This window comes from Cebidichthys violaceus, unplaced genomic scaffold, assembly GCF_023349555.1.
Source record: "Cebidichthys violaceus isolate CVI_PGR_0920_01 unplaced genomic scaffold, fCebVio1.0.p SCAF_12, whole genome shotgun sequence".
Classification (NCBI taxonomy): Eukaryota; Metazoa; Chordata; class Actinopteri; order Perciformes; family Stichaeidae; genus Cebidichthys; species Cebidichthys violaceus.
The window spans coordinates 8,503,722-8,573,385 of NW_027176285.1; the positions used below are offsets into that span (position 1 = coordinate 8,503,722).

Here is a 69,664-nt window from a genome sequence, read left to right on the forward strand (position 1 = left end):
AGAAACACCAACATGAATGAACACATTGACTGCAGGACACGCGATCCAAATTCCTCATCAGCAGGGAAATGATAAGCCTAGTGCAAGTAAAAGCTTTCAGGCCGATGTTGGGTTAGATACACTTGACTGCACAATAGAAACAAAGATGCCTCTTTGACGGGTCCAATGACAAGGAAAGATGGTGTGATTGGGGATACCATGAGAATATAATGCAGTGAGCTCAGTCTAAAATCACTGTGATTGGATCCAATGTGGTAAACCAAGGATCAAGTTGAAGAAGTATTCAAATCCTTTACATTAGCGAAAGTCTGTATCAAAATGCACTTAAACAGCATTTTGTATGGAATAGCTGCAACAATGGGCAACTTATTCTAACTAAGCTATTTAACACATTGTTGGGTATTTTCATGAGATCCCATTCTGCAAAGTAATTATAGTTATTAGCTGTCAGATAACTGTAGTGGAATAAAAAGTGCAGTAGATGTTTAAAGTTGATGATGTAAGTAAAAGTAAACTTTGTCAATTATTCTTTTCATTTTCATCTTTCTACCTAGACTATAGTAACTCAAGCGGCATAATGCACCTAGCAAATAGGCACTCATTAGTGAGTTGGTCGGACGATATAGTTGCATAGGATAGACATCAAGGAAACAAGGAAGAAAGCAGTCAAGGAGGCACAGAGGAGGCTGTGTGAGTGTTGGAATAGGACACTGCTTTGTTCAACAGTAGGGGAGGGGGGCAGACGAGCACAGTTGCTTTGCCTGAATCGGTGAATACGATCTGCCAGGGCGGGCAATCCCGTTCGTATTTCTGTCAAGCTGTGTTGTAGCGTATCTTTCAAACATTTGTCTCTTCTGGACTCCAAAGGATTTCTAACGAGGGATGTCAAAGCGAGTACGAAGCAGAGAGGTCTGCGCTGATTGCAGTGCTCCGGGTAGGATGTCAAACAAGCTAGCTTTAGCTGCCTAGCTAACCAGCTAGCCCTCTCTACAACTTACGTCCAGTTAGCTAACCCATAGTTAACGTTACCAAGTTATTGATTAGCAAGTACCTAGCTGGGTATTTTTAAGGGTTTTTAACACAACTTGTTCTTCCTGTTGGAAACATTTATACAATGTGTCGTGCCTGTGTGGTGTTAATCACGTTAACTTGTCTGCTTCTGAAACTCTTCGCTTGAATTGCCTTGAATGAAGGTTTACACCAGAAGCATTAGCTTATTATTCACCCAGCTCGCTACGTATAACTTGCTGATAACAAGTAAGCTAATGTTGTCGCACAACAAACCCACGCCTGGTTGCATTTGTGATTGTGGCGAAGACACTAGGAAGCGACTGAGGTGTGATTCTGTTGCTGTCAATTAGCGAATATATCCTCGTCTGGCTGTTAACGTTTAAGTTAAATCTCCTTCCAGAGCCACGCTGGGCCTCTGTTAACAGGGGTGTCTTGATCTGCGATGAGTGCTGCAGCATCCATCGAGGTCTGGGGCGACACAGCTCTCAAGTCCGACATCTGACTCATTCTCCATGGCCAGCCTCCCAGTTACAGGTGAGGAGACAGGGGGACACTGTCCCCAAAATACACAAACGCGTCCAGATGCAAATGTAGAGAATCTTTACGTATCAAAACTGTGATATATAATACAATGGTTTTGCACAATCAGGCAAACCATCAAGTGACTAGAGAGGACACCCTCAAGTCTAATGTGCTTTCTTGTTTTAGATGGTGCAGACGCTGTATGGCAATGGAGCTAATTCCATATGGGAGCATAGCCTTCTGGACCCTTCCTCTTCTTCATTGAGTGGGAAGCGCAAAGCCAACCCCCAGGACAGAGTTCAGTAAGTGCTTTTAAGTATTTTTGATGCGTCCGTCCTGATTCTGATATGCTTGTGTGCACTTTGGTATAAAGCTCTATTGGCATTATTGATTTTCACAGTTAAGGTCAGTGAACATGCATAATTGAACCCTCTGTACCATGATGACTCATGGGCCGTCAGTCTCAAGCAACTTTAGGAAATGAAGTGACGTGATCACATGCAGATGGGGAACACTCAACCAAATTAATGTTCAGTTAAGTGCAAGTGGCGATATCCTGCTCATCAATTTTTCAATTTGTTTGAATATTCACTGTAGTGATATTTAAAGGGTTTGGATTTTTGATGCTTTTTCAAACAAACAGTATGTACTGTAACTCAGAAGACATAGAAAAACAACGTGATGTGATGAAGTCACTCGCATCCACTGCCAGGTATAAACACGAGGCCGGTCTGGTGGGGCTGGTGCAGTAAAGATAAACAGTCGGCCACATGTAAACACAGCCATGCTGAACCCGACCCTCACACTAAGAGTAAACACATTCAATCACCAGACAAAAAGCAGACGGTGAGTACGCAATGCACCAAACAGAAGCAGCTATCCTCCGTCCCAAATAGAGGATTCAGGATGAATGCCGCCATATTGGGTGCTTCCATCGCAGGAACTTTCACAGGGGAATAAGAGCCTTTTAAGTGACTCAGGAAATCAACCTGTGTTTCGACAGTAGGAACTAGGACTACATTTAGTTCCTGTAGGATAGTTGCAGGAGTAAAACAACAGGTGTAGGTGTAACAGGTCCCTTTGCAGGGGATCGTAGCTTCTGATCGTTTAGGAACTATCAGGGCGGAGTTGTGTAAGTTGTTGAGTGGTCAGCTGCTGCAACTTCCTTCATTCACAAAACAAGGAAGTATTTTAGTATTTATGTAACGACATGGGTTGGAGTTTTCTTATTGTCTATTAATGTCAAAAACAAAGATATGCTTTGTGGCTAGCTTCCCCAATAATTTAGTATACTGTAGAGTCCTTTATCTGTACAGAGATCAACAGAGACAAAGTTGGTCATGACAGTGAGGAAGGAGATAGATAGATAGATAGATAGATAGATAGATAGAGTTTGGATGTGGATGTCTTCAACAATTTGAAAGCATATTGCAAGAGGGGTGGGGTTCACAGAAGGAGAGCTTTTTTATTTGTTTTAAGGGACGCCAAGATATGCAGAATCCTGTGAAGTGAAATAGTGGATTACTTAATGGAGGAATTGCTTTGCCACCAATTAAATACTGTTACTTGCATTTGCAGATCTTGTGTCTGATTTCAGTATTAGACACCAGGACATCCCCGGTTGTTTTGATAGTTGTTTGTCTTAAACAAACATACATATGATAATGTGAGGTGGTGATCACTTTGAAATAGCAACTGTTGTCCAGATGTTCAGTTTTTCTGGTTTTAGATGTGAGCAAGTTTTGTTGTTTCCAGTCCCAACAAGACCGAGTTCATCAAAGCCAAATATCAGATGTTGGTGTACGTCCATCGGATGCCTTGTCGGGAGGATGACAGTGTTACCGCTAAAGACCTCAGCAAGGTGAGACATGGCTCTATTTCTCTACATTCCTCATTTACAAGCATTTTTAGATGTAAGAATAACCAAACATTGTCCAATGCAAATAAGCTTCTTGGAGCTTAAATTAAATAAAGCCGAACATTTGCAGAATCACTTGCTTTACCATTGTACAGCAACTGCTTTTTTGTTTTTTAACTGTGATATGTGACCACTTCCTATAAATTTCAGAAATAGTTTGGTCTATTTATAGATAGATTTTTAGTATTCAGTGTTGCTGTGACATACTGCCACTCACATTGTCTTGTAATGGTCATGCTAGGACTGTGACATATAGTATAGCATGTCTGACCTCAAGTCTCTTCTTGCATCTGTGCTCTGAATTCTCTATAATTCCTTAATATTCCCAAATATTTTAAGGACAAGCTGTATTATACACATGGTTACAGTAGGGATTGCAATAATCATTTATGGTTGACTAAAGTGCATGTAGGTGTATGCACAGAAGACAGAATGCACCCATAAACGTATATTATTCTATCTGTGCACCTTTTAGACATGTAATCCTTGTGGTATCCCTTACTTGCAATTATCTAACTTTGTATCAAAAATGATATTTCCAGCAGGAAACTCACATTAGTCACTCAGTTCTGGGCGAGTCTATTTACACTGTGTGTATGATACAATCAAATTCTTAATCAAACTACTTGTCGATCTCCTTTTAGCAACTCCACTCCAGTGTTCGGACTGGAAACCTGGAGACCTGCCTCAGACTCTTATCTTTGGGAGCACAGGCCAACTTCTTCCATCCAGTAAGTGTAGTGGAATAAGCAAAAAAAAACAAAAAAAGGTAACACGGTTAACGTTGGACATAATACTGATGCGTCATCATTGTGTTGTTTTTTTTGGCACAACAGGAGAAAGGAAACACTCCACTACACATAGCAGCAAAGGCAGGACAGATGTTACAAGCAGAACTGTTGGCAGTTTATGGAGCTGATCCCGGGGCTCTGGACTCCAGTGGAAAGACCCCTATTGATTATGCAAGGTGAAACAGGGCCCGTGTTATCAGTTCATCTTTTTAATTTGTTGTACTAAGCGACGTTTATTAGGGTAAGTCAGCACCAACACTATGTAATGTTACTTACACCGTATCATTTTAGCGATGCCTCGATATAGAACTTGTGGTTTTGAAGCATTGAGGTGTATTGCCCATCATAGTTAGTTCACAGTTCGTCACCCATGATTTCTGGAGAGCTCTGTGATAAGATCTCACAGTGAGGCTGTGTAGAAAACACAGCCAACAGCTTCTACTGTCGCTGTTTGCATGACTAACCTTATAGTGTGGCTGCAAGCATCGCCTTAACAGACACAGCCCAGCTCACTCGTGGCAGGAAATGATACACATCCTTTTGGAGATTGAACACACTTGTATTGTACACAGAAGAAGAAAAAAAAAAAAGTGTGTGTAGCGTGCATACTATTTATATATTTTGATGTTAGGAAATGATGCACATTATGACTAAAAAGGGAAGTGACAGAAGCTAAACAAAAACGGGTCAAAACTGGTAGAAAATGTCGAGTTAGAAATGGGGAAAGAGCAATCAGACCCAGACCCAGTGGCATTCTGTCAGTCTGAGTAATTCAATAAGAGTGTGACTAGCTGAAGCAGCTGAAGCAGCTGAATCAGCTCAACTAGTTTATCAAAAGTAGGAATAAAGGCCTGGACATAAAAAATAGATTCAAAAAAATAATATCTGCATTGCACATAGATTCTACCTAGAATAATTTTGCTGAAACAAATCAAAGTAAAAACAAAACTTTTTTTTTATAGTGTTACTGGCATAACAGCTTAGTGGTGTCTAAACATGACTGCTTACCAGGCCCAGGTAACACCCACACCCCTGCTACAGTTTTATGCTCATTACTTAGAATCTTGAGTTATAAACTCAACTTTGTACTCTAGATTCAAAATGTATTGTTGTAGACACAGAGTTTTGAAATGGATGGCATTCTACCTGAGGCCTTCTGTAGCCTTAGATCAGTGTTCTATTTCTGAATGGTGACCTTTTTATTCCTAATCTGTGCAGACAAGCTGGGCATCAGGATCTGGCAGAGAGGCTGGTGGAGATACAGTATGAGCTCACTGACCGCTTAACATTTTACCTTTGTGGAAGAAGACCAGGTGAGGTAGCATAGCTGCTGCATGGCATTTTAGAGCTGATGTTTTTTTTATTTAAATCTATGGTAGTGGTTAACTGTCATGTCCTTGTTTTGTTGTAGATCACAGAAACGGACAACACTTCATCATTCCACAGATGGCAGACAGGTAATAGATATTTTTATCTTGTGAACGTGATATGTCAGGAAAGCTTGGAGGGGATTTCTGCACATTTGGCACAAACTTCCACCTGGACTCAATGAAGTGATTTGATTTTGGTGGTCAAAGATCACGGTGACCTCACGTCAGTACCATTCAATGCAAAATTTCAACAAGTTTCTTCAAATTTGGCAAAAAAACATCCACTTGCATCAGGTTGAACTGATTTTGATTTTGGTCGCTGTGATCTCACAAAACCCATTTTTGGCCGTGACTTAAGAATTCCTCTGCTTATTATGATCATTTCACATAAATTGGGATAAAATGATGAAGTAATGACATTTAGACATGGATGCAACTAGACTCGTTGGCGGAGGTGTACGACTGCAAGGTGGTGATTCTAGTTTAAGTCATATTTGGATTTTGTTTTGCACCTCCTTGTTTTGCAGATCTTGTAATACACAGAAAAAAAAATGGTGAGACAGTAAGCTCCGACAGACGCCTAGCTAGCTACTTGTCGATGCTATGTGTTGTACTTAAAATAATTACAATCTTATGCTTATCATATCCTATGCTGCATTCTTTTGATGGATAAGAAATAAGTAAGTATGTTTTGCCGTTGTTTCTCTCTTTCTTTGTGTGGACAAAAAAATAATCTGTTTATTGTTTTTGCTCAAAGCAGCCTGGATTTGTCCGAGTTTGCAAAAGCTGCGAAGAAGAAGCTCCAGTCGGTGAGTCATTTTTACAAAAAGTAAATATTAATTTTTTTTTGTATTATTATTTTGAGAGTGAAAGAGAAATTCTGCTTTATTTTCTGCCCAGCTAAGTAACCATCAGTTTGAAGAACTTGCCATGGATGTTTACGATGAAGTTGACCGAAGAGAAACGGATGCAGGTGAAATTGCAAGAAGTGTAAAATTATGCAATAAATAATTATTTTTATGCCTGTTTTTTGATCTCTCTTAAATATATATATATATTTTTCAGTGTGGTTGGCCACTCAGAACCACAGCACTCTTGTAACAGACACCACAGTCGTGCCTTTTCTGCCGGTCAATCCAGAGTACTCCTCTACCAGAAACCAGGCAAGTGATTGCACCGGTACTGCCCCGTGTTTGAACTTTAACTTGTTGTGTGAGTCCTGGACTTAACATTGATGCCATATTTTTTATCCTTTGTGTGTTTTTGATACATTTATGTTCTCAGGGTCGTCAAAAATTGGCACGGTTTAGTGCTCATGAGTTTGCCACCCTGGTTATTGATATTCTAACTGATGCTAAACGACGGCAGTGGGGGAATTCCTGCGACAGTCCCAAAGGTACAACACATCTTTCTGTTTCTATGTTAGCAGACCTTGAAGTTCCTTGCTAATATACTTATGTGTAGTTTTTTTATGTTTATTTTGCATTAAATGTGTTCATTAGCATATACACAGAAGAGAAAACTAAGAATATGCTGTGAAGAAAGCCTAAATATGCTGTTGCAAGTAAGATTCAGGAAGCCGGTATTGAATTTTGCATATAAATGTGTCATCTATATAGGTCACAATTAGAATGTAGACCAGATGTTTGTACAGAAACGGTGCCAAACACAGATTTAATGATGAAAATTCCTGCATTCTGTAAATCATAGCAAATCACATTACAGCCTTTTTGATTGTGAGCTGTGTATTAATGAAGCGCTAGTCCTGATTTTTGAGTTTTCAGTAAATACAATGTGTTCCTTAGCTATTTGCTTTATACAGCTGCCTGTAGCCAGCAGGGCTTGTTTGATCTCTCATGCTTTGTTCTGGTGGTCCGCCTGCAGAGAGCGTGGAGCTGATCCTTCAGGGAATAGACAGCCGCCATAACAGTGAAAGCCAGGACAACGACCAGCCCGATTACGACAGCGTAGCATCGGATGAAGACCCGGTGCAAGAGGCCACCTGCGGGGACAGCTGCAATGATGGAAGGACCAAGGTTAATGATTGGTGGAACCTGCTGCTATACTCTACTGAGACATTAGGTAGAACGTCCTGCTGCATGTCTGGAAACTGATCAAATGCTTTCCTTCCTTCTGCCGCAGAGCTCCGAGTCATCTGACCTCTCTGATGGACCGATCACAGTACAGGAATTCATGGAGGTGAAGAGTGCCCTCACTGCATCAGAAGCCAAAATACAACAGCTTCTTAAAGTCAACTGTCACCTCAGTGAAGAGCTGCGTAGCATGCAGGGCAAGGTTCGTAAATTCACATGTGATTGATACGCAAAGTGGGAATCGTGCTGCAGATCACGTCCACGTTTTTGTTTTTGCAGGAATGTGTGCAAACTAAGTATGCCCTCATGTTTGATTTCCAGCTCTTTAATTAGATGGTAGTACACATTAATATTTCAAGACCCATAATTAGAGGCCACTTTGTTCTGGATTTATGGTTTATAGTGTTGGTCGCCTTTCTTTCCTCTTGACTCTAAAACATTTAGTGTTACATTTGAGTCTGTGTCCTAGACGTGATCCTTCCTCATGTTACTGGAGACATTTAGTGATTTGATTTCACCCACAGACATTAGTAATTTATGTTAAGCTCATGCCTGTTAGAATGTGTCGGACATAACCTCTTCCCTTTTCAGAATTATACGATGTGTGAATGATGAATATGAATATGTAGTTGCATAGAAGACCAGATTTTGACCTATAAGTGGATGGAAATGTCATAGAAGGTTTTCGATTGCAATTCTTCACTTCTAGTGCGACAGAGAAAATGGCTGCTAATGTTTCTGGATGGGGTAAAGTTCCTGTGGTTATAATTTATCTAATTTAACTTCCTCTGCTTTGCTGCTCAGTGAAAACGCAAAACACGGTCGGATGTTATAGTTAGTGTGGTCTAAAACAGATTGAGGATACAAAATGTCATATATCACAAGAACCAAGTACTAATCAACCAATGGTAACCACAGTGGACATTATGATCCGTCATTGTAAATCTATAGAACCATCATACAGCCACAAACCACCTAAATGTTGCTGTGTTTAGAGTTTGAGTGTGGGAGAATGCTCACAGTTATCAGCTCAGCACTCACCATTACAAACCTATCATTAAGTTAGATCTCTGACGCCGGCAGAAAGCATGTAGCAAGCTTTGGCAACACACAACCGGTCTCTACATATTTTTTGGTCCAGTCATATTGCTTTCAGGTCCTTAATAGTCAGTAGTTCAAAAAGTCTCACTTGGCTCCAGTTGAATTTAGATTTCTTTCAGTTTAATTGCTGCGGTTTTGAGGAAATCCTTCTCTGTTGGCAAAATATATTTCTACCAAATGAATCTGTTTTGGAGAGGCATGCATTTCACCTCTTTAACATTTGACGTTCCTATTGCTGCCACAGATCCAAACTCCAGGGACCTGATGAATTTATTTAGTTTGCCCATTTTTAGTTGCCGCTACGAGGCAGTTGAGCAACTGATAATGTTGCCAATGTCTGATCTTTGGGGCCAAATTTGCATGCATACAAAATATATTTTTTATATAGACAAGGAAGAAGTTTAGACAGCAAGATTTATGACCTATGAATCCATTATGGGAGAAGGCAGCGTTTGTTTATCTTCTTTCCATCAAAATTCTCCAGAGCCAATTTTATTTCTCACTTCAGTCGGCTGAGAGACGGCGTCAACACAGTGTGCTGCTGCCTCCTCCTGCTGGTTTATGAAGTCCACACCATACTGCTTTCATTTGACACGGTGGTCATCCTCTATTCCACTCCCTTATCTCCATGACCTCTTTTTGCACCCATCAAAACCTCAATTGCTGACACAGTGAACCTCAAGACATTTCCTAACCTACCTATGGACTGTAATTGTTGACAGAAAACAGAACAAGTTACGTTCCCCATCGCTTTTTTCAGTTTCCAAATGCTCTTCATGTAAATAAGGGCAACCACTTGTGCAGCAGTTTCTCAAGGGTTCATGCTTCAGAAGTCGCTGTCAACAAACAGTGTCAGTATTTCATTTGCCAAAGAAACAAACCTTTCTGTTGTGAGAAAAACTTCAATGAGAAACCAAAAACAAAGGTGACGGTGAACTCGACATACAGGAATTGCTCTTCTCCCAGCTGTATTCTGCTCTATTATTGATGTCTGTCTGAGCTTTTGTAAGGAGATCGTCCGTCGTTGTCCCCCCCCCCCCCCCCCCCCAGCTAGAGTTGACTTGAAAGATGCTTTGTTCTCCTGCAGCTGAGCTCCCTGCAGACCGAAAACACAACGCTGCGATGGCAACCCCCCAGCGGACAACAGCCCCTCCAGGGGCCCTTTGGTCGACACCCGCCCCGCGGAGGCCGCGCCATGTCCATGTACGAGACGGGCTCCTCCCCGAGGCAGTACCCCCACCGGGTCGAAGCGGCTCGGCACGATGACGGAGTCGTTTTACAACCCTTCCCAACCAATGTAAGCACAGGAGCGCCAACGATCCGGCTGGATGGTCATCACGAGACAAAAATAATGACTGGCTTGGGGCTGGTGTCGGGTGTTTTTCATTGATTTCATTCAATCATTCATTCAATGCATCTCAATAGAGTATGCTCAACTTGGTTTGACCCCTTTCTAGATTGGGAGGGGTCCTTTGGGGACGGCTGCTTCCTCCCTCCCTACCTTCCCCTCTTCCCTGTCCTGGTCGAGGGACGAGCGATCTCGAAGGGTTAAGTACAGAAGTCCCCCCCCTCGGTTCAGACGCAGCCCCAGGGGGACGGTGAAAACTGTCCCCCCCCCTCTGCTTGACCCCACAGTCTTCTCTCTCCTGACCTGTGTCTTTTAAACTGCTTTTTTTTTTTTATCAGTATCGCCTGCCTGCCTGCATGCACGACAGTGCCTCTGCTTCAGTTCAGCTGTCTGAACAGGTCCAGAGCTGCTTCATCAGAGGTGATGATTGCTGTTTGAATGATGAGGCAGCAGAGTCCAATATCCATGAAAGATAGATGAAACGGCTCGTCACAATGTGCTCATTAGTCCTAGCCACTGATAAGTGCACCCAAAGTTTACATCAGGACTTCTTCGCTACTAATCGCATCCACTGCAGTACAGGCTGTTGCACCACAACGACCCGGTTGTCTCTTTCTCTTCGTCTGCTTTTAAAAACCAAATGTCTGATAGTGTGAACTATCAGAAATGCATGATTCTGATTTGTATGTGCCTACAGTTGCTGTGGTGATGTGTGCGCGTGCTAACCATACACACGATATACTGCGTTTGATTTACGGTGATTTGCTGATGTCTCTTTAGGGCTGCAGTCTGGAAGGACAGAGTATGATGCTGGAGAGTGATTACGACACGACGCCAAACCACTCTGAACTGGAGGAGACTGGGTGAGAACAGTCGTGTAAACTTTGTACCCACCTCATGCAAAATGGCACCGATTGTGACACTGTAGGTTTTTAAACACAGTTTTGATTTTAAACACTAGTTTGTACATATTTTTATATTTCACCACTGATATAACACAAAGAAATCCTCAGTTCATTTGTTAAAATCAACTTTATGTAATTTCATTGATATTAAGTTATTATAAGGTGCATGCGGTATTTACTGAATGGCGTAAGAAATGCATTTTTGAAGTTAAATAAATGATAAAAGGTTTTTTTCTTCGTGTTTTTTGTTTGCGGAAGTTGATGACATCGTCGTAGCAGAAGTGTACAAAGTTAAAGGTCACATGAAGACAGAGGGGGAAGCTTGACTAACATTAGTTCTGACAGATGTTTTAGGAAGAGTCCTTGATTGGAACAGGCTTGACTGTATAGGACTAAGTTCACATATTAGAACTTGCACCGGTCTCAAGTAAGCTGCCAGTTGCAATAAAAAATAAAATAAACATACGAGCCAGAGCCAGTAGCACATGTCATCTGATTATAGTCACTGCTATTTGTTGAGTAGGAATAAATAACTGCATCCAGTTCTATACTGAAGATAGGACACTAATAGCTAGTTTAAGTCAACTACTGTTACAATTTGAGTACGTTATGTTAATAAATGTTTGATTTAGATGAAACCTGCTGAATTGATCCCCAGACCTAAACTCTGCTGTATTGTTGTAATTCCAAATTAAAAGCCAGATTGCATTTGTTTTACTACAGGGAATGGTATTTCACTTAATTCACAGTCTCTGTGCAACAAATCAGAAATAAAAATCAGAATCTCCGATCCAAAACTATGATATATATTTTTTAAAGTGTTTTATTTTTAGAGTTATGCAAATAGCTGTAAACTGTGATGATGTATTTTTTTCCTTTTCATTTTTAGCAGCCCTCTTCCAGCCTCTGAAGCGATGGAGCCGAGGGAGGAGGGTGAGGAAGACGCCACCCTGCCGTGCACAGAGGACGTCATCTGTAAGACGGAGCAGATCACTAAGAACATACAGGAGCTTCTGAGAGCCGCCCAGGAGACCAAACATGAGAGGTAGTTTATCATTGATGGTATTATAATTACAAAGTATCAAATTTGTCAACTTGAAATGTGGTTGATAACTCCTAAAAGTCAAATCTTCTCATTATTTCATGCTCTATAAAGCTTGAACCACGATTTTATTCTGCCATTCTGCCCGTTCTTTTGAAACGGGTAAATGGTGTTTCATCCTCCGTCTCAGCTGCGTCTGGGTCAGTGGTTTTCAATAGTTTCCAGCACTGAGAGCCACTGATTTTTAGCTTCATAGACTGGCCTCTGTCCTTGTGTCTGCTGGGGGTCTGCATTGGGTCTTAAAAACGCAGCTGACAGGAAACAAACATCACATGACCACGTATTCCCCTGGTGCCTGCCAAATCCACAGCGTTAAGTTTCACCAAACAGGTTTCTTGTGTTCACATCCTGTTTTCTGAGGGGGGGGGGGCGACGTCTCAGAGACCAGGTCCATATTTTAAACAAGTCTGTGAATCCTATACAGCAGGTTGTCAGTGGGTCACACATTATGTAGAAATGCTGAAGTTGTGTAAACGGCAGGGATATTTCATTTGAACAGAGTCCAGTACGAGGTACTGTGTCTACGATTTGAGAAGTGTGTTTTTGAGCCAAACTGCAGAATTGAACATGTCATATTGATATGATCTCAGCTGGCTCCTGATAAGGTTTGTGGTGTCTGCGGTAGTTGTTTTGCGTTGATGTTTCTATATATGGCACAAGGGAGTGGTTGATCACCCATTCAGCCTTCTTTATTTCTTCTTCATCTCCCGCAGCTTCCTGCCTTGTTCAGAAAAGATCTGCATGGCCGTGAAAGAGATGGCCGCCCTGTTTCCCAAGGTAAGATGACTCCCACCAACAGCTTGATGCCCCCCCCCCCCCCCCCCCCCCCCCCCCCCCCCCCACCCACACACACACACACACACACACACACACACACACACACACACCAGCAATTAAGGGATTTGTTGTTTGTTTGAAAACAGCCAAAGGGAATCTTAAATTACTTGTTTCGATTGTTTGATTGCATTACTTAGTTTTGTATATACCGTTTATTGGATTACTTTGTTTTATGTTCACTCACACACACGCAGCCCACTGACCACAATGAGGGTTTATTTATGGAGGTTGTCACGTCCGGGCCCTTACCGAGTCTCCATCGTCCCTCCTTTCCCCTCACAGAGGCCGTCCTCGGAGACGGTGCGAGGGTCTCTGAGTCTGCTCACCTCGAGCGCCAGCCGGCTCCACGGAGAGTGCCAGAAGGCCGCAGAGCACAACCCCTGCGCCTCGGACATCCAGCTGGTCACTCAGCTGGTCATCCAGTGCGCCTATGACATTGCCAAAGCTGCCAAGCAACTTGTCACTGTGACAACCAAAGAAAACAACAACTAAGTAAAACATAAAGACAATCCTGATACACCCAAACTAGTTTATCAATTTAATCAGTGTTAACACCATTTTTTCCCCCATATTAATCAGTGTAAGCATTCAGATACATTCCTTAAACAGATTACAGATTAATGAAAAGATTTATTTATCTTTTTTAAATCAAACAAACATCTTAAAGCTATAGAATGTTTATTATATTACTTACCTTACAAAGAAATAATAGATTAACCTTCATCTACACCAGTGTCATCTGGTCATTTCCTTTTTAAATGTATTTAAGATGCAACAACAGTATTTCAATCTTGAACCATAGTTTATGCCACTTGCTTAGAGTTCAAATGTTTGTTTTAGTGAGCAAACTGTGGTTTTAAAAGTCGCTTCAGTGAATTGAGCGCCATGTAAGGCCAGCAGTACCAAGAGTGTGCAAACCTTCATTCCATCCAGCAGGTGATTTCACTGTTCTGTAAAGTATCAGTAGTTATAATTGTTACAGCCATACTTCTGATATTGTGTGTGTGTGTGTGTGTGTGTGTGTGTGTGTGTGTGTGTGTGTGTGTGTGTGTGTGTGTGTGTGTGTGTGTGTGTGTGTGTGCGTGCGTGCGTGCGTGTGGGCGCAGTTGTCACAGAGATGGCCTCGATGGCCCGTGTGATATCCATTTTGAATCAATTTGAATTATGCAAATATATAAAGATGTATGTATACATGTAATTCTTTACCAAAATAACCCAAATGCTATTCTATTTATAAACTGTATGTCATACCTCTAAGAAAATACCAATGTTTATTTTCATAAGCTTTTGTTTAACATGATGCTCCTCACAGACTAACTTTTCTTCTGAGGTTTGGGACGTCTCAGCTGGCCGTAAGTTATGGGCAACTTGTGTGATCTCTGTGTATTCGGTGTGGTGCTGTAACTCCGGTGTGTTAAGATGCTACCTGTGGTCACATACGTACAGCTGTGGTTTACATTCGCCGATTAAGTAAATGTGCCCTCAAAGTACCTGTTGTAGAACTTGGCTCTAATGTGTCACCTGTTGTGAGCCAGGTAAGTTTCAACCAGGGGTGGAAAGAGAACCAGAATATCCTGCATGAGGGGAGTAAAGTTAATTCTCTTAAGTAATCGCTCAAGTGAAAATAAATAAAAATGTCCTTAAATCAACTTCAGTACAGATTATTACACCATTCATGTCTTCTGTAAATTTCAAGTCAAAGTGTTTTTCTTTGGTTATTTTTTTAAAACAAAACTTTACTCAAGGTCCACTTACTAGCTAGTTGTATGACCTTTAAGCTACATTGCACAGTTTGCTTGTTATATCTTTATATAATCTTTATTATTTGTATCTTCTTCTGTGGTATCCTGTGGTGTCATGCAGACTGTCTTGTGATTAGCTACTAATTACCTTCATTTTACTTGTTTGCACTGATGTACTTAATGCAAAATATGTAATCTATTTGTAACTCGGTAATGCCCATTATACTTCAACATCCATCTAAAGTTTGCTAACATTAGCCACCGTAAGTGCTCATACCAGACCATGTAAGGCTGCTTTTGCACCATGGATTATTAAACTATGTGCATTTTATTCCTTATGAGTTCAGCCTTTTATTTGTAAGAAGAAGAATGTGTAATTCAAATGTTTCAGACCAGATACCATGATTTGGCCGTTAATCTGTAAGTAACTAGCAATACTACATAACAATATCTTTTTAAAAGGAAAGTTCAATAAGAGATTTTAAGAGTATGGACCATTAAGTGATTAGTGAACAGTTGTATTCAGTTGCTTTCCACCTCTGGTTTCAACCCTGACATGTAATTCTGTGTAACTTAAAGCCTACCACTGCCTCTGGTTGAAAACAATCCCTGCCTTAGGTTTAATAAAGTATAATTCATACCTCAACTCGCTCATTCTCGTGTCCGTGTTTTGAGTTGTGTACAAACAGCGGGGTTTTAACACGCCCATGTTTGATGTCCCACCTGTTGGAGGAGGAGGACGAACGCGATAGGGGGCTGGTTCCGCGTGCTCTCAACCCATCTGACAAGAAGAAGAAGAGTTCCGGGTTCTTTTCAGCCGAAAGCTGCTCGCGACTTTCCGCTCTCTCACGTCGCTCACACACGCCGGTGAACCATGTCTCTCTTACTGGATAACCAATTCAAAGACCTGCCTCCCGACAAGGCGATAGACACAAAGTTGTTCCTGGAGTCTGTCTCTCATATTCCTTCATTTTTCGGTGAGTGTATATATATGAACTCGATAAAACTCCTAATTGTGTGTGTGTGTGTGTGTGTGTGTGTGTGTGTGTGTGTGTGTGTGTGAGTGTGTGAGTGTGTGAGTGTGTGAGTGAGTGAGTGAGTGAGTGAGTGAGTGAGTGAGTGAGAGAGAGAGAGCGCGAGAGAGACGGCGGGGTGTTACAGTTAATACTTTGCTGTCATGTTCAACTGACGTGACTAGTCCGTTCCGAGGACGGGGTTATTTCACACATACCAGAAGCGGAGCTGTTGGGTGACTGTGACGGCTGTGGCAGTTTAGTTTATAGAGAAACTCTTTGTTTACTCTTTGAACACAGCGCACATTGGCCCCATTGTGCACGAGACTATGCATTCTCTGCATTTCCCCCCCCCCCCCTCTGTTTGTACGTAAAGGCTGATTACCCCCCCCCCCCCTCCTCTGAGCTAGGGAAGTGTGATGGAGTCATTCATATTTTATTGCTTTGCTCTCAAATGTCTGTTTTTCTTCTAGACTGCTTGGGATCAAACGTATTTTCAGTCATCAAATCGGACATTAATGGCAACATACTGGTAAGATACATGTCTGTCTGTGTATTTGTTTTTATTGTGTGTTTACATACCATTGTTTGGGGATATTCAAATATCAGTTTGAGGTTAATGATGCAGCTACTACACCCAAACCTTAATCCCAATGTGCAATTTCAGAAAATTAAAGGAGTGTATCTGAAGGATCCTGCAAAGTACGTCACCCTGCAGGACATCGTGGAGGCCGAGCGAGAAGCCCATCCAGCAGAATGGCCGAAAGTCGGAGCAACATTAGCTCTGATGTGGCTGAAAAGGTGAGAGCGCTCCCCTGATCTTACTCTTATGTCATGCTGTATGTTGAACTTTCAGCTACTGAACTGACTTTTTTTCCCCTTTAAATCCTGGGTTTCTCCTGCAGGGGTCTCCGGTTCATACAAATCATGCTGCAGAGTTTGGCAGACGGAGAGAGAGATGAGAACAACCCCAACCTAATTCGGGTTAATATCACCAAAGCGTATGAACAGGCGCTGAAGAAATACCACGGCTGGATTGTTCAAAAGATTTTCAATGTGAGGAAAATGTCCCCTATTCCTGTTCTTAATAATCTATAGCAATGTAATGGAAGGAGTGTACAGAACCTGACCACACCAATACATGTTGTGTTAATGCGACTATGTCATTTTGTCTTCGACAAACCCCTTTATTCTTTGCCATTGTATTATATTTTAGGTGTTAATCTTATTCCCATACCCTGTATTTAACAATATCTTTATTGTTTTAAATGTACATGTTGTGAGCCTAATTTCTTTTCCTTTTTTTGGCCGTTGCAGGTAGCGTTACATGCTGCTCCCTACAAATCAAACTTCCTCAAGGCTCTGTCAAAAGGGGAGGAAGTGAAAGAGGAGGACTGTTTGGTGAATGTGCGTCAGTTCCTCGTTAATTACACCATCACTGTGGATGCTATATACGACATGTACGCGAATCTCAACGCAGAGCTGGACTACACTGTTTGATCTCCCGGGACCTCTGTCCATCCTCTCAGGTGTCGGAAAAGAGTCCTGTTTTAAAAAGTGTTTTTAATAAGATTGTTTTTATGTTATCCTTTCAGTGTGATATTTATTACTTTGATTATATCTTACCAAATATGACTACTTTATATTTAGTCTTCAAAATGCCTTAAATTCAAACTAACATTATAGCAGAAGATTATGATTGTGTTCTTATCATTTCAAATAGTTGCAGGATTGTTACAGCAACAGTGCAGCTCTCACTCTTATGAAAAATGATGGTATTGTGTGTGTGTGTGTGTTGCGGCTTTATTTATGACATTAAGTTCCATCAAGTGAAGAATACAAGACTGTAAACATTGTTATTACAGGAAACCATTTCTGTTCACATGGACTGACCTCCACTGTTAACCCTGGAGCATCAAAAAACATTTCAATTGTGCATTAATCCACTTGTGCCTTTGTGTAATTGTACAAATAAACATGTTTTCAATCAATATATTTGCAATTCTGTTTCTCTTCTGAGGGCTTAACCTGTGTGAAGTCTGTGTTGATTCTGAAGGTGTGGTCGAGCTGTGTATGCTCTGTGTATTGTTTGGTGGCCTCCTTTTTTTTCCCCATTTCTCTCAACTGGCCTAACTTCAAAGCACATTATAATGTCAAACAATATGTTTCATGTCGGCAAACGGCACATCGTGTGCACATTTATTCATACATTATTGATTAGAGAGGCGTTTTCTGTATGAATACTTATAGATTACAAACTATGGTCAAATTTGTTCTTTTGTTTGTATCACAAGATCCAATAAGTGTTGCGAGTCGACTGACTTACAGTTCATGAATTGTACTCTAGGTGGCGATGTTTACTTAATTTTGTCTTTTTTAAATCACATTTGTGTTCAAGCTACTGCATGAAATATTTTAAATTATGGTCGGTGATAAAAAAAAATAAATAAAAAAAAATCATACATTCCACACAATGCAGATGCAGTTCCAGTCTTTGCCAGATCTTAAATAACTCTGAACACTCGTTCTGATTTATGTTTAATATTTCTGAGGCTGATTGCTTGAAAAGTTTTTAGCACAGATTATTTTTTTAACCACTCATTTTCAAAACATCAGCAGTGAAGAGAGGAGAGTCCTCGCTCTTTGTGTCACTGAATCCCCAGATCAACTAACCTTTTCCTCTGCCCGCAGTCGTACTTATCTGCAGTGTGTCCCAGAGGCCGGAGTGGCTCTGGTTCCTCTCCCAGAGGAACCCGAGCTAATCGTCTCTGAGCGAGAGCAAGAGGAGCATGTCTGTAATCCTGTAGGTCTATCAGCAGAGCGGCCTGGCCTGTCCTGACGGATAGATAGGGTGGAAAAGCTCCAAGCGAGGCCAGGACAAAGTCGGCTAAAGATAGGAAATCATTTACAACAAAGCCACTGACCTTCAACTCTGAGATATTTCTTATCTGCAATGAGGTCACCAATTTAATATTGCAGTTGTATTCCCAGCAGTGCATCTAAAGCCATTATTCACGGGATCTAGTTTATTTGTTTTGTAATGGAGCACTTCAAATGGGTTTACATTGTATTTCTATGGTGACCTAAACCACATTACTGCTATAGCATCCAATTTAGGAGGACAAATGAAGCAAAATAAGAGGTGCTGGCAGGCATGCCGCCATCTAAGATTAGCAATTTAATAGCTGGGGAACAGCAGGCCTGTTTCTACATTATGTAGAGGGTAATGTTATTGTGGATTCATAGAAAGCATGTATTTTTCATACACAAATGTAATATAAGCGAAGGCGAGGGCCTGTACATTTTCATTTACACGTCTGTATTTTGAAGTATTCGATGGCTCCTGCCTCAAATGTTGGCTATCCATCTAGACTAACGTAATTCGCTATGATAACAAAATTAGCACTTATAGAGGAACCAATCCAATAGCTTTCAGCTAAGGATTGATTTACATCACATTATAAACATGAGATCCTCCAGTGAAAAGAGAGATCTTTATAATATGAGATCTATGGCTGAAAAAGAGACTTGCCAGGTGGTTAAGCTTTAAATCCCTTTGCAATAACACCAGAAAAATGTCTCATCTTTCCACAACTAGAACATTCATGAATATAATAAAAGCGGCTTCTCAGCTGCACGTCTGGCAGATGATACGTAATAACACAAACTATGTGCTGGGTTTAGAAAATTTCATTTACTTGACAATCCTTATTAAGAAGAGGCAAAAAAAAAGGGGTTGAGGGATTAGGGTCATACAATGCAAAATGTAGTTATTTCAACAACGTACTTCACGGAGAGCACTCACCTGTTCATATATAATAATTGCACTTTATAATTATAGAGACAGTTTGCCATATAACTCATTAGGCTGACATAAATAAATAGTATCACATAACCAGTGCAGACACACAGAAAACTACTCAGTCATACGTCTCACACCATCAGAGATAATATAGCCCTACAACAAAGATAATGTAAATGATTAAGGTGGCCTGCTCTCCAACATGGCACTCGTATATACCCAGGCATTATGTAACAGTGTCACAACCTTCCAGAGATTATTTCATTCAAGATAAATGTCCAAGCGACCTTTTAAAATAAAAAAAAGGTCAACAAAAACACAACCAAAGGGCACATCTTGCTTGGCCTGAATTGCCACAGTGTTGATTTGGATATGCAACAGTCCTAATACATTGTGCTGAGCAAGACTAATTTAAATCAATCAAGATGTTAGATTACATAACTTTCTCTATGGCTGCTTAACAAAAAAATAAAAATGTATTCACATTTGTATGCAAATGATGAAAATATTCCTCACAGGAAATTTGCATCGTATTGCAGAAGCTGAGTTACTGCGTTAGTCTGTTAACTCAGGAGTCACTGAAAGGTGGACAAAATAAAAAACGCAACGAAGCAGCAGACAACCAAAAGTTCAGTTAATAATTAAGGAATGTTAAAAAATGACGCCATTTTATGTAAAAAATATACAACATATTCACAAAAAAACTTTTACCAACGACCCTTCTTCAAAGAAATGTTTCAGAAGGGTACCAATGATTATTTCAGTTCAGGTAAGTTTACTTTTTTGTTTAGGCTTCCAGAGGAATCACCTGCAAAATATACAGTTCATGTTAAAATGTAATGGGAAATTCTGATTAGGTGCTCAGCATCAGCGTTATATGAGGAACAGCAGGCATATCGAATGGTCATTTAAGATATAAAAATAAAACAAGTCCATAAGATGAACCTGTATCTTAAGTCATGATTATCGGTCACCTTTTCAAGCTCAAAACACAAAGCCTTCTACAAAATAAAGTACATGCACAAACTAAAAAAAAGCATGTCTCATTTTCATAGATGTCTAAACTGACACACTTCTATTATCTATAAAAGGTTTGTCACTTCTGCGCCCCGCTGTGCAGCAGCACACCGCGCCTTATCTGTAGACGGGGAGCTGGATGTGGCTTTGCTGGTGGTGCTCCAGTAGCTGAGGCATCCCCATGGCTTCGTACCCACGGCCCAGCATGCGCTCTTTGATGCAGGGAGGGTGGATCTCACTGATGAGGCACTCCAGAGACTGCAGGCTGCTGCTAAGTGCTGCAGCGTGGCACATGCTGGAACTAGGCAGCCCACAACAGAGGTTTTGGTCTGTGCTATAGGCCTGGCTATGAGGAGGAGGAAGAGGAGGGTGGAGCTGGTGTCTCTGTGGGGGGAAGTGTTGACGGCGGCTCGGATGGAGATGGGGATGGGAGAGTCCGAGGTCTCTAAGCCTGGCTGCACATGTACCCGTTTCCAGCACCTGAGAAGTATAACAGTCGCTGTTGGGGGTAGCCACCACACTGTCCCAGAGAGGAGCGTAGTATTGGCTGACGGAGAACTCCCCCTGCATGGCGGCACAGTTCAGAGAGGAGCCGCTGACTTGCTCCTGATGAGGCCTATACGACAGCTGTGAGGAACACGGCAAAGGGAGGCAGGTTTCAGGAGTCTGGCCAACCCCGGCCTCTACGGCTCTGTGCCTCTGAGCGTTGTTACCCACGCTGTACATCCTCACTGCTCCCTGCTGATAGGGTTGCTGCTGCTGCAGCTGAATTTGATGTTTATGCTGCCACATTGTGTAGTCTCCTTTCTCCAAGTACCCAGCTTTGGCAACGTCTGCGCTCTGGGTCGGTAGCACTGCCCCCGTAAAAGCGAGACTGCTCTGGGGCGGCACTCCGAGGGCAAAGTCTGAGTCTGAATGTGCCACTGCAGCCACAGCCTGCAGAGAGGGGCTGGCTCGAGCCTCTCCCCCCAGCTGCAGGGCCTGGCTGTGGGGAACTCTGCTCATCTGCCTCATCAGGCTTTGAACCTCTGCCAGCTCAGACTGGGGGGCCAGGCTCTGATCTCTGGAGGCTACCCCTGTGATAGAACAAAGTGTCTCAATGGGAACATCATGGGGCTTACATGAGCTTATATGATACGCCGTATGCCCGTGTCTGACTGCGTATCCGTTATTCAGAGGATTATTATACGGCACCACGGAGGTCTGAGTGTTTGCATGTTTAGTCCTCCTGCCCTCCGAGTTTTTCACCACACCTTTGACTACCACAGAGGCTTTGATGACTCCCAATAATCCCTGGTAGCCTCCTGAGTACGGGTGTGAATAGGGGCTACAGTGTTGGCCTGTGGTGTCTAACCCGTTGACTGTTTTGTTAAGCTGTTTATGTTGCGGCACCCGGACATCAGACGGAAAGATTTTGATGGACAGTGGGCTGTTGGCGGTCCTCTGGGCGAAAGCATCCAACTCTGCAGGAGAAGGGTACCGGGAAATCATGGAGGCCGGCTCGCCTGAGAAGAAAGCAGACAGAAACAACACATTAGTCTAAAAGCAGCCCAGAGAAATCTTGTGTTCTTCGTTGCTTCTTCCTTTGAATCGAAAACCTGTTTTAGAGAATAATGGCAGACATCAACTTGCCGCATGAACTCGTTTTAAGGAAGGAAACACCTCCAGCACTGTTTGATGAGTGCTTACTTAAATGTATTCAGACTTAGTTCAACCCAAAATTAGTTTACCCTGGGAAATCAAAGGACAGGAATTGGCAACAGGAGAGGGGGGAGGACCTAATTTCACTGAAATGGCTCCAATGAGTTTTATTTGATGACATTCAGCCGTTTAACCACAGCAGGAGGAGCCAAGCGGAAGCTGATTGTAGTAACTGCAAAAAAAAAATCAAAGGGTGTTTTAGACTCGGTTTTTTTTAGCTTTTCTTTTTAAGATTGGAACACACATAATCATAAGGATAGTTCATAATTTCTAAGGTTATTATTTCAGCAGTTTGCCAAAATGCTAAAATCCTTCCACACAGCGGTTTTGGTTGTTTTCAGTAACTTTGTAAATATGTGAGCATCGCTAGTTCACTTCCTGCCTGTGATATTTTGTTCTACTTTATGCTTTTATGAACCTGAACCGATTTTACTGTAAAAGCTCGGAGCCTAAACTGTGAAGGAAAAGTTGATGCAGATGGAAAAGAGCAATCACCAAGAGCACAGCTGATTGAATTGTGCGCGGGAAAGCTGACGGGACAAACTGAGATTGGATTTAAACACTATTATTCTGGCAATTTCATGGCTGCTTAACTCCTAGCGACAAAGGAAAGGTGGAAAAGGCGCTCCATTTAAAAACAATAAATCACCTGGTAGAAATTACCGCCACCTTTCAGAGTGACACTTTTATGGAATTACTGACATAAAAAGAAAAGGCGCTGAAATTAACCTAGATCGATGGAAATCATAGCAGGCAAAAGAACAAGGCTGTAATCTGCAATAAAAGGGCGAAAAATAAAAACAAAACACTTCATTTCATTTTCAATAACAAAACCAATTCCAGCTATGCAGGGGCGAGCTCACTTGTTGTTCCCATTTGAAATTGATTTGGGAGTTCATTTCATTTCAGGCCTACAGTGAGCCTCCCGACTGTGAAAATGATTCAATCTACAAGATCCATCTCATGAAAGAAAGAAATTGGGTGTTTAAAATGGAGGAAAGAGGTAAGGTGGAGTGTTCAATCCATCCAGCAATCTCCCAGCGGAGCCGAAGGAACGGCACCATGGTGCCAGGAGCATGTATGAATTCTACAGAGAAATACAACAAAGCAAAACACTGCTTATTATGTATCACAGTGTAGTGCTGCTGTAGAAAACCATAACATCTGGCATGTTGGAGAGGTGTTCAAACTGTGAGAGAAAGAGGTAATGGAGAAAAAACAGCTGCAATAAGGATTTCAAGCCTTTGACTAAAAGCTGAATATTCATTACAATAAATGATATGCAAAAGAGGTTCATATCCACCTGAAAGGAGCTTAGATGATGAGAACAGATGACACATTTAAAAATATCCTGAATCCGAAACACACCAGCATTGACACCACTGCAACAAATCTTGTCTATTTTCTGCCCGGGATAATATCGCTCAATCACCAAAGATAAGATAATGTAGCAAAACAAGCATTTTCTTGTTCAGTAAAATGTCGGCATCAAACCTCTGCATGCTGCGATTGGCTTGCTGTTGCATAAACACTTCAAACACTTTGAATGCTAACACATCTTCACAGGGTGTCTGATATTGTTAGTCCAGAGATTACAGCCCTGTCAGAGCCTGGGAGACACAACACAGCTGCACTTCCAACTGCGGCTGCCTTCATGTGGCACCATGGAAACCTAATTAGCAAATAGGCCTTCCCCTCTCTCTGCATTCACGTATCCATCATCTGAGGACCACTACTGTGACACAAGCATAAAAAAAGGGGGATCATTTCAGTTGATCCTGACTGTAGCAAGCATCGTGACGTTAAAATGGAGATCAGAAACACCATGACCAGCAGCGTGCTCTAAATTACAACCGCAGGTAATTGTTTCAATTTTGAGGACTTTAAAAGCAATCAGTGGCTCTAAATGGCTTTCAACTGAGCACAGCATGTTTACCAGCCGGTAGTTGCTTCCCTAAAGCATGTGTTAGCAGAAATAAAAGTACATCTTGGAGTCATTCTTCACAATATTCGCTCTCCATTTACTGGGGCTTCCTGCAAAACACACCCAAGTCAAACATGTGTGGTTCGTTAATTACAATCTGGCAAACTGAGAGCTGAAGTTTCCCTCTGAAAGTGCCAAGAAGCCAAGAGCCTACTGTGTAGAGGCTGCTGTCTCACCCAAACTCTAAACATGAGGGGACATGCAAAGTGAAAGTGATAATTAACAACGGGCATTTAAGTATCGCTTCTATGGTTTTTCTGCAGGTGTCCGAAAAGGTTATTTGCAGCCTCAAAGGGAGGGAATTATAACACACATGCAACAGTCGCTCCCAGCTCCTTTTGCCTATTATCCTGAAAACAAGCAAACAAACAAGTAAAAATGTACAAATGAAGCCAGAACCGCAGGCTTCTTACTTATTATTAGTCTGCAATAATTACATTCAGACAGCTATTTGGCTCCTTTAAATCCCAGGCATTTGGTTCTGCGGCACAAAAACATGAGCCAATAAATTAGTAAATATTTTCACCTCGCAGATGAAAATGTCTGAGTTACAATCCCAACATGGGCTGTTTCCTTTAATCATGTTGCCTTTAGGAGGTGAGACTATTTCTGCTGATGTTAAAGTAGGTTTGCATGAGTGCATTTTTAGCACACAATCATAAGCACATAAGCCAGAAGGCAAACTGAAAATGACTCGAAACCGGTCCTCTTTCGTGTGTTAACAAAAACAGCCGTCCGTCCTTTAGAATAATTGGCCAACTATACATTTCTTTGTGAAATGGTTTCCTGTCATTCTTTACTAAGAGGCACTTTAGTCGCAACACAATGCAGTGGTGTAAAATAAAGAGTGAAAAAGAAAACAAATATGAGGCTGTTCGCATGACAACGAGGAAATGGCAGCTATGTGTTGTCAGGTGAGGAACGGCGGGGAGATAATTAGCAGTCTGACCTTAAGCACTTAATCACCCTGAACCTGCAGACTGCACGCTGTTTCACTCCTCAGCCCTGACAGAGAGCACAGGCGCAGAGGCAGAGGAAAACAGCACAGAAAATAACAACAGCCACTTTTCGCAAAACAGCCTTGCCTGAGAGCATCATGCAGTGCTTACAAATTCAAATTCTTTGACCTTTAACATTTTTCCCCCACTTGCGTTTTGATTGAAGTAGGTTATGTAGGATTGAAAAGGCTTGTATGTATTTTTCTTTTTCCTCAACAATCTGCATAATGACACTGATGTGTGATGCCTCTACAACCCTAGATGGATAGATTTAATGGTCCCACCAGTCAGGCTTAAATGTTTTCTCGGTCGGAAGGGGCTCCGCACATTACATTAAACATGCTGCTCAACTGTTGTGGCAGCACGCTGGGTGAAGCTGGCACACTTTCATAGGAAGCACCTAATCCTGATTTCCTCTTTCCATGCAGGGGACGTGCACAGTTGGGGGTGGGGGGCCAATTATAAACTCTCAATCACCAGGCCTAATGTATTATGTGTGTTTGTGTGCATGTGCATTTGTGACTTAAAGAAAAGATTATAAAAATATTAGCATGGGAATATTCTGGAGGGATAAAACATTGGGTACTTACCAAATGGTCTTTCATAACCCTGATTCCACCCCCACACAATCCCACTCGGCGCTTTCTGCCACTTTAAACTGACTAATCTTTTTCCCGTGGTCACACTTGAAGCCATTTCCCCCCAGATTAGAGAGGAGACCTCATTGTTTCGGAGCAGTTTCAGTTAATCGCTAATTTATGGGCAAAACAAGCCCCAGGCTAATATAAGAACGCCATTAGAATGACCACTACATATGATTCCCACGCGAGATAAAACAAAAACAAAATGTATAAATTATTCCCCGTTAATATCTATACGTATCGGCTGAACTGCCAGGCAAAAATCCCACAGGTCTTTCATGTTATGCTGGAGACTTATCGTGAAACACTTTAGTGAGATAACATGTTTACGAGCGTCTAATCCTCAGCAGGAGCATGGCTCTGAGAACTGGCAGTTAATTACAGAACAGTGCTTCTCAGCAGGCGTGAATACTTGTTTACCACACCAATAATCCTGATATTTAAAATACTCTGGCCTACCTTAATAACCAGGGACTGAGCACAGCACATTCCCAACGCACTAAAAACCTATGTCTCTATTACCATGGCAACCTCCTCTATGCACCCAGTTGGGCCAGTAAGCCCAGTCATTAGGACCATGTAATTAATTGGCCCTGACTTCATTCATCTCTTTGAGACGAGCTACAGCAATTGACTATCTGCTGATTAGACAAAGCAATGACATCAAAACTAGCAGCTGCTATGTTCTCCCTCTCAATTCAGGCCACAGATTAAAAAATGTTGCTAACAATTTGCATAATTTATATAATTATATGCAAATTATATTGGAGATTGTTCCTGTTATTGTGATGGATTGTTTTAGTCAATTTCCATCCTCCATCCACATTACAAACGTTCAGTCGATAAAGTCTAAAGCTGAAGAAACCGATATTTTGGCCATAGATCATTTTAAGTTATTCATAGCCGAAGCACTTCTATGACTTGAATGTTCAATGTACTGAAACAGTAGAAGGTACAAGACTGTGCATTTAGAAATGCAAGGTGAGATGTGAAGTACTCCCAAAGAGAATTTCAATGAGAAACATCCATTCACAGAGCGAAAATTCTGTTGCGTGTACCACAATGGAAAACTGCACTCTCAGATTCTGGGTTAGATTCTTCGGCAGCTATAACACAGTCATTTGACTCCATGCTGACATCAAAAGTATTGATTATACGCATTTAATAAGTGTTATAACTGCAAAGATGCAGTATCAGCAGCTTTTTTTTTTATGTCAACAGACTAATATAAGATGCATTCATATTTATCTCCCTTGGGGTTAAAAGAAGGTTGCCAGTTAATGCCTCCATGTGGTTTACTCAGCCTAGCAGCCCAAAGGACCATTAGATTGAGAAAGTAGACACAGGACATGCTGACAACATACACTCTTAAATCTCACTCACACTAACCTCTCTATTCACATTCACGTCTACCGTAAACACACACAAAAAACACTCATTCTCCCCATTTTCACAAGCCTCCCCTCTTTCCATGTCAGTGATACATGAAGGGTGCTCACGGCACAGAGTAACCTCAGGGTTGAACACTTAGTTATGTGTCCTCGATGAGGCTCTGGCGAATACTCCTTTGCACCAGTGTCACTCCTCATTTGTTTCTGTGCCGCTTGGCCCAGCTTGGGCAAACTTTACCCTCTCAGAGCCGACCCAAGCGCAGGCCAGCAGCGTGGGAAAAAGCATTACCAGCCCCTGCTTTCAAGCTGAGATAGCGGAGAAGAGAGCAGCTCGCATTGACTTTCATCACATAATTCCTAAAGCTCGTTTCTCAGAAATCTTTCACATGGGTTGGTGGGGCTGAGAGCTTTCATGTCCTGTGCCTTCCATTTATTGATAGCTAAAAATGGAAACGGCTTTCAAGAGCGCAGCAGTGACTAAAGACCGTCCCTATTTAACTCAATCCAACTGCGACTCATTTAATGAAGAAGCCGGGGCCACACAGGCTGAGCTCCCATCAGCGGTCTATTCCCTGTGGTTGTGCTTGAAATGTCAGGCTAGAGCTGGAGGGTACTGCACTACACACAGTCGCAGTACATAAAACTCAAAAAGGAGGTGGAAAGGCCCTGCAGGTAAACAGGATGAGAAACGCACCCCTTGGTTCTGCCTGAGGCAAACTAGGCCCTTCTGTTGCAGCGTTTAGCAGACAAGTGCTCCATTGATTCCCAATTAATATTTATTAGCAAAAAAAGGCAAAGAGGCATTTCACCTGAGGAGAAAGATGGGAGATAAAGAGATGGAGATTTTCACCATTTCAAATATGAGAACAGTTAGATGCATATTGTTTGGCTAGTATAAATAAGTAAGTAAGTAATAATGTGAAACACTATTCATGCTTTTTTCAAAATGAACTACATTGGGCCTCATCTCAGGATTGTGTTTGATGCATACATCTCCCGGACTCTGCTGTCAGTCTTGTGCCGCCAGTTTGATAAAGAAAACGTTCATGGTTCTTTTAAAAAAAAGGTACTGTCAGCGATTCTAATTCTATACACTTTTGACGAATTCAGCAAATATCTGTCGTCAGTTCTGTGTGTGCGCATAAGAAATATCCATTGTTCGTACACAGCCCTGGCTCTGCACATGTGAAATAAACAAGTGGTTAGGACAAAGCCACACACAACTATTCCAGCCAGGACAGGGGAAAGAAGGCCGTGGATGTTTAAAGAGAAAGGCAGTGGGAGCGAGAGGGACGGTAAAACTGGAGGGGGGGGGGGGGGGGGGGGGGGGGGGGGGGGGGCTTTTGTTTGGATGTTGAGTTCAAATATCGACAATCTTTCTCCTTGATCGCTGACTCCACCATTAAGTATATGGACTCTGGTGACCTAAATAAAAACCCAAAGCATGATTCCACCTGGGAATAGGTCTAATTATCTAGAATAATGTGTATGCTGTATTCAGTGTCACTGAAATATGATCATTACAGGGTCATCTGAAAATTATGTGCCTTCTATACTTTGCTTCCCAAATATACATTATAAAGAAGATTAGATCTCTGAACAAAGATATCCTGGATGACAATACACAGGCTCATGCAAATGAACAAAACATTTACTGGAAACATAATCAGTCATAAAAGATAACCCTGACCACTGCCCTGCTCTGCAGACAAAGTGACGTGTGCATATGGGCTTAGCTATCATTAATAGTCACATTATGCTGATTCTGTCTGAGACATGTTACTGGTCAATATTTGCATGCTCTTGCTTTCTAAAGGATCAATTAATTCAAGATGTTTCATTTCAAATACATTCACAAGGCTGCGTTACACACCCAGCAGAACCATTCAAATGTATGTAGTTATAGATCTTCAAAATAGCTTCAGAACAGAGCCTGCATCAAAGTATATAGGCATCAGCAAAATTTTAAAGCAATTGAAAAAAGAGGAAACCACAGCAGAATAACATTTGTGGTACTCTGATCTCATTATGTGAATCTAGACCGTCCAGGAAAAGGACAATTTGGACCACTGCACAAATCATATGGATGTAAAGTAACCTACATAAAGAAGGCAGTATCAGAGAACTAACTACATCTGCAAACAAGTCACATTCAATCAATTAAGTGAATGAAATCTAATCACAAATGTCAGTCCAAGTTAGGTTGAGACACCCACTCAACCTTTCAGTGACTGCAGTATAATCAGTCACAATGAAGGTCAAATGACACAGACACCGAGCACTTTCTGCACAAAATGTGAACATCATTAGTCACCCTATATGTGAGTTGAATAACTTTGTGATTTTAGAGTCCACTTTGACCTGCATGCACAAGCACTGCAAAAGAACTCTGATTATCCCAATTAACAGGCATCATCATCATCATCAGGAGGTTGCCCATTATTTTAAATTCGAGAAGCTTCAGGGCAGCTGAAATCTTAGCACACCGCTAAAGCCATGCATGAGCTTCATGTTCATCAGGAAGCCACAAGGTCCAGCTGAAAATGATTGATTAAAAAGTCAGGAACATGACCGGGATCATACCAGTTACCAATATGTTTTATGTTAGTAAGCATAGATGAATTGTGTATCTGTGGTATCTGTGTAGTACTTGCTCTCCTCTCTGGCAAAATGCCTTTGCATGTGTGGTACAAACTCACCTTTGTGGGTGCACGGCTGCAGTGGTGGTACTGACAGCAGTAACGGCGGTGGTGGTACATCAAGGCTTTTGGGTATGCAGGCCAGATTCTGCAACGAGAGATTCTGCCGTCTCTGGATACAGGCCAGCATGATAGTTATCTAGGGCTGCAAACAGCCTGGGTAAACCTGCTAGAATGAAGGAAAACAGGTTTTAACTCGATAGCCAATACACTTAACACCAAACATAATGGTGATTAAACAGGATTAAAAGTCTACAGCCATGCTAGGTCAGCGGTGCTTTGAGCTAAATGCTAACACAGTGGCAATGCTAACATTCTGATCATTCACCATTAGCTAATTAGCACATTAGAACACAGTACTGCTAAGGCTGATAGGAATGTTGTTATGAATGTGGGTGTTAGGTCATAAACGACACATTAAACTTTTGGTAGAAATGTCAGTACCAGAATTTCATGGCAAGCCATTGAAAAAACAGGAATGTCAACTTTGTGGTGGCACTAGAGGTAAAGTCAGAAGAACAACAAGGGATATGACTTATTCATCCTCTGGGGACCATGAAAGCCACATTTCATGGCAATCAATCCAATTGTTGAGATATTTCAGCAAGGATCGAACAGGTGGACCTGAGATTGACATCCATAGAGCGACGCAGCTAGCATTGCTCCAAAAACGTTAACGTTAGATTAATTGGTCCCACACCAGTTTTTTTCTTGTGTCTTTTGACTTTAGAAGTTTTTGTGATTGCATTGTTAGGCCCCATAGTGTCCAGGATCACTGAAAAGAAAGTATATGACAACTGTATTATACGTAATACATTCATACAACGCATTGCATCAAACATTAGTTTGATGTCGGAAGAAAACTGCAAGCTCGCTGGTAGAGAACACTTAATTCTCACAGGAGGCTCTCCTCTTATAATATTAAAAAATATAATAATAATAATATATTTTCCAAGTTACCTCAGTAGCTTTCATATGTGAAACTCTGCAAACACTTGGGTACTTTTACCAAATCAAAATTAAGGAGCCCATCTCTGAACTGCTGAGATTGTGCATTCAAGAACGTCATGTCACTTAATGACGACTCCATCTCCTCCTTCTTCTTAGTTGTTATGATGGCTCTTTCCTGTTATCAACCTTGTTCTGTCGGCTGCAATCACACAGATCATTCACAGGGCCTACTGATGCCTCGGGCTGTGTGTTTCAATTTATAACTAGCCCTGAGACCTGGGTTTATTCTTCGATAAATTTATGGTCGTATTGATCAGCAGAGAGAGCCAAAAGCAGCTCACTCCCTAAGATAGGCTGTGCTGTTTACAGAGTTAAGTATTGTCAGAGGAAATGAGTGGCTGTGTCTGAAAGTGAAGGCGCCTCACCACAGAGATGTGCTGATTGAAGCAATCATTCTGGAGATAAAGCCAGGCATTATGGGAATATTTCAGTGATGATCGCATTTGACATTCTCTTTGATTATCTGACAGAGTCATCAAGTCTGAATGCTAGCACTGCAAAACTAAAACCCCTGGGGCAAACATAAAATACTTCTTACTGTATATGAATCAGGTACCTGTCAGATAGACAACCATGCAACACAAAATCGCAGACTTATAGGTTCTTAATATTAATAAGTCCAAAAATACAGATGGAAAGAAACACAGTATTTTCATTACAATGCAGGAGTACCCAACCAGGCTAATATAAGCCAGCAGCATAATACTATCACATCACCTCTTTTTCTTGTTCGCTCTTAAGGTTCTTTTGGATTTTTGCTTTCATTTCTCCCTCAGGGTCCAGAGGGCAGCTAAAGCGAGTCAACCACAGAACACAGTGTTCAGTGACGAGCTGCAGAAACATGATTACCTTCGCCTCAGAAGGAAGAAGAGACAGAGTGGCTTTCATTTTACTCAGGTGCTAACAACAAAAAAAAAGATTCCCTCACTCTTCCCCTTCGGCTACCCGCTCCCCTCCTCCGTGCAACATCTGTCCCTTAGTGACAAGCCCACTTCAAACTGCTCAGTGCAACCTGTCTCATCTGAGCACACACATCTGAAGAGCTAAAAGCCTCAGCATGGTCAGATTCCATTTAGAAAATAATGGCAATTTCACAACAACCCTTCCATTACCACACATTTGTCAAGGGGGAGGTGCCGAAAATGCAAGAGGAACACAAGGGAGAAAAGGTTTCTCCTGGGAAATCCCTTCACTAGCAGAAAATGAGACGTGAACTGGAATACCTTCCATTACTTCCATAATTTGCCGCTGGAATAAAATACATCAAGGAGGGCATTATAATTCAAAGAGAAGCCAGCAGTGACTTAAAGAAAAAAACTTTCACTGAAAGCAGAAAAAGGAGCTAGAAATGATGCATAAAGTGCAAGTAATGATGGTTTCTTTCATCCTGATATCTAAATTTTAAATTTAAGGGGATTTTGAGAAAACTTCAGATTAAAATTGCCTTCCAACTCTTTGAGTAGAATTACCCAAAAAAAGTTGAAGAGAGATGTGACATCAAAGTTATCCCAGAATGCATGATACTATCTGAACTAAGTTAACAAGCAATATCATTTCTCCTGCCCATCATATGGTGTTCTGCTCAACAAAAAAGTTATATATATTGCTCTTTCTTACAATATCATATCAGAATATCTCACAATAGGGAGGCTGCAATAATACAGTAATTAGGGACACGGCAACTGCAAAAGTCAGCGATCTTAAAAATGGCGGTATGCAGCATAGAACTCAACAAATGAGGTTGAGTATCTTTGTCCTTAACATAATGGTCAGTGGTACTCCCTTCCTTTTTCTTTAATTAGCTCTCCAATCAGTGTCTAACCTGCCTTTGTGCAAGACATTATGGTAGAGGTTATAAACCAGTTGTCTTACTTCTCACATTTCCTCCAAAGCCTTTTTGGTACTTTCCAAGTCTTACTTACAGGCTCACATACTCAAGGACAAGAAAAAACCCACAAAATTTAAGCTAAGGGGCGTCTAATCATCCACTTCCAGGCGACATCCATGCAGTTGATAAGCAGCATGATGTGGTCCACTGAGGGCCTGCCAGGGAGATAAAGACCCTGTGCTTTGCAGTCCACCTAACTGTCCCCCATGGATGTCTTGGCAGATAAAAGTAATTTTCAAACCTCTTCCCTTGTCATTGTCAGCATTCACAATGCCCCCCCCCCCCTCCCAATTAACAGATGCCTTAAATGTTAACTGAATTTGAATGACATCTGTTCAACAAAAACAGGATCCTTCAGCTAATCATTATATATTATACTGACCACTTTATACTAGTTAGCTAGTTAAGATAGTATTGACATCAACTAGCATTGTTAAATTTATGCTGTAATGGGAAGAAGTTAGACTACAGACGATCTAGGCTACAGTATGTGGATCATATTGCTTGAGATAATAAAGCTGGCTCTGCATGATTACCCAGAAAATACACTACTATGTTTAAAAAAAAAAAAAATCTAAAATGTGTCGTGCCTTGCTTTTTACCTGTTTGGCTGTACAAAGCAGCAGCACAAGAATATCCATCAAAGCAGGAAAAATCCTTAAATTATACAGGGACTCAGACAAAAGCATCTGTCTGACCTTCTGGAATCTTTATGAGTTTGCGCAGCATCAAGGGTCAGGGCAAAAGAAAGAAGCAAATTGCAAAGAGAGCCTCCCTCTAAACAAACATGAAATGCACAGAAAAAAGACACACACTGGCTCTGCACACACCCTCGTCCTGCAACATTCACACACACCCCTCCCTAAAACCATCTCAGCGCCTGTTAGCAGTTCTCAGAATCCTCAGTTAATAATTAGATGATAATGAAAAAGGTCTAAGACAAGCACCCTTTTCACTCTCTGGGTGGATTAGCATGTGAGTGCTATGCTAATGTTTTCCCTTCCTTCCACTCAGAAACTGCAGAAGCGCAAAGAGGAAAGAGCACAAAGGAAGGAAAAAAGAAGCCCAATTTAGGAGGAAATAAATGATTAACAAAGAGCGATTGGTCATTACAGAGGAGAAAAAGCAGAGCTTCTCTTTGAATGAACATGACATGGACCATGACTAACAATCCACTTAGTGTATAATTAATTGTATATTACGTATGGATTTTATATTGTCTTTAAGGTAGGCTCTGCAGGAGCCTGTCTAGGTAATGGAGACAGACAAGTAGTTTGACATACAGACAGAATTAGACAGCAGTGCTGCAGCAGCTGCTGGATTCATCTCTATATACCCCTACGCACACACATACTGATCCCCCCAAACCCCTCATACATTTTTAATAGAATCTATTACTTCTGGATTAGCCGATAAGAGCTGGCCTGGTTAAATTCTATAATAGTTTGCATAATTGGTATCAGAGCAGCGCATAAGAGAGACCCAGATTTCTCTCTTCCCCTTCTGTGGAGAAACAGAAAAGAAAGGACACAAAGGTCCACATGCAGGATAACCAAACAACCCGGAGCCACTCTGCCCCACGCTGCAAGAACACTCGAGGCCTGCGGCTGATAACAATGAGCCTCATTTCCATTGAGATTAGCTATAAGATATTACAACAGTGTTAAAAAGCCTTTCCTATACAATTCATGCACACGCACAAAATTTATGTAAATACAATCGCTGGGCAATATTCAAACAGATGTCCAGAGCATTCAGTTGGGTGTAAATCATTCTGCCTTAATGGCAGGCTGTCTGGGGGGAAAACAATTACAGTTTCTCCCATGTTACATTTTATGTAGCCATCACAAGCTGAGGACATTTAAGTCTGTAAACGCTAAACAAACAGGCAAACAACAGACTAACTTCCACTCACAAGTTTTAACAGTCTCTAAACTATCTTACACATATTTACTCACTACTGTAACATACACACACACACACACACACACACACACACACACACACACACACACACACACACACACACACAAACACACACAATTGGGCAAAGGCTAATGCATGTAAACCAAACTTGTCAACATATGCAATATCCAATGTGGTCTGTCAATGTTAACTTCTATGCCACACTGTTATAATCTTTCTCTATATTTAAATTGCGTGTTTCCTGTGTGTTCAGCCACCTCCCTATGAAGCTTTCTCATTGTAGGAAATTGTGTCATTATTAAAGTTCCTTATAAATGTATTGTCAAAAGCAGTATACACTGGTTTTAATGGGTCTTAAGCAAGTGTTGGTGCCTTTTCTTAATCTGTATGACATCTACATCAATCAGCATTTTGTTACTACTTACTTTGGCATGTACATCATTATTTACTTTCCTTCTATATTGCATCTAGCTTGACATTATTTGAAAATCAAAAAGCACAGCAGATATGAATATCTTTTTAGCTATGCAAAGAAACCCTACAGTGGCACATAAAGCTTGTGACCATGTTTCTACCCAACAGTGATAAAATGTACATCACCGTCATTGGGAACACTTTCAAATGTTTTTTCAGAGGAATTTAACATCTTACACTGCGGCAACAAATGGTTTGAAACAAATGATCCAACGCCCTGGGATCAGAGCTTGCACCATTAATTTCAGCGGCAGCAGCCACTGCCAGCAGGAAGACATGTCTAGGAGGTTTACAGTTTTTTACTAACAATTAATCATTTACTTTGGAGTTAATATAAGGCTATTTCTGTGAGTCAGTGTTTAACAGCAGTATTGGTAGGATGATTACTTCCGTAATATATCAATATTAAATATAAATTATATAATAACTGACAATTAAAATATTTGTTCAATATCTGGCATTCTTTTTTGTTGGGGCAACATTTTTCTGTGCCCGGGTTTTAATTTGTGCAAAGTGCTCTTAATACTGAGAGGAAATGGCTGGTGAAGAAACACATTGCATAGTTTAGTTACAAAACATCATATTAATGGAAGAGACAAGAGGTTAGACTCCAGTGTTTGAACACGGATTTGTGTTTGCGAAAATAGTAACAATGACGCTTTATGTATACAGATGCTGAGAACTAATTTAGCCAAGCTGCACAATTAAGTCTTATCTTTGTCAGCAGCCTTGGTAAGGAGGAGAAAGCCTTGGACTGACCCATAGCCACCCTTGCCCACAGACAGTGCCAAGGTAAAAGAAACACACTGCATGGGGTAAAGTCTGGCCAATGCCAAGGTAGCATTAGAGGGTAAACAGAGCCTTATCTTATCCTTATCCCAGTATGCACACTGAGACACACTGTCAGAGAGCCATGCTGTCCAATCTTTAGAAAACCTTGACTTCAAAGATAACAGATGGTAAAAAACTGAGCTCAAGGTTTTGTGGAAAGATGAGTTATTTTTCAAAAAAGATTTAAATTTAATGTCGGTCAACTCAGGTATTGAATCATTGTTAAGTCTCCTATTCTCATCAACTGTTGTTAAAACCATAGAAGAAGACTGTTTAATAACTACACAATAGACTAAATCCCCTGTTCTGTGGCTGTTTACTTTACTGTTACGCTTTTAAGGGTCACTGATTCCTTCAAGTCATTAAAATCTGAAAAAGCGAACATGAAACTCATTAGAAACTGTAGAGAATTTGCTGCCTGTAATGTGGGAGATAACCTAATGATAAGTGCTCTACCATGCATCACAGAAACGTCAAAATGCTTTAGGGAGAAAAAAAAAGTTCTTTGATCTCTGGACCAACTAAAAATGTCATCATCTCAAAGCCTTTCTGTTTAGGGCAAATGATGATGCATCAATTGCAATTTGGCCATCTTAATCATTAATTTGAAGTAATGACCGAGTGCCATCATGTAGACAAAACAAAAATGACCGGAGCTCCTAATAACCCTTGCGGTACTGTCCCCTCCCCAATGACCTCGGAGGCCCAGTCCTTAACCTCCCACCCTTAACCCCTTCATCCTATTAGACTGAAAAGACCAATTAGACAGATTTCAAAAGATGGCAGGCTGCCTGTAATTACACATGACATCTCTTAGCAGATAAAAAAGGTGATTATAAAGGGTGAACGAGACAAACTGCTAAGCAACCAAGCCTTTGACATTATTCTTATAAAACGGGCAGAGAGGTTGGTTCCATATATTTTCAAAGTCATTTTGCATCATATCTTATCATCCCATCTCCTAGCCATAGACTATAATCCGCAGCTGAAAACCCACTGTACACTTAACAAGCCTTAAATATGAAGCACTTAGTGACATGGCAGAAAAAGACATGACCTTAATCCGTCCTTGCACTGGCCTGGGTAATAGCCATCCAAGAAAAGGTCATTCTCGTGGTGAGCCGTTTCCTCCATTCAGTAATTCGGTAGGCATGGAGATTGAGCGAGCCTGGGGAAACTTCACAATAAATCAGAGCTCAGCTTCGCTCCTGAGAATCCAAAGGGAAGCAGGCAGCCAAATGACAAATCCCTTCCCTTCACGGAGTTGGAATTACTGCTGGGGTGTGATGCGAGATCAGAGGGAAACCCCCATGGGATACCTGCACATCGACTGCTCATAACACGACGCAATTTACAAGCCTCTCAAACGACTCCAGGCCCAGGGAAAGCACATCGCAAACAAACAACCAAAATATGAATATGTCATTAAGACTAGATACGTATTACACTCTATAATTGAAGAAAACAGTGCTGTCTACATGACATGAAAAACATGCAGCACTAAACATTGACTGGCTAAGTAAAGCCAGATTTTGTAATGAATACACCTAACCAATATGCTTTATGATGAAAGGGGGATGTGGCACTAAAACATTATATTATGACACTGTGGTAAATCAAAAGCCACAATGCCATTATTTGAATATGTTTATAGGAAATCATAAGACAGAAAGATAAGCCTATTCCTGAGAGTCTCATGACTCACAATAAAAATAAATCAAGTGGGGGGTGAGGTATTTTTCCCTTTTGGTAAGAAAACAGCCAGAAGAAAAGAAGGGGCATGCAGGCTTTCCTCTTCTGCCTCCGGTGGGAAGCTGTGACATCCCATCTCTCTGGGTAATAAAGGATCTGCTACAAGCAGGAAAAAAAGCATGCGGGGTAGAATTTCACACCTGGCCAATAATCTATAGGCCCCCTCTCTGCTGCGGCTAACCTTCAACCTCGGCTGCCACCGGTGCAGTGAGGTGCGATGATCCCACCTCCGGCTTCTAGACAATAGAAATGGAAACCTTCAGAGGCAGCTCTGAATGACCGATAATATACTTCAAAGCACTTCCCGTATCCACTGAGATGCTGACATATAAAGCGCCTTTCACTGCGCGCAAAGCCATGATCCCAGCGAATGAAAAGGATGAGACTAGAAATTATGTTGGCTCGTGACAGAACAGTTTCCAGAGAAAAAACATTTAAAAACTACAGATTTTTGTTCATGTTAATGATAATTTATAGTATAATAACCAATTTCGGGCTATACTATTTCCCTTGTTTAACTGTTGAATACATTAAGGGAACATTGTCTAACATCCATTAGACACATTTGCCTATTGTATATATCGTGAATATAAATTACAAACCTCGTAGTTGGAGTCGGCCCATATAAATACACATTAGCCATTAGCAGCACACTGAAATATAGTAAGGGCGAGACGCTCCTATCCATTTGTGCGCACTGGGCATCTTTCACCACTTTAGCACTGTAGACTTAAAATCAATGCAGGGCGAATCCAGACATCATACATTGATTTATCTTTACAACCCTTAATATTTGTCTTACTCTGTTATTGTCATGAAGTTACACAGCAGTTAAAAATCAATCCAGCTAGAATAACAAAACAACATTTTTTTCTGCACTGAGAAACAGCTTCCATGAGCCCACACAGACAGTGCCCCTAAACATTAAGGATGGGAATAAGAAACATGATGTCTTACAGAGTTGTGTCTTATCATAAGGCTTGTTTATCTTTGGTTCGCCCCGGCTGATTGGTCGTTCTCCGGCTCGGAAGGCGTATTTCCTCTGCAAAGGCAATCTCGCCACTGATTTCGCAAAAACCTCCGGAGATACAGGCTATCCATTGATGAAGCTGATGTACTTCCTCGACATATTCAACAGTCGTATAGAAGATAATTTTGCCGATTATGTTTTTTCGCGTATCTGCCTGGATCTCATCTCGGCAGCCGACCAAGCTGTGTGTGTGTGCCACAGCGAGTGATGTCGGAATGGAAATGAGTCCCCTGCGCTGTTGAAACCGGCTCTGGGCCAATCAATCAAGGCTGCATTTGAATATTCCCACGGCTCGGCCAATCGTGTGGAAGAGAAGGCGGCATCTGTCGTGATGCTAAATCCGTCAAAGTAAGCACGTTGCTGTTTCGCGGAAACATTTAAAGGAGAAGACCGTCTGATATATTAGTCCAAAACAAAGGAAGTTTTTGGTCTCACTTGACTCGTGTACATCTGATCGCCGTAGAAAAGCTGCGCACCCGCTCTGTGCAGTAGATGCTTCTGCAGCAGGGCTCAAGTCTCTCAGGTGTGCAGGAGTAGAGCTGCATCACGTGGGGATATTGAGAGAGAAGCTACAGGAGCAGTGATTGAAGAAGTATTCTCATTAAGTAAAAGTAGTTATACCACATTGTACAAAACACATATTTTCACTTAAATGAAAAGTAAAAGTTATCAGCAAAATTAAAAGCAGTCTATTGTAGCCTTAGACAGAATGTCCCCTCCAACGTGTCATATTATCGTAACTGTTACACTGTTTTATTCAAATTGTAGATGCATTAACATGTAGGCACAATTTGAATGTATAGGCCCTCATATTTCCCTCAGAATAAATAAAGTTGTCTTATCAAAGTGTATGCTTATAACTGTTTTATACTGCGGGTTTATACTGTTATAAATAATAGTTCTCTAAACCGAACTAAGCTAGGCCACTGGAATACAAATTACAATGTTATCCTTTCGAAACGTATTGAAGTATAATACTCTTAGATCTGAGAGTGGCGTTGATCTTCCCATCTAACTCTCAACAAGAAAACTTTTTTGTTTTCAGCGTTTTTCATCCTCAAATGCTGAATTAGACTTTGAACACCCATTTGTCAATATTTAACACAAAAAGCTGCACTCAGCTCTCTGTACACTAAAAAAATCTTCCCAATAAACATGAAATTCAACCCTTCAAAGACAGTTGTTGTTCTGTTCAAAGACAATCAAGTGCACACCAGGAGACTTACTCTGACCCACTGTTGTGAGAAAGAATGAACTGTTTCTTTACAGCTTCCTGAGTGTCATTTTTCAGTATGAACGAGGCCTGCAGATGGCAAATGAGGTTACCATGCCAACTAATGTCCCTATATTGAACACTGAGGACGTAGATGGATCATTGTTCTCTAGTTGATTGTTGTAATGGCTAAACAGCTTATTAAATTAAAAAGAGCCCACAGTTAGCATGTGATTCAAGAGCATCATGCAAACATTATGCTGATGCTTTGTGGTCAAATGTATGATCAAATCTTTATAATCCACAAGTTGTCATTCAGTTTGCTAGAAGATTATCCAGAAATGCTAACCCAACTGCCACCACCTTATGTGCAGGCATGCCTTTTTGAGAGAGCAGGCAACATTCAAATAAATAGTAATTATAGAGTAATTACAGAGTAGACCTATATTACTCTTTGCATTTTTGTTTCTTTTTCTTCATGGTGTGGAAAGGGTGTTGGGTGATGTACAGGCATCCTTCAGTATTGACATGTTTTCGTGTTATGATTAGTGATTAACAAATTGAGACTATTGGAAATACTGTTCTACTTCATTCAGTGATGCAATTAGCTAATGGTATTTTATGCTAAAAGAGAGAGAGAGAGAGAGAGAGAGAGAGAGAGAGAGAGAGAGAGAGAGAGAGAATCAAATTCAAACCAAAGTTAAATAAAAGCGTAAGTGTTCAGGGGACATTTGCTAAGGTAATAGTATTGTGTTTAAACTTTTGCCCTGCATGTTCTTGCCATGTGTTCCTCAGTCATGTCTTATTTGGTTGTGTAAAGACTGTTTACTATGAATGATGTCCATTCACACATGCAGAGGGACTAAAATATCTCAACAATAGGCCGATACTTTACAAGAGGAACATGCAAATGCGAACATTTGTAAACATCTAAAGACACACAGAAATACAAACACTCAAATAACAATATGGTCATAAGCGTGACAATAATATTGTTCTATTAAAACAACAAAAGAAATTGGTGACAGAAGATGGGTACGCTTTAATTATGAATGCACACATGTGTAGGGATGTAAAGGTTTGTTTCTTGTACAACTCTCCTCCTGATTAGTATTCTGTTTTAGCCATGTCATCATGTCCTCATGATGTCGAGCTCTCCCTCTTAAGATGGTTCTCATCAGACAGAATGTACCTGGCAGTGACACTAATAAAGAGCTCCATCTGCGCCTGGCAGGCAGCGGCAAATGAACCAATTAAGGTCCGGTGAAGTCTCCTCTTTCACCTATTGGCAATGGCTGCTGTCATCTTCGTCGCGATGAAAAGGAGATAGTGCAAAGGTAATTAAATACCGGCAGGGGCCTGGGGGCAAACCTAATAACTCTCTGTAACAAGCCAATAAGAGGGCTTAGTTCACACAACTCAAAGCATGTTAATAGTGAAGAGGACCACTTACTGCACACAAACATTCAGGTAGTTAATAGGCCTGCATGTTCCTCACAGAAAGTTGACCTTGAGGAGAGATATCTGCAATAGCTCAGAGGCAAAGTACCAAAAGCCTTTTATAGGCCTCCCACCATTTATCTACCAAAGTGATCTCTTCTAGTCAGAACTGGCTTTCATGTGAACTCAAACACTTCTTTGCGCATACTGACGGTAATGTCTGTTGTAGCGTTGCCATCTGCTGACAAAAGTATGCTAGTGCAGCAATATTCTGAGGCTTCTGTGAACGTGCAGGGCACCACACATCGCTAGGTGTTATTGTTATTGTCATGTGTCTTTTTTTGGAGTATTGGCATTGGACCATTGAACATGCAGAAATTTTCAGGAAGATAATGTAGCAGAGTTTTCATCCTTTGAGTATTATGTTTGAATTGTTTAAACCTTTAACCTAATAAATGATTAACCTAATAAATGATTAATGTGATTAGTCCATTAGCTGGTTCAATTAAAGGTCAACCCAACATGCTACTGCCTCCATTTATTCCGTGCATCCCATAATATTGTATGAAGGTCGGCTGCATCACTAGGGTTATGAGTCGTTTACATCTACGTTACTACGGCAACGCCTTGAAGCTTCCTCCGAGAGGATCATGGGAAACAATTCTGGATGCTGAAGCGGAGGGAGTTTCGAAATATGTCACGATTAACCGCGGTATAACACGTAATGCCAAAGTTATATTTAACATTTCTGCGACCAAATGATGTGAGCATTTGAACAGTTGACTACCCGATAGTTAAAGTGCTCAGGTAAGTCTTTCTTTCGGGGACAAAGCTCCGTGCAGTGAGCAAAACGAGCTAGGTAGCTAATGCTAGTTAGCGGTATGGTCAACATAACATGGTTGTTGTTGTTGCTTCTAACAATGTTTATGTCACGTGATCCGGTAAACATATAACGATTCCATCGCATATGAGTGTTATTTCTAAGTAGCAGTATGCAGGATGTTTACATTCAGTAAATGCATTTCTTTAATAATATAACGTCAACTTTTAACGTTATATTTAACGCTAACATGTCTCCTCGCTTGTCTAGTGGGATCCTGCAACCTCGATGAACCCCTCCTGAGTTCATAATAAAAAGGACGAACCGATGCTGTCATTCAAACATGGATCTAAAGCTGGAGGTTGTTTTGTCATCCAGCATCAAACGGAAGAAACCATGGCCGCGATTCTGCTGGCTTGGGAAGGTGAGGACAGTAAAGCATATCAGCCAGAGACACTAACACGTTGATGTCCTTGTCAGAGGGACGTAACTGTGAATCTGTGTCGTGTCACTCTTCAGGAGAAGGAGTCTGTGTTCCTGTTAGATGACAGGCGGATCAGTGAGATCAACATGATGTCCGGTCGCACCAAGAAGAGGACTCCTAAACTCCATCCTTTGCTCAACAGTGTGGTGACAATGGCTTCATCCCACAATGGTGAGTCAAATCTGCAAACTTTAAATAAAAGCACGTGTCACCTGTCAATTGTGAGAATACATTACTTGTCTCTTGCTGTTTTTCAGGAATGTGGCTTTGTGGACTTTTGGTCTCAGGAGAGCTTTTTCTGTGGAACAGGGATAAAGACTTGTTGAAGACTGCTGCAGCAGTCCCACAAGTAGTTCAAATGATTACTGCCGTTCAGGGTATGCACATTACTTGTATATTATGTACATGCATTGTATTCTCTCGACTGTGAGCCTGTAACATACAGTGAATTAAAAGTTAAACCTTCAGTTAATGGATTTATGTGTGTGTGTTTTCTCAGGGAATGCCATGCGACTGTCGCTCCAGGTTTCAGACGATGGGATGCGTGTGTTCCTGGTAGCCATAGCAGGGCAAGTGTTCCTGTGGGAGTGTGTGGATGTCAGGGATTTGACAGGGGTACGAGATGGCACAGTCAAGGGACACTGGGCACATATACAGCCCCTTGAAGACTCCATTCTGCCTTCCTCACAAGACAAAGAAGCATCCCAACACACTATTTTCATCAAGACAGAGGTCTGTATACTCAGTAGAAGACATATTTAACATAATGTATCATGTTTCAGTAAATGACACAGTTTTTTCAGACCTGCACTCCATTTCTTGTTTTCTATACGTCTTATATCTTATTGTATCCTTTTCCAATCTCTCTTAGGTGATGGGTGACGCCTGCTTATCAGCCTTTGTTTTCACATCTGAGAAGAAGCTGATCATCACCTGCCTGAAAATCCAATGGGAAGAAAGCCCTGTAAGAGTGGGGTGAGTAAACAGGTGTATGTAACAGACAGAACTCTCATTTGGTATTACATTGGTTAAAAGTGCACATTTCTCTTTGTAGTTCTGTGGGATACAGCATACAGTGGGCCACAAAGACATACCCCATGTCTCGTCTAGCCCCGCCCTGCAAACCAGTGAAGTCCAGAGGGGCCTTGGTGTCAGCCTTCTCCCCCGATGGCTGCCTGTTAGCCATCGTCTTGAACCAGAGACAGCCTAAGGTGAACATCTGGCCTCTGTATCTGGTTTTCACATCTTTATATGTGTTTTTTCCCCCAGAAATCAAGACTTATGTTTTCTCTTGTTGATTGCAGGCCACACAGGTCCTCTTTGTGAGCACACAGAATTTTGTCTCAGCATCAAGTGGCCTCGGAGGATGTGGAAGTAAGAAACTGGAGATCCCCTCTAAATACATAAGGTACATAAATGAAATGGGAACATGTGTTGTGCAGTAGTCAGCCAACCTGGGGGTCAACGTCTATTAAGTCACACTGTCTAATATTGTCAGTGGACTGTGTATGTAAAAAATGTACCAGAGAGGAATGATCATTTCCCAGCATCACCATCAAAGACACTGTCTATACAATTGTATCAGGACTGCTAAGATGTAATCACACCAGAAAATGATTGCCACCAAAGGGTGTGTTGCATCACCCGAATTCAATTTGTCATTAGAACTACTTTCAAATCTTGATACACAGTGTGGTTTTATTTTGAAATGGACTGAACATATCTTCTCTTCTAGATCCTACTGGGTGGGCAGTGTGAGTTGGTCACCAGGCGGTCTGTTCCTGGCCTGTGTTCTGAAGAGAGGCTCCCTTCTTATGTTAACTCGCCTTGGGGGGCTTATCACTCTAACAAGCGTTGGTTGCAACGTTGACTTTGGGCCTGCACACTTCCTACCCCTGCACCCTCTCGTCACTTACCGGTATACATCTGATCACTTACTAGCCTTTGTTACAAGTGATTGATTGATGTTTCTGCTGACGTTCTTCATTCTACATTCTGCTGTCTCTTCTGTGACCGTCTTTGCTATTGATTTCTTCACTTTCACTTTTCACCATGAGAGCCAAGTGATATTGCCTCTCTGCTTTCTATTGTCCCAAGAATTAAAGTATGAATCCAGTGTCAAACATATAATGTAGAGCTGCAACTATTGATTATTTTCATTGTCGATTTATCTACTGATTATTGGTTTGACTGGTAGCATTGATATAATGTTAGTCATAAAAGTTGTCCATCCTTTCCCTCTGCAGGGCGCCAGTGTCTGCAGGGAAGGGGGAGGCCTCTCGGTCCAGCTCCAGCTTGTCTGTGCGGGATGTCCTGAGACAGCGGTACTCTGTGACCTGGCATCCCCGACTTTTGTATCTCATCGTGTCTGATGGCTACATGGCCACAGTTATGAGGGTGCTAGAGAGGCCTTCTCCTGCCCTGATGCTGAAAACACTTCTAAAGGACACAAGCACGGACCTGGAGAAGGCCAGCCGGATGCTGGATAAATCACAGGTGCTAAACCAGAGACTTCTAGAAGTGGGAACAGGAATCTTACTCATCTTCAGCTTTTGTGTGTACGTCATGTAGGACTATTCTTGACAATATGGTTTTCCTCACATTCGTTATTTCCAGATTCATGTGAGGGCATGGTTGGAGTCCCTGTCTTGTCTTAACCTTGACAGCAGCCTTATTACACGTGGGCCCAACACTGCAGACTCTGTCATTTCAGCGGCAACAGATGGATCCACTTTGCCACTTTTCCTGCAGGATCAGGGGACATTGGGTGGTACCAAGGAACTACTTGGAAAAGTACAGGTCAGTCAAATAGTATAAGCTAGAAAAGTATAGCTTTAGATTCTGAGAATGGTGTAGACGACTCAGGCTACATTTATATGAAGTTAAAAAGCAGATTCAAAATCATATTTCTAACCCATCCCTGACATATTTTTGTGCCAGCATTGACATATTGATATAGTCTTAAACTTTACATGCCTTTGTCTTATAACTTGAAAACACAGCCTTCTCTGTTTACATTTTTGATATCATATTGCCTCTATAACTACTAAATTGTATTTGATTACCCTAAGTAAATAATGTGTCATTGCTGTTGTTTTAGTTGCTTGATTTACTTCCGTTAGCTGTCTTTAACCTGCGGATTGTTTGTGTGGTTTCCTAGACTTTCTTCGAGGATGACTCTGATGTAGACGGACCTCCTGCTGGTTCTTATGTGGAAGACGGTGGCCGTCTGGAGTTTGCCTCAATGTTTGACACACTCCATGCCCTGGACACACAGACGGACACTGGACTTGTTACTAGCCCAGATTATGAAAATGATTCCGGTGAAACGGAGAGGAAGACCCCGGCTATTCACCGCGAACTTGGAAAAATCCAGACTAAGCTGTTAACAGCTTGGGCTATTGGCGTGTCTCTAGGAAACGCTGTGGAGGACAGAACTCGTCTCCTGAAGCACGCCCTCTACTGTGTGGTGCGACTTGCTGCTTTACTCCATTTGATCCCCAGCTCTGTGAACACGGGGAGAAAGAGTATCTTGGCTTCTACCCGCCTTCTGCAGCTTCTCAAGGCCCTTCTGTCGTTTCTTCCCTGGGACAGCACTCACTCTGATGGGCCGTGCTGCCTGGGGCTGGTGGTAGAGCTCAGTAAACGGCTGATACGCCTCCTGCTGACTCCTCTCCCAGAGTCCCACCAGACTGGTCACTGTCAGTTGTCATCTCATAGTCTATCGTCAGTCCTGCTTATCTTGCAGCTGGTCTCTGATTCTCTTGACAACACCTACAGCCTGCAGCAAAGAACTGTCCGGTCCTCTGCAGAGAAGGAATGTCTTACCCAGCCACCACAGCTCTGGCCTTCAGATGCACACTATGTGCCTCTGTTACAGAATGAGAAAGAGGCGAAATCTAATTTTGTACATCAGGCAAGACCTGTTCCCCAGCGACCGTCCAGCAGGTAAAGACCATCTCTCTGACTTTTAATGTGTTTATGAGCTAAAAGTCAGTCTTTGTTGTTGTGGATGCCGGTTTTAGTCATTGCATGTCATGTTTTGGCTGGTATTTAAGATTGTCATTTGATTTTCTTTTTTGACCAGATTGTTGAGAGTCTGGGAGTGGGTCTACAAGATCACCCAGCAGTATATGGATGATCTGAAAAGCTTTAAAGGCTGTGATGGCTGGGAGGAGGAACAGCAACAGTTGTCTGTCATCATGTCCCAGATCCAAACCGCTCTGCAGGCTACAGGAGAAAGGCTAGAGGAGGGTCCTGCACTGCTGAGTTACCCAGGTCTGGAGCAGAAGGACTATTTATCTAACTAACGGTTATTGCATCAGCTACAAGAAATAAATAGGGTTGTTTAAATGAAAACGAACCAAATGCAAAAGGATTTCACTGTAGTTCAGATTAAAGAAAAGCCTAATAGTTATGTCTGAGTATTAATTGTTTAGTATTTCACTCTTCTCCCCACCAGGTGAACGTCTTTTCCTGTGCGGCTCGTACCCAAAAAGTGCAGATATATTGCGGTCACAAATCTGTGAGGAGAGTAACAAAAGTAAGAACCTCTGCTTCAATTCTTCCATTTAAGTACAGCACAGATTCACCTTCAGTCTGAAATGATAATGGTATGTCTTCCTGTTAGACTGTGATCGTAGTGTCTTCAAGGAGACACGGCTCTGTCTGGCACTCCTCTACGGTCTGTTATCCCAGTACCGTCTGAGAGAAAGCCAGGAGTTGGGGGACCACATGGCCCGCCTGATCCTGCACAGGGCTGGACACCAGAAGGACAACGTGACCTGCGTAACAGGTCAGCCATGGTCAATGATTACGAATGTGGTAAATGGGGGGAGAATTATTTTTGGCACCAATCAGTTTGCCAAGAATGAGTTAATCCAGGTGCTAGGAACTTGTTCTTTGGTGATAAATTGTTTGACACAGTTACTTCAGATTTGTTTTTACCTAAAAGTCCTGCCCTTCTCAGGACAGCAGTTTTAGGAATAACTCATGTGCACAGCGTCCACCATCGTACCATGTTCACAGTCGCTTTAGTTAAGTTTTAGCTCTTTCTTTATATGCCCTTGCAGCAGACTCTTTTCCTTGCCCGTGGCTGCCGATGGACCTCCACAGTGACGCAGCTTGTGCTGTGGTTCAGACCCTGGGGAGATTTATGGCCTCTTATTTCACCAACCAACCCCTCTACATCCCGCCCCCTCACCATGTGGCCATCCTGCCTCCTCTACATCTACCTCATGGTGTGTTTTCATAATTATTTGTCAGTTAAACAGGTCATTTCTTTTATTTATTTTGCTATTTGGTAATATGTCCTTTCTCAGCCCCTAGTGCTGGGCGCTTGGTGCCACTGTGCCAGGAGGAGGTGTCTAGAGCAGTGCGACAACAGCAGCTGTCAGAAGTATGGACAGTGGACTACGCCCAGGACCTGCTCCTGCTAGGGGGGCTGCTTCCTGAGACTGTGTGGTTGGCTTATCATCTTGGGGACTGGAAGACAGCGGCCTCTCTGAGCCTGGCCTATACGAATTACTGCACCGACCACTTTGACTTTGCTCTGTCAGTGTGAATGCATACAGTATAATCAAGTAGTGAATGAAAATGTTTTACTAGAATAAGTTAAGTTCAATTTCAAACTTGTACCATGATTATTTTCATCTTTTTCACCTATTTTATGACAGGCTCAGGAGGAGAGAGCTCCACCTACCAACAGCTTTGGAACCAGAAAGCATTTTTGAGGTTGAGTTGGAGTGTCTTCTTGGCAATAAGTCTGACTTCCAAGAGTGCAGAGATAAAGATGAGGACAAGAGCTTTACAGGTTGGTGAGATCTCAACAATAAGATGACCACAACACACATAGAACCCTTTGATTAATATACAATTAATATTGTCTGAACTCCTTGTACTAGACCCTTCGGAAGGAGAAGACTGGGACTTGTTACAGGTTTCCATACAGGAGATTCTGAAGGCTTCAGTCATGGCTGGAGTGAATGTTATGTCTTCACCATTGTCTTCCTTGCTGGACACAGTCAAAGACCTGTGTTCTTGCCTGCCTATCTTGGTGCCCAGTGGACTATATCTGCCTTCCCCTCCTCTTTATTGCCCCCAGCCTTCCCCCAACACACAGGTACACAACATAGAAGATTAACCTTCCCATACAGTGTGTTTACATATGAACTTTGTTATTAAATGTTGTCTTTGTCTCATGCTTAGGACCCAATAGGGACAGTAGGACAGTTTGCAGAAGTTGCGTCACGTCACAGAGTGTCTGGAGTTCTCCAAAGATTACTGTTACTTCTGAGGTCTGCACGTTGTTGCCATCCTGCTGCCCAGTGGTACATCAGCCATCTATGCCGTGCCAGACACATACTACACAAGGTACTTTCTCGAACCAAAGGATTATTACTATTTTTATCTGGTTTAAAAAGAGCATTAAAGGTCCCTAAGTGTGGCTGACGTAGCTGACATTCTTTGTTTGCAATTACATGCACTGCAAATTCAAGAGTTTGATCTAAAAGACGCTTGACGACGACAATCAAATTTCCCTGAAGAAATGATGACTATTTTCCATTTTAATACACTTTCATTGCTTCGTCATCCAAATAGGAAATGAGAATAAAGATGAAACTCTAAATTATGATCAGTTGTATCTTATAAAGTTGACCGTCAATGCCTTATCCTGCTAATATCGCTTCACTTTGTGATCCATCCTAAATAGAGGAAATATGTGATGTTGTGTTCAGATCAAGAAAAAGTACGCCTATCCATCCGCCGCTGAAGAAGAAAGGGCTTTCCCAGAGGGCCTGATGAAGTTTGTCAGCCGGAGTGGATTCTTCAGACGGGGGCCGAATAAAGACGGTCACCTGGACCCTGACACCATTCAAACTATTAGTAAGACACCACTCATAGTGAATTGCAGATATCATAATTAATGATCTACTTTCAGATAGTTCTTATGAAGTGTATTTCTCCTATAAGTCTGTTTCAGGGAGCTGTGTGCGTTGTGCTGGATGCTTCATGTCAGGGACCAGCTCTCCATTTCCTGCAGGAAGTATCAAGCTGCCAGACAGCGCGGTAGAGATGAACAGGTATTTCATTTGTATTTGATTTTATGACATGGTTATGTATAAATATTCGTAACTATCTATACCCTATAAATATCTGGGTGTATTTGTGTCCGTCAGATCCCTGGTGGTTCAGAAGTGAGATCGACCTGTGTTGATGCTCTCCGCTGGGCCCGTCGTTTCTTGCCTTTCTCTTGCTTCCTCAATGCTGAGGAGATCCTCCAGGACATACTGCTCAGCCTTGTGTCTGAGCTTCCTCCTCTCTCTCTGGTAATATGACTTCTTCCAGCCTTCTCTTACGTCAACAGTGTTTGTCGAAGTTAAACAAAATGACCGTGAGTGAGTAAATTTATCATCCTGGCTTGTTCTTCTTAGGTGGCAGACACGCTGGTACGAGCCTTCCCAGAGGAGGAAGAGTCCGTCAGAGTCCCTCTGAGAGAAAAGTATCACTCACTGCTGCAGAAACTGAGGGGATGCAACGTCCTTGGTACGAACTCCTCTGTTCATTAGCAAGTTGCTTTGAAGCACTATACAGGAATGCTGTTCTTTTTTTTTTTTAAACTTTTGTTTAACTTACCTGATGGCCACATTTTCTTATTGATACTTAATTTTTAGTTGTTAAACTCTATAAAGAATGTAACGGTCAAAGGCCAAATGTGACAGCCCCAAAGATGATTTGTTATGGTCTTTGAGCCGGTCATAACACCCAGTCGTTGTCCTTTTATATGTGCTGGTTACATTCTATACATATATGCTTTGTGTATTCCTTTAAGTGAGTGATGATTTAGGTATTTTACTTATAATCCATGACCTCTTAAACATGTATGATGTATTTATAAATGTCACTTGATGTTATTCTGTTGGTCTCCTAGAGGGGGAAAAAGAGGACGTGGACGAGTTGATGATGATTGTGATCCAAGACAAATTCAGGCAGAGGAGGAAACATCTCGGGCGTTTGACGAGGCACCTGGCCCCCCTGGAGCTCCACCTGTGGGAGAAAGAGGAGGAGCAGGATGACAGGGGAAGCAAACACGGGATGGCCATGCTGAGACAACTCTCACTGGGTACCAGTCTGAGCACCAGCACCTTAACTGACTGTGTGTTTCCCTCACTGCACAGTGACGGAGACACAGTGGATAACACATCTGAGGCTATCTCTCCTGAAATGCATGGCAGAGCCACAACAAGGTAGCCAGCGTAGAATAGTAGATCTACCATTACGCTGAGGTATTTTGTATCTATGGCTTATTCTGTGCTCTGTGTTGTTCTTTGCAGGGGCAAAAAAGCAAAAGTAAGGGGCAGAGAACATGCAAAGAAGACTGCTGTTAAGATTGAAAGCGTCATTCAGGAGGAGAGCCAGCCAGGCGATGCCAAGGAGAATGAGCAGCCCCCCCTACCAGTGGTTGGTACCTGGGAGTTTGAGTTGGAAGATGAAGAGTATCTCAATTTCCTGGAGCTCTTCCTCAGCTATGTGCTAGAGAAGGATAGCGCTGATGGAGGCGACTCAGGCGGTGAACTTCCATTGTTGAAGGGCTTCTCCTCCCAGCTGAGGGAAAGGGAGTTGCATTCTCTCACCTTTGATGTGCTCACAACTATTCATCGCCGTCAAAGAGATGGGCACCATCCAGCGAGAAAACACCTGGGCAATGAGCCTCCAGTGTTCAGAGCCGGCTGCTGCTACAAGCCTGTGAAACAAGGTGCAACGCCTGATCTGCAAACTTCCTCCGTCTGGAGCGAAGCCCCCGTATCCAGAACTAGCCTCTCTGTCACCTCTCTTCCTGGGCTGAGGACTGGCAGGCAAAAAGGTTTGTTTGGCCTCCGACAGCAGAGGCCTTCAGGCCAAAGAATGAAGGGGGGGCTCTTTTGTTCTGAAACTAGCCCTAGTAGAAGTGCCTTTCCAGCCGGGCAGCCTTCAGAGAAATTGATATTTGGCTCCTCGACGTCTGTGGAGGCCGTGATTGAACTGCAGCAGGGCCTGGACCCAAAACTAGAGGCTCAGTTTCCAGAGCTGGGCAGGCTGCTGGAGTGGATGGTACGCTGGGCTGATAGGAGGGCGCTACTAGGACATCACGGCAAGAAGAAGAAAGAGAGCGGAGGAGGGGTGGGAGGAACAGCCGATGAAGGAGTAGTGATCCGTGTCAAAGCCTCGGCGCCTGCCGTCCTCACTTCCCTCAGCTTGCTGGAGCGCAGGTACACTGCCCTACTCGGGACAGACCGCTACAGTGCCCACATCCAAGTTCCAGAAACACAGTGGACTGTAGCCCCTGTGCTGCAACCTGAGGCGGATCGGCAGCTGGAGAGAGAGAGCAGTGTTGATACAGGTTACCCTGGATCAGCCAACACTCCCATCATTGGTCTTGATTGCAATCTACAGCAAGGAGAACTGTTCACGTGAGTGCATTTACAATGTTTTATTATTGGAGTAAAACTAGCACTGATACATCAACCAACAAATGACAGTAATTGGACACATGATGTAAAGAAATGTTGCACCATCAACAAAAAAGTATGCATGTTATGAGTGCTTCATATTGTTGTTTTGTTTTGTGTATACTGATTCCGTATTTCACAGCGTTTCATCTCGTAAACAGTTTAAATTTCTGTATTATTTGTTTCCCTGCAGTGGTTCTCGCACAGATGAACCAGAGGAACAGGCATTTGACAGGACACCTCTCTCTAATGACCAAGATCAACTGACCTTTGATGCTCAGCAGAGACAATCTGGTTCACAACAACCATCTCACGATGACTTGGATGTTACACCCGAAAAAGAAGGTAGTCTACCTTAGTTATACGAGATCATCAAAGTTGCTGTAAAGCAGACCCTTAACCATAACAGAGAATATGAATTGATGTGTTTGATATTTGTAGGCAAAAGAAGTGACAGTGAGGGCTGGGAAGTGTCCTCCTCTGTTTCCAATGGGATCACCTCTGGAAACATCTGCACAGCTGAAATGGTGAATATTACCATTCAAGATTCCCATTCTTCAAATGTGTCATCAACGTTGTCAAAACACACAAAAAACTGTCTGTTTATGTTCTGTGCAGAGTTTGAAGCTTGCAGATCTGGACAGCTCAGAAAGTGCTGAAGACATTTCTAGCTCCGCCTCTCTGTGAGTTTTTAATATACTCTTATTCACTTTGCAAGAACACACATAAATGTGTAAGGTTTTTCTCTAAGGAGAGCCATTACTGCAGTAAGTTAGTGCCAACATTGTAGCAGTTTTTCTCAGTATTGCATGATTGTTTTTGCTTAAGATTTTAAGTGGTAATATGTTATGTTGTTTAAGCCACAGTCATGCTGAAAGCCTACAAGCCCCCCCATACCCAGAGCCCCAAGCATCTCCTACTGTCCAGCCTGAGGCAGAGGTCCATGCCGATCCTTTTGGTTCAATAGGAACGCTGCTCACCAACACACACGTGGCTCCTCCAAACATCCAGCCACAAAGCTCCACAGCCGCTGCAACCGCTGCGGATTCTACAACCCCCAGTCAGCCATTATCCAATCAGACTCCACCAATGCGACAGCGTCTGGGTGAAGACTTATTCAGACTGGTTCAGGTAAGAACAGAATAACTGAAAGGAAAGCTTTTTGACTCAACTGCCTCTTTAGATTGACTCTAACGTGTTTTTCTCCTTCATTACAGAACATCAACTACATGAGCCTGATGGAGGTTTTGGGTGCTTCGTTTTCTAACCTGCAACTTGCCCAGCAGAGCTCTTCTTTGGCCCAGTCTGACATGAACATGTCACACCCTAATGTGCCATCATCTTACGCTCCCAAATTCATCCCTCAACCAAATCCCTTACCCGCTCAAACCACCATTCCTTTGCCACCTCAATCACAAGCATGTTTGCCAAATTCAAGATACGACAACCCTCAGTCCAGTCGGGCCCCTGCATGTATGTTTGCAGAGCAGCCTGCTTTCCAAAGCACAGGGAAAACTTCTCCAACAGGCAGCCAGCATCACACCACCAGTAATCTACCTTCCACCGCTAATGGTGCAGGTGCAAGTTATCAGGTATGGCTAAGGTGTTCATTTTTGAGTTATGACACATTGTGCTTCTTTGTAAACAATAACTAAATCCCAGTGAAACCAAGCTGAATGCAGTTTTCTTTTTTCTTCAGGAAATGCAGCCGCTCTCTGTCCAGGCGGCATCACCAGAAATCCACTCCAGCGAGAACAAGAGGTTAATCGCCCCCTCGCAGGGGCTTCTTGCCACTACTCACTCCAGTCATGCTACTCACAACGCTCCTGTGTTACTACCTTCTAATAATAGCAGACAAAGTGATCCTGCTCCCCAGGTCTTGGGCCTGAAGTTACTTCAGCTCTACTGTCCTCCATCGCCCCAGCAGAGTGGCCCACAACATCCCCAAGGCCCCCAGGCGCTCCACACTGCAAACCCTGCAACTATCGAATCCCATCAGCACAAGCTTAAATACAATGACCAATCCAGCTCGGTTCCAAAAAGACAACTCAGTTTTTATCCTCCGCATGATCCAACTCCCAGGCACTCTCATCCCAAGAGTCGGACATCGGAGAGATCCAGCGGGCAAGGGTTCTCCCTGCTTCCTCCTGCTTTACCAGCTCACACACCTGAAGCCATGCAGGGCCTTCGTCTGCTGCACTTACAGCCTGTTCCACACAGCAACACCACCTTCCCCAAGCTACCCTTACCACCGTCATCCAGGTCCACTCTAAACATTGCAATTCCGATGGGAGAAGCACCTATGATCAAGCTTCTGCATATAGATGCTGGACCACAAATGGCAAGCAGTATTTCCATTATTTCACAATTTTTTTATTTGGGTTTCATTAAATATTGCATTGTAGTTTATGTACAGATATTTGTTTCTGCCACAGATGTTTCCCAAAGCAGCTCCCTCAGCCCAAATGACCCGTCTCATGTCCATGGAGGAATTATCAAGTTCAGTGGTCGGGAGGGAGAACGCTGAAAAGGCTCAACTGCAGTTGCTCAGAGTGGACCCACCTGAAAGCAGAAGAGCTACCACTTCTCCCAGCTCTATCTCCAGCAAGAGGCAATCACAAACTAGTTTACACGTTATTGATTTTCTTTTTTTAAAGTAGATAATTTTACTCACTATACTCACTGTGTTATTTATAGGCAGCAGAGGAGAGAGGAGAAGACAAAGAGGACAAGAAAAACAGAAGTCACATTCAGACCAAATGAGTCTATCATCCCTGCACAAGAGGTAGAACAATATTCATTCTAGTTAGACGTATTATGTGCTACTACCAGTGTTTGAGTGCAATTCTTCTATCATTTGTTTGTTCCAATATATCTACAGCCAACAAATGAGCCTGTACACGACGAGCCTGCAGCTGCTGAAGAGATCACCCCTGGACAAGATGTTGCTAATTTTGCTCAATTTGGTAAGTGTCACAAATACACTAATATATTCAGAGAGTTTAGTCCCAAAACGAATTGTGATCACCCAAAAAAAAAAATTGCTAACTCTATTCAGTATGTTGCCGGTGGCCACACTTGAAGGCGGAGTGAAAAGCTGGCTGTCATAGAGAGGAGGGAGAAGCGATTATATTTACATATGAGGATAAACCACACGCATTTTTCTGACGGTCTCTCCTGAGAGACTTCCATCTTGTTGCGCTCCGTTGTACGGTAAAAGTAGTGTAAATGCAATAAAAGAGAGCTATATAATATATATATATATATATATATATATATATATATATGTATATGTATATATATATATATATATATATATATATATATATATATATATATATATATATATATATATATATATAGAGAGAGCAACATGTAACTCCTTTTTAAAAACAATGTATCCACTGTTCCTTAGTTTTACATACGTTACATACACACACAGTATAATGCAGGTCATGAATCTTTGGAACATTATAATGTTGTGTTTTCAATTCTGTTGATCTGCTGGTGTTTTTTTCTTAACTTTAACTCTCAGGGTCCTTTGATTCTTTGCTGACTGGTCAGAGATTATTGGACAGGGCCATATCCACTTCAGCTGAGCTGCATGCCTTCGCTTCCACATGTAAAAGACCCCCAGAGTGCCACGATGCTTTCACCAACACAGACCCGGGTGAGTTAGTTACAGTTTGGGTTACCTTTATACCCAGTTCAAATTGTAACAGTGTTGCATTGTTGTAATGTTATTATTACACAGTTGTAGCTTTTGTTCCTAATTGAACGAGAATGTTTTTATGTCTGTTAGATAATTTGTTTTTGATCAATGAAAAATAATAGTATACATTAGATTTCTCTGTTCCACCTGGGTTGTTTCAAGTGCATGTTTTCCAAAAACCTAGATGCTGCGCATGTAACATGTTTATTATTTTTCTTTCAGCTTGTCCTCCCACACTCGTGGATAAAGCTGTGTGTGCCTCTGTGACTGCTAGTAGCCCTAAACGTAAGTTGACTTGAAATTCCAGCTACAAGGATGACACAATGTGGACGCAATGAAGAGTTAAACATTATGTCTTTGAGTATGTCTGTGTTTTCTCCATCCAGCACAAAGTTCAGGGAACCAGCAGTTTTGCGGCGAGGGCTTTGTTCGAGACACAGAAGAGAGCCCACAGGAGCGAGAGAAGAATCTGGTAAGAGACATACAAGGTGGACCAAGCAGGGTCTGTGAATGGTGCTTCTAGTCTCTAAAGCTGTGTCTGAATAGGTCCTTCATTCCACTTACTTAAATGATGTACTGAATACAACACATAGAACATGTGCCTTCTATTCTGTGTGTGGAAAGCAGTAGTACAAACTGATTTCCATCCCGAAAAAACATTGAAATTGTTTTTTTTTTCATGTAGTGACCATGGTCTCCATACGTTCATGTCTTTGTCCCTCAGGGTCTGGATGGACGGCAGTTCATAAGTGTCTTGGATCTAGAAGACAAAGCCCTGCATCAGGATTTACCACCTTGTCTCAGCCCAGGAGCTCAAGATGTTCCTTCCATCCGCCCTTCTTCACCTACTTCTGCTCAGCTGCATTTACTCGCTACTTCTGTTATTAGGAGTGATGCTGCTGCTGATCCACAAGCCTTAGTCACAATTCAAGAGGATCTCGACTGGAGGTCACACACAGGTATTTATATACTTTTATATTGAAGAGTATAACGTGGTTATGTCTTTATCCTGTATACACTATGGGTATAATTTGGTCCAAATATCTGTTGTCCTGTACACTCTAGATATCCCTGAGGAGTCGCCGTCACTCAGCCACATTGAGCCCAATAGCGAGCCTGAAAGAATCGTTCAACAAGAGATGGTAGAACCATCTGACTCTAAAATCTGTCAAGCCATAAAGACCCAGAGCGTTGGACCTCACAGTGCCTCGTTCACACCTCCTACAGTCTGGTTCTCCTCCCGACTGTCAGAGCTGGACGCTCAGCTGGCTGCTCTACAGAACATTGCAGACAATCTGGAGATGGACTTCTCCAACTCCAGGATGGTACGTAAGCATGTTGTTTTCATTATTTATCCTGCTTATCTTATTAATGACACCCACGTTTACAAATTGTCATCAAAGGCGGACAAATATATGTAATATATCGTTCTTTGTGTAGCTGGTGAACACTATTGAAAAGCTCACGCCAGTCTTGGCTCCAGATGTAAAGACTCCCACGGCAGTAAAAAAAACTGTCAGACTGTCTGTCCCACGGGAAGGTACAACATACAACTATTCATCTGCAATAATAGCAAAAACTGCATTGTATTTTAAACTGCATTGCGAGTCCTTGAAACCCAGAAACAAAGGTCTGTGGTATATGATCTTTCTCTAACAGCATGGTTACCACGACTGGACACTTTGACTGAACCAAATGCCTTTGAAGAAGAAGAAGAAAATCAGGAAGAAGAAAGTTTGCTTCACGATGATTCCTGGGCTTCTGAAGGGAAGCCATCTTTTCGTTATTCTACTTCTTCTTACAGTCACAACGCTGGCCCCTCCTACCTTCACACCCCTCCAAGTAAAGATGCAATTGAATCAAACATTTTCTGAAAATTGTTACTACATTAGACAAGTGGCTAGCATAGTGGCAAACAACTGCATTTGAGTTGATGAATAGATATTCAAAATTATGATTTTTAATTTTTTTTTGTATAGTCAGATACATTGTTATTTTCTCAGAGTCATAATGTTAAAAGTTAGTATTTCATCTGTTTGTGTTGCTTCCACAGGAATGAAAGATCAGCTGACTGAAGCATCTGGAATATCGCCTGTGTAGGTTTAAGTAAATCTTAACCATGTTATGACTCACATTATATGTCGTGGATTTGGTTACAGCACTTTTTTTTTTCTTCTATTTTACAATACTCTGGCCTCTACGTGTCGATCTCTAGCTGGGCAGATGAGAATCTGGGTCAGACTGGGCTATCCGATACAGCAGAAATCTTACACGAGTTGGTTAGGGAAGGGTATTTATCCCCGACTGACCTGGATCTGTCCAATTCACAGACTGCAAACCGTAGCAGGTAAGGTGCTCACTAAAATCCAGTGCTGTCCAAATGACTATTATTTATCACTGAGCTGAAAAGTAGTGTGACCCACAGCAGGCTGGACCAGCAGCAAAGTAGCTGGATGTCGCAGAAACGTGTCCTTCCAGAGGACGAGAGGAGAGAGCTGAGGATCTGGATGAGGAGGAAACAGAGGGAAAGACTGGCTGTTTATCAAAAACACAGAGAGAGCCTGAGGGAGAGAGAGCACAAACCCTTTTCTACCTCTGGAACAGTGGTGAGATATGTTTGCATCTTTACTAGAAATGATAATTCATTGTATGCTATTTAAGAAAATATTATTTCGACATTGTTGTTCGTGCTCCTTCAGAAATCAACAAACAAGAATCAAGCAACCGTTTGGAGAACCAGAGAGGAAAAGGAAAAGTATGTACTTGTTTACATTGTCCTTGCACAAGAAACATGCATGTTTATATGCATAACTGTTTCCATTTGATTTAATAGGTTCATGCTTCTGGAGCAATACAACCAGAGGACCCGTGAAGCCTATTCTTTGGCCAGTGACTTCCCCACCAGTCGTCCAACCCTACGCACTTCACCAGCGGCCTTAACTACACGACCCACCTCCGCTCCACCCTCTGCTAGCACTCACAGGTATCTCCAGCAACAGTAATCTGACTAGGATCTTGTCTCATTAAAGAATAATTGTACACTGATCTAGCATTTCAACAAACCATTAAACATTCATCCATTATTCCACAATGATCAGATTTTGTAGAGAACCAAACCTGTTGATTTTACACATCTGGATTAGCAAGTTATGGAGGTAATATCTTTTTCTTAGGGCTTATAGTGTATCTGCCAACGATAAAATAAGACTTAAGTCAGGACAAGCTCAACCTCACCTTCGTCCGTGGACTGCTGAGATGCAGGGACGGCCCTCAGAGGATCACCGCAGAAGACTGGGACTACACAGACCAGGTATCATAGTGATAGTCAGCTACGTTGGTGTCCTGCAGAAAATTACTTTCCTGAAAACGATCATATTAAATCACGTTTGTTTGTGTTAGTTACCTCCCTGCCAGGGGACCGTCTGTCTCAGGTGACCAGGCGTGGCATGCTCACACACGCAAAGAGCCACGCTAAACTGCACACAGCCAGCCAGAGTGAGGAACGGCATGTCGGACACCAGAGAGAGACGGGCCTGAACAAAGGTCCTTCAAGAGGGACTGTTGTCGGGAGAGGCATCCTGAGGGACCAGGCGAGGATGGAAGAGAGGGAAGATGTGAAACGTCGGGATCCCACTTCAGAATTGAATAGGCTGCTGGAGCCGGAGGAGTCTTACATAGTAAGAATCGCATTCAGCACAGATTAGCTTATATCTCAGACAAATGTAACTACAGTAGATCAAAAACACCACATGTCTTTGTTGATAGATGATGTGGTTTCATATCCAGTTTCATATATTGTTGTATGCTTCTCAGGATTTGCCTGGACTGTTGGATGAGCAGGATGATGGTGCCAGAGCTGGTTTGTCAGCGATGGACTGGCTGGACAACCTTTCTGAGAGCGCCGGTAGCAGCGTCAGCAAAATAGACTGGGCAGCTATCGAGAGGCTGGTGGCTGCAGAGGACCTGTGAGCTTAAGCAGATGGTCTATTACTGAAAAACACGTCCAAGATGTTATGTGCCTATTATATATACTGTAATTCAGAAGCATTTAAAGTAAAATAATATACATTTAGATATTTTTAATAAATTAGATATGAACAGCAGTGAAGTAGACCTACAATAGATTATATTTGGTGTTATTAATTTAATTTTCATATAAAAGTTGTGATAGAATATTTGATGCTCTGAAATCTGCAGTGATCTCTTCTGCTTGAAACTTTAGGTGTGTGCCATTTGTGTGTAAAGTTTTCTACATAATGTATTTTTGTCCCAACTATTAAATATTTGTATTTAAACATTTCAAATCTGTTTCTCTCATTTTCATAGTTGTCATTGTTGTCTGTATAGCCTGAGAGCTCTGCCCACTGGATTTTATACATCTGAATCTTTCCATTTACATTAAATGTAAGAGAACCGACAGCTTCTTGAGTTGTGTTATTGTACATTGCGTTATACATTTTGCACTGGATCATTAAACTTCTTCAGTAGACAGATCTCATTGTATTTACCAGTCTTGTGCTCATTAAACCATGGACTATACATAGTAACGTTAGCGCTGTATCCTCATTATACGGCCTGAGATCTAAACACGCTCACACAGCAGTTAACACTGAAAGCGATACAGTCCACTTCTTTTTTGATCTATTGTTAACTGAGCCTACGCAAGAGTCGTCACTCGGAGGCAGCACCCTGCGTCAGCTGTTCCGCAACATGCGTAGAAGAAGAAGAAGAAATAACTTCCGGGGTTAAAGGTAATCTTCGTGTTTGAAAACATGGATCCCAACAAAGTGGATGAAGGTAGCAACGTTTTGCTGTCTCTTATTAAAGCTTTGTATATTCGTCTTACACGACTTTCGTGTATGTGCAGGAATATTGGGCTTTATTTGGAATTTGTATTACATATATAATTTAGATACCTTACTCCAGTAACGTTATGTGAGAAGACACATGCTTCGTTGCTAGCTTATTTGTTAGCCTAGGTTCTCTACCACATATAACGTTACTTTTATAAGCCATCTAACTGTAACGCTAGCTAGTCACAGCTTTTATTCTCCTGAAAAGCTGCCTGTCGTTTGCTCTTACCAGTGTTAAATATATTCTTCTCGTTCAAGCTGAAATGCTACAGTATTGTCAGCTAACAGCCTAGGTTCAATATCTTAAACTCAATGGACGTTATCGTTACATTCTTGCTCAGGACTAACGTTTTGCCATTGTTTGGCATGGCAGGATCCTGTTGTTGAAGTTGCTTTGCTTACAAAGGAAACACACAACCAAGAGAGTTGCATCTTGGATTTTTGAGCAATCACTTGAAAACAATTTGTTATTCCAGTTTCATAACAAACAAGGTAACGCAGGCTGTGATAAATAATTTGCTCATTGCTTTTGCAGCATCGGACAAGATGAGTGATGATGGAGACATTGCATCTGTCATGGGATTCTCAGGGTTTGGTATGTATAGTCCAGCACAAATTGTCAATAATTTCATGTTTTTTAAAATTTCCTATATGACAAACTGAATATGGGTGGTCAGTTATTGTTCCAATGAGCTGTCTTTGTTCCATCCAGGTAAGAAGGCCCGCACATTTGACCTGGAAGCCATTTTTGAGCAGACCCGTCGAACAGCCATTGAGAGGAGTCAGCTTGTATTAGGTAGGAGTCACCAACATGACGAGCTGTTCGTTCTGTCACCAGTGTGCGTGTAACTGTGTATTGTAATTACTTCTTTAGAGGAGCGGCAGAAGGATGATCAGATGGATGAGGAAGGGGAAAGTTCCCAATCAGTCAAGTCATCAGTCCACGCTCCGAGAGACAAAGCTGCAGCTGCTACTTCCAGGTAACCAAGGATTCGTGTTTTGTAGTTGCATGTCTGTAAGTCATGCGTAAGATATGGTTTTGTTTTAACTCACAAGTATGTTTTTTTTGTCCTTTTTAGAAAACAGGAGAGTGAGAGCAGTAGCGACAGTGGTTCAGACTCTGACTCAGACTCTGAGCTTATTGGGCCTCCACTGCCTCCGCAACATACAGCCCAGGACGATGATGATGAGGATGGGCCACTGACTCGTGCATCGGGCAGCACGGCTCATAGTGATGAAGAAGATGATGATGAAGGGGAGGCACAAGATGACGACGATGATGTAAGTCTGAAATAACCCGCTCAGAAGTAGACGTCATAGGTGGATTACAAAATATTTCCGTAGCTCAGTTTTATTCAAATCTATCAATGAGAGAGAGAGAGAGAGAGAGAGAGAGAGAGAGAGAGAGAGAGAGAGAGAGAGAGAGAGAGAGAGAGAGAGAGAGAGAGAGAGAGGAAGGACCCTGGATCCAAAGTAGTGAAATGGAATTTTATTATTTGCACCTTTTTACATCACGTCACAGTGTCTGTAAAGGCACCTGTTTATGCTGTGTTGTGGGTTGTTTTTGAACTTTCACCACTAGATGGCAGCACAATAAAATAATTTGGTGGTGAGTGGTACACCATATAGGATGAGACAACTATAATCTTATGTTACTGAATAGTAATGAACGTGTTGTCTCTTAGGTGTTCTCTCCTTTTTATTCCTCACACCAAAATGTCTGAGCCACCTGAAACATATCATAATCTTAAACGCAACATTATTCAGAAATATGGCGAATCATTTGTTCTCACATGAGGAGTATTTACACTCTGTCACATAGAAAAGTAAATGTTATGAGTGAATTGCTCAGATCCCAACCTTTTACATCCAGCAGTGTAACTGTTCCCAGTCTTAAAATGTCATGTGTAATTTAATCTTGGTATAAATTTCCACACTATAACTGCACACCTAATTCAGCCTTCTTCAGTCTTTTACTGTTTGCTTATATTCACCTCAACTTTCCGTCCTAGAATCCAGTGAAGAAGATTCCAGACACTCATGAGATCACTCTGCAGCACGGCACCAAGACAGTAAGGCCTTCTTCTTTCAGCGCTCAGTGATTATTGCTTGTGTGGCTCAATGGAAATGTATTCAATGACTCTCTTTTAGAAAGAAAAATAAGAAGGTCTATATCGATCGTGTCTTCTAATCCACACCATATTTAGTTTACGTTAAGCACGTTCTAAAACATCTGGAGATCTGCATCAGCTTTTTTTTTCAGCCAAGGTTCCTTAACTTTGCTGAATTTTAGCAATAAGAGCGGCATCAAGTCTGTTCCCCATGATATTTTGTAGCCGAAAGTATGACTACACTGTCAAATATTTCTAGCAGCAGAAGCAACGTCCTACACTTGGTTGGCCTCTGAATCTTACCGGCTAGATTGTCTGTTAGTTTTGAATACGTTCATTGTCTTCTCAGGTATCGGCTCTCGCCTTGGACCCCTCTGGAGCCCGTCTGGTGACCGGCGGGTATGATTACGATGTGCGTTTCTGGGATTTTGCCGGGATGGACCAGGCTCTGCAGGCCTTCAGATCTCTCCAGCCCTGCGAGTGGTGAGTCCTACTTCCGAGAACACACGGTGGAACATCAACACAGTTGCTTAACATGTGCTTAATTAGTTTCGTGCAAACATCCAGTCCACTCACTGGCATTTATGTATGCCAAAGTGTACACGCATACGTAAACACACACACGTTTGTTGAGCTTCATTGGGCCTCATGTTAACCAGGTGACATCCTCTCTTTTTCGTTCAAAATGAGCCTTTCAGGAGCAGATGGTTAAGCTATGCGGCTGTTTGTGTGTCTGCATGTGTTTATTCTGTGATTCACTGAAACCATCATCAAAGATCCAATTCCTTTTTGGCTTTGGGAACCAGGCGGCTGAGCTGGAGCAGATTTGCCCTTATTAACTGCAATTTACGCTACATTTATTTTGATTACAACGTGATCCAGTAGCCTGTTTGGTTTTCTAACAAGCTGGGCTTCATATAGAGAGCTGTGCTGCTGAGGTCCACTGTTCCTCTTTCCTGTCCCAAAAAGGCAACTTGTGAGCTCAGTCGAACCAAAACAATGAGGAAAATGAGCATTTGGTGCTATGTGGTGAGCGTTTGAAGATGCCAAAGCCCCCGATTTAAAAACAACATTGGTGTTATCCACACTTTCATTTCAGCAATGGAACTTTTTTTTCTCTGTGTATAGAAATGTCGGTGCCCCATCCACCCCCTGCTGTGTTAATGCTATTTGCCACTGACCTCACTCTAATCTCACTCTTGTTAAGTAGTCCACATAGTTGTCTGTCTCTACTATTGTATGTGTATTTCTCAGTTATTCAGTGTAAACATAAAAATCGCATGTTCATTCTGAAAAGCACTGCCTGACTGATTCTTATAAAGTTTTAACATGCACAGCTTATTCTGTTTCTCTTTATATTGTCGTGTTTATTTTATTTCAGTGTGTTTCATTTTGTTTTCTGTGTATAACATCTTTTTCCAAAGAGTGTGTTATCATTCTTTCCATGTCTTGGCTTACAATGCCATTATGTTTACTGTTACAGTTGCATGTGGTAGATCAAAGAGAGAAATCATCACATGTACATCAGATGTTGTGTTGTTTTGTTCCTATAGCTACATTTACAGTATCTATTTTGAAGGATTAAAAAGCTTCTTGTATAACAATGTTTTGGTGCAGAGGTCTTGTAAAATCACATCTCGCAGATCGTTCGCGACTGTCACCAAGACACTTATTAGAACTCATCAGCACCACAGAAATGCAAACAAAAAGTACCTTCTTTGCCTCAGATGTCATCTTCATGTGTGTCGTGTGTGTGTGTGTGTGTGTGTGTGTGTGTGTGTGTGTGTGTGTGTGTGTGTGTGTGTGTGTGTGTGTGTGTGTGTGTGTGTGTGTGTGTGTGTGTGTGTGTGTGTGTGTGTGTCCCCTCAGCCATCAGATCACGTCCCTGCAGTACAGCATCACTGGTGACGTCATCCTGGTGGTTTCTGGCAATGCACAGGCCAAGGTGTTGGACCGCGATGGCTTCAATGTCATGGAGTGTGTGAAGGGAGACCAGTACATTGTGGACATGGCCAAAACCAAGGTAAAGTGGTGTTTGTGTATGGTTGGGGTCATGTTTTTGTGGTGTTGTCATCGTGTCACTCAGTTATAATAACATTGTACTCTCCTAGTAATCGCTGAAATCTGGTGCCACAGCGACACGGTCTGACAGGGAAATAAACCCAAGTGGTCAGATGGTCAGACATGTTGTAAACAATTTAACCAGATTCTGGACCACTTTCTGAAGAGAATAAAATCATACAACTACGGCAAGTACAGTGAGTCAAAGTGGAACCAAGAAGTCTATAAACTGAGGTGGATTTTTACGACCGACAGTTTGAGCAATAATTTCACTGTTTTCCTCCATTTTCTCCTTCAAACAAGTTTGACAAACTAGTCTCTAGATTTCACTAATTCTCATGTTGTAATAACTGATCAAATTGATAACCAAAACTATGAAAATACAACCCAAGTTGAAATAAACTGGAATTAATCTCAAAAGTGCAATAACAGATTTGTGTAAACGAGTTGTGAACACAACATCAACATCAGGTTTTGAGTTGATAAGTTTAACTTTTTAGTTAATAGTTGCTTATTTACACATCCAGCAGTTATGGAGCAACATTTGGAATTGTGTTTTTGGACATCTGATAAATGCAAGTCTAACTTTCACTCTCCTTTTAGCTCTGTTTTTGGTCTCTACCAACTCCTGATGGAAATTTCTGTCTCTTTAGTAAATGCTCTTCTATGTTCCCCACATACAGTTGCTAACTGTGTCTGACTGCTGTGTGGTGCTGAGCAGGTAGTGTACGATGGGTTCTGAGAGCCTTTTCACTGAAAACAGCTGCTTGCTGCAGCTAAAACGATGCTATGAGAGCCGTGAAAACCAAAACGTTAAATTTGTGGGCAGACCGCTAAACAATAAGCTGAAACCATAAAACTCTTTAAAGCCGAGAGGAGCAGCAGATTCAGGTACTAATTCTCCGTTTGTTCATCACCTCGAGCGACCCTTTCCACTTTGTTTTCACAGTGTCATTTGATACAGTATTAAACAAATATTGATCGTAGCCACTTTAAATGTGTTGCAGGCATTCATGCTTTCTCTTTTATTGAAAAAAGCGGTCTGAGAGTGACTGCTAATTCTAAACACAGGCTGGATGCTCTACTCTAATGTTCTGCGGGTGGATCCTGCCAATGCATAATGGTAGCAAGGTGCAGCTGTGAGCTGGCCTGTTTGTATTTGTATTGACCAGCCGGAGGCAGTCTCAGAGGGAGAGGACCACCACATACTTTCAGGACTGCCGTGGTTCATCTCTTGCTTGTACCTGCCTCTACAAAGGAGAATCCTAATGAATGGCCCATGTTTGGGTTTTACTGTGTTTAAGAACACCGTATTGGTGGTCACTAACCATCTGTGCCAGCTGCAGTGCATTTGGACGTCCTACATTCTTGTCCTTCTCAGTCCCATCTGGAGCTGATGGGAGAGTTTGGTTCAACGAAAATGCATTTTGGCTCGCCGACAACGTCCCAGTCGATTAGCTGTGGCTCATGTGATAATTAAGTCCGTGCTTCTACTCTTTTGACAGACAATTGCTTGCCTTGTACCTCGTCCCTCTTTGTGCAGAGAGATTTGCGGCACAGAGGCCAATGCTGTGGAATGGCATAATGTGTTTGTTTTTTTTCTATAAGATACAGAAGAATAGTTAAACATCTATAGCCCATTTTTCTTTATGGCTAAATCTTCTAATTGGTTGTTTTGTCTAACCAACAGACTCCCAAAAAAGAGAAAAACAGAGGGCAGTCTTGCTTCATAAATGAATCAAACTTTTATCTGCTAGATAATCAAAACAACCTGTTTTATTGATTTCACTATCCAGCTTCAATTTTTACTATTAACTAAACCTAAACCTAACAAATACAGAAACCTGTTTTATCCTATACTTAATGCAACTGTAATGAAAACAAACTGGAAACAATCACTTGTTGTTATCGGGGAGGCTTCTCTTCTTGGTGCTGTTTCTCATTAACCTGCTCTATTTTTGTTAACCGTTTGTATGAACACCAATCTGTTTCTCTTTAGTCATTGCCAACTTGTTGTCCTAAACTGTTGAGGAAGAGGAATCCCATTTGTTTAGGAAGGTAGCGGCTCCTTAATCCCCCTAATCATGAAGCTCTTGTGATGCACGATTCTCTCTACTTTGATGTTACTGCACAGAGCAGGGAAGCAGTCATTCACAGCCCATTTCAGCTTTAACGCCATCATATAGTGGATGTGTATTGACCGTAAAATTTAACAACTTAGCAATTTGTTATTTATCCTTTTTTAGTCGTTAAACAGCGAGACCACTGCCTTTTTATCGATTATTAAAGTGGTGTGTTTAAAGTATTTGACGGTGAACAGGCAGGCCTCTCTCTTCCTGATGCACACATACCGATGCAGTTTAGTCAACCTCTGCTCGTGCAAGGTTCTGCTTTTCTTGAGCATCCTGTCAAACAGCGGTATGTCATGTGTGAAGCCTCTTTGCAGCTCACCGAAGTGTTCCTCTGTGACCTGGCGGCGGTGAGGGAGGCCTCTCTTTAACGTACCCTGCTTTTGAAGTCGTTTTATTTTGAGTAGTTCACCACAGGACTACTCCGGCAGAGGAAATGTCTAAAAGTTACTCTTCTAGGAGCTCGCTGTTTGAAGCTGTGACACAGCGTGCCGCACTGCTCCAGAGGTCAGCTGTAGGGCGAGGCCTATGTCGAGGAAGGCTAAAAGTCAAGGTTACAATTTGATCAAATTAAAGGTCCAAAAAGATCCTTTCTTCTCGACGGGGCCCTTCAAGGTGCATTCAGATCTGGCAACATAATTGGTGCCTCCCGGGAACTTGTATTTCTCTGTCTCTGTGGCTACAGGCTTCCCAGTTGCCATGCAGTTTACACTACACAACTCAGTAAATGCATCGTCACCAAAACGTCGTAGCTCCCCAGACGTGATTCACTGGTGACCTTTAGCGTAGCAGCTTTGGCTCGAGATTTAACAAGGAAGAACAACAGCTGTCTCTGCACATAAGTTGTGCGTACAGTAAGATTGCAAAATACGTCTTCATGAGTGAACCGTCATCGGTTCCTCCTGGAGACGTTTCACCTTTTTTTTTATGTTTCCTCCAGCTCTTTCTGGCTACAACTGTTACAGCAGTTTCACATGAATTTTAAAACAGTCGGGCATATGGCAGCCCTGAATGTCAGTTCGCCGACTAGATCCACAGCAAACCGCATGATTCACAGGTGGTGTCTGCTGCTTCTCAAAGCTGCTGGAAGCTAGCCACCAGATCTGGCCAGCAACAATTTAGTGCAGGTTTTAGTGTTTTGTTCATTTTCACTTGGTGCTCTTTTTCAGGGTCACACAGCTATGCTCAACAGTGGCTGCTGGCATCCCAAGACTAAAGAAGAGTTCATGACGTGCTCCAATGATGGGTGAGTGAAAATATGTGTTGTGACCTCCGACTTTTAGGCAGGATCTATTCTTAGGTCGTAGCTGCAGAATTGTAAATACTGTAAGCCTAAACCGTAATGTATAATCTGTAAAACAGGAGGCCTGCTGTGTTTCAGAAGTAATTATATGAAATATATAGGCTGTACCCAAGTCTGTAAATTTAGCTGTAAATAATTATTTTTGCGCATTTTATTTCATTATTCCATATGACGTACCAGGAAAGTGGGGAATTTTAAATTGTCTCCTCTACAGTAACATCCAGAAACAACCAAAACAATCTATTTATCTCATCAGGGGACATTTGTGGGTGTGGCATATTTCATTTACTTGAAGTTTTATTGACACACCACCTGAAAATTATGATTACGCCACCATTTACTCAGAAGCGTCCTACTGGGCAACTAACAAACTGTGTATATATCGTGCCAAAGACTTGTCTTTGCTGTCATTCTCTGTCACCAGCAGGGAGTCCTCTAGTCCAGATTATGCCTCTGGAAGAGTAGTCTGGCCTCCCGGCTGTGACACATTTTATAATGGATGTAGTCCAGTTGCAGCCGTTTATTTCTATGCAGTGATTCTGACCAGAACAACATACACTGCATGAGATAACAAGACATCACACACACACTTACATTTAGAATCTTTTTGCTTCAGAAAACAGTGCTGTAGCCGTCTTCTGCCTTCTTAAAAGCAGCACTGGTCCTGTATGACTGCAGAAGCTGGAACCCTTTTCCTTGCGTAAAGGTGTGAGTGAATGTTTGTGAGCGTGTGACTTTGAGTGAGAGCACAGCGATGAGTCTAAGTGAGTGTGACAGGCAGCAGTGCAGAAATGCAGGGCTATCATCATTAAGGGGAAACAAGGGCCTGGCTCTGTGGGCAGGCCGTGGCCCCGGTGTTTACCAGTGTTACTTCTCTCCCAGATGTGGAGGCTGGTTTATTTAGCTCTTATTGAGGCTCTGGAAATCCTCCCCTGGCACGTTAGCACTGGGTGTTGCCCCTGGCCGGCTCGCAGGAGAACGGCGGAGAGGAGCGTACAGGGAACCATTCGCAGGCGGAGCAGCTGCATGCGAGGAGGGTTCACAGCAGCAGAGCAGGTCAGCGCTGCAACCTGCGTCTCGGAAATGGATGGAGGCAGTGACGGGCCCACAGTGATTTACAAGTGAAAGACGTTATCCACGTAACCCCATGTC

The 69,664-nt window shown here is 42.1% G+C and overlaps 5 protein-coding genes and 1 long non-coding RNA gene across 10 annotated transcripts in view; 4 read left to right on the top strand and 2 right to left on the bottom strand.

Annotated features, from left to right (window-relative positions):
- The first annotated feature begins 742 nt into the window (after positions 1-742).
- On the top strand, positions 743-15,386 carry git2b (G protein-coupled receptor kinase interacting ArfGAP 2b). 4 transcript variants are annotated; one of them, XM_068706172.1, is made up of 20 exons: positions 743-934; positions 1,412-1,545; positions 1,720-1,835; positions 3,289-3,394; positions 4,096-4,182; positions 4,288-4,418; positions 5,461-5,555; positions 5,654-5,699; positions 6,370-6,421; positions 6,513-6,585; positions 6,678-6,775; positions 6,897-7,008; positions 7,497-7,648; positions 7,755-7,907; positions 9,894-10,103; positions 10,264-10,353; positions 10,935-11,017; positions 11,949-12,104; positions 12,875-12,938; positions 13,281-15,386. In XM_068706172.1, exons 1-20 carry the CDS (start codon positions 883-885, stop codon positions 13,488-13,490), a joined length of 2,220 nt encoding a protein of 739 aa, XP_068562273.1. In that variant the 5' UTR covers positions 743-882; the 3' UTR covers positions 13,491-15,386. The 4 variants fall into 4 exon arrangements, with proteins under 4 accessions (XP_068562273.1, XP_068562276.1, XP_068562274.1 ...); XM_068706175.1 differs by having other exon boundaries at positions 11,952-12,104; XM_068706173.1 differs by having other exon boundaries at positions 6,373-6,421.
- On the bottom strand, positions 7,256-18,585 carry LOC137869065 (uncharacterized). Its single transcript, XR_011102261.1, has 3 exons — positions 18,427-18,585; positions 13,248-13,461; positions 7,256-7,626 (listed from the first exon to the last, which is right to left on the bottom strand). It is a non-coding gene; the product is annotated as an uncharacterized lncRNA (long non-coding RNA).
- LOC137869064 (glycolipid transfer protein-like) lies at positions 15,522-17,744 on the top strand. The gene is made up of 5 exons (XM_068706177.1): positions 15,522-15,717; positions 16,227-16,285; positions 16,421-16,554; positions 16,659-16,809; positions 17,071-17,744. The coding sequence occupies exons 1-5, from the start codon at positions 15,615-15,617 to the stop codon at positions 17,251-17,253; spliced, it is 630 nt and encodes a 209-aa protein (XP_068562278.1). The 5' UTR covers positions 15,522-15,614; the 3' UTR covers positions 17,254-17,744.
- Positions 18,586-19,434: 849 nt separating the features above from the next.
- LOC137869066 (protein FAM222A-like) lies at positions 19,435-39,099 on the bottom strand. Of its 2 annotated transcripts, none has more exons than XM_068706179.1 (3): positions 38,826-39,099; positions 29,987-30,152; positions 19,435-22,077 (listed from the first exon to the last, which is right to left on the bottom strand). In XM_068706179.1, exons 2-3 carry the CDS (start codon positions 30,114-30,116, stop codon positions 20,690-20,692), a joined length of 1,518 nt encoding a protein of 505 aa, XP_068562280.1. In that variant the 5' UTR covers positions 30,117-30,152; positions 38,826-39,099; the 3' UTR covers positions 19,435-20,689. The 2 variants fall into 2 exon arrangements, with proteins under 2 accessions (XP_068562280.1, XP_068562279.1); XM_068706178.1 differs by having other exon boundaries at positions 29,987-30,155.
- A 3,177-nt stretch (positions 39,100-42,276) lies between these two features.
- Positions 42,277-60,359, top strand: cplane1 (ciliogenesis and planar polarity effector 1). Its single transcript, XM_068706180.1, has 50 exons — positions 42,277-42,358; positions 42,642-42,795; positions 42,891-43,026; positions 43,113-43,232; positions 43,355-43,587; positions 43,727-43,830; positions 43,910-44,066; positions 44,160-44,263; positions 44,591-44,773; positions 45,102-45,351; positions 45,472-45,654; positions 46,016-46,803; positions 46,943-47,133; positions 47,318-47,398; positions 47,486-47,650; positions 47,928-48,095; positions 48,177-48,408; positions 48,531-48,667; positions 48,759-48,976; positions 49,063-49,227; positions 49,593-49,740; positions 49,828-49,937; positions 50,034-50,183; positions 50,289-50,400; positions 50,786-51,101; positions 51,189-52,304; positions 52,537-52,688; positions 52,785-52,870; positions 52,962-53,026; positions 53,204-53,474; positions 53,561-53,935; positions 54,043-54,684; positions 54,779-54,954; positions 55,041-55,128; positions 55,225-55,309; positions 55,879-56,013; positions 56,278-56,340; positions 56,442-56,527; positions 56,780-57,014; positions 57,121-57,380; positions 57,496-57,595; positions 57,715-57,897; positions 58,109-58,151; positions 58,271-58,402; positions 58,481-58,661; positions 58,755-58,810; positions 58,889-59,038; positions 59,229-59,365; positions 59,455-59,732; positions 59,869-60,359. The coding sequence occupies exons 2-50, from the start codon at positions 42,715-42,717 to the stop codon at positions 60,022-60,024; spliced, it is 9,783 nt and encodes a 3,260-aa protein (XP_068562281.1). The 5' UTR covers positions 42,277-42,358; positions 42,642-42,714; the 3' UTR covers positions 60,025-60,359.
- Positions 60,360-60,807: 448 nt separating this feature from the next.
- The window catches only part of LOC137869068 (WD repeat-containing protein 70), a 36,489-nt gene continuing 27,632 nt past the window's right edge, over positions 60,808-69,664 (top strand). The window contains exons 1-9 of the mRNA XM_068706181.1: positions 60,808-60,852; positions 61,444-61,503; positions 61,621-61,704; positions 61,783-61,888; positions 61,988-62,189; positions 62,921-62,980; positions 63,369-63,502; positions 64,889-65,042; positions 68,379-68,455. Coding sequence (XP_068562282.1) covers positions 60,828-60,852; positions 61,444-61,503; positions 61,621-61,704; positions 61,783-61,888; positions 61,988-62,189; positions 62,921-62,980; positions 63,369-63,502; positions 64,889-65,042; positions 68,379-68,455 — 902 coding nt within the window. The 5' untranslated portion in view covers positions 60,808-60,827. The remainder of the gene's footprint in view (positions 60,853-61,443; positions 61,504-61,620; positions 61,705-61,782; positions 61,889-61,987; positions 62,190-62,920; positions 62,981-63,368; positions 63,503-64,888; positions 65,043-68,378; positions 68,456-69,664) is intronic.

Bases quoted from the DNA above. Each gene is read 5' to 3' on its own strand.
- LOC137869066 (XM_068706179.1), bottom strand. From the start codon at position 30,116: ATGCTGGCCTGTATCCAGAGACGGCAGAATCTCTCGTTGCAGAATCTG. The intron at 22,078-29,986 runs GTGAGTTTGTAC...CTTTCTTCTCAG, and splicing joins GCAGCCGTGCACCCACAAAG to GCGAGCCGGCCTCCATGATT.
- git2b (XM_068706172.1), top strand. From the start codon at position 883: ATGTCAAAGCGAGTACGAAGCAGAGAGGTCTGCGCTGATTGCAGTGCT. The intron at 4,419-5,460 runs GTGAAACAGGGC...TAATCTGTGCAG, and splicing joins ACCCCTATTGATTATGCAAG to ACAAGCTGGGCATCAGGATC. The intron at 10,354-10,934 runs GTTAAGTACAGA...ATGTCTCTTTAG, and splicing joins GGGACGAGCGATCTCGAAGG to GGCTGCAGTCTGGAAGGACA.
- cplane1 (XM_068706180.1), top strand. From the start codon at position 42,715: ATGGATCTAAAGCTGGAGGTTGTTTTGTCATCCAGCATCAAACGGAAG. The intron at 43,027-43,112 runs GTGAGTCAAATC...GCTGTTTTTCAG, and splicing joins AATGGCTTCATCCCACAATG to GAATGTGGCTTTGTGGACTT. The intron at 43,233-43,354 runs GTATGCACATTA...GTGTTTTCTCAG, and splicing joins AATGATTACTGCCGTTCAGG to GGAATGCCATGCGACTGTCG.
- LOC137869064 (XM_068706177.1), top strand. From the start codon at position 15,615: ATGTCTCTCTTACTGGATAACCAATTCAAAGACCTGCCTCCCGACAAG. The intron at 15,718-16,226 runs GTGAGTGTATAT...TTTTTCTTCTAG, and splicing joins TCATATTCCTTCATTTTTCG to ACTGCTTGGGATCAAACGTA. The intron at 16,810-17,070 runs GTGAGGAAAATG...TGGCCGTTGCAG, and splicing joins TTGTTCAAAAGATTTTCAAT to GTAGCGTTACATGCTGCTCC.